Source organism: Prionailurus viverrinus, chromosome B2, assembly GCF_022837055.1.
Source record: "Prionailurus viverrinus isolate Anna chromosome B2, UM_Priviv_1.0, whole genome shotgun sequence".
NCBI lineage: Eukaryota > Metazoa > Chordata > Mammalia > Carnivora > Felidae > Prionailurus > Prionailurus viverrinus.
In genome coordinates this window covers 126,291,238-126,363,326 of record NC_062565.1, presented here as the reverse complement: position 1 = coordinate 126,363,326, position 72,089 = coordinate 126,291,238, and the positions used below count along the sequence as shown (strand labels likewise).

Here is a 72,089-nt window from a genome sequence, read left to right as displayed (position 1 = left end):
GAGTTGACATACATAGTTTCCCAAGGTCATAAATATTACTCTTAGTGAACATCTCTGTTATTCATTGAATAAATGAAAGAATAATTACAAAGGACCACCTCCGCTATACAAACCCATTCTCTGCCATGCCGACTATCCTTATTACCTCCCTGGTAGTTAGTCTTGGTTTTTCTTCTTCCCTTTTATCCATTCTTCTTTATTAAATATGTTCTCCACTTTGATCCAGGGCCCTTTTCCATTTTTAGTTGTTCATCTTACTGACATTCCTAGCATGATCCAGAAGACAAATTCTTTCCTTTAGATACCTTCTATGTAACCAGCTATTACCCTCCTTTCTCTTCTAGAGTCATGAACACAAATGGGAAGAGGACTAAAAACATCCCACCCAACCCTAAATGTTTTCCCTTTCCTACCTAATCCTAGAGATGCAGATCCTGTGACTACAATTTTTGTTCCCACATGAACCTTCACAGTGGCAGGGGTCAGTGAGGTTGGTGATCTTGGCAAGTTCTCTATCATATCTGGAGGCCTGCTCTGAGAAGTTATAGAACATAGGCCCATGAATACTCCACGTTTATGCATGGCCACGTCCTCCCAACCAACAGAGAGTTCACTATCAAATAGTTATGATACGTATGTTTTTATTTGATTGAAATAACAGATCCATCACTTTTTGAATGCCCAGGAATCTCTTGGAATCTCTTAGAGGCTGGAAAAGGCCTCCACTTGAGTATGTCTGGAATTGCCCTCCAGGAGAAGAACCTCACAAAGTTTCCACCCAGTTTAATTTCCTCTTGCTCATCCTCAGCTGGGTCACAGTTGTTATAGTCCAGGCTACTCCTGGTGACAATTCTGGAGTCCCCTTACAGTACCAAACATCTTCCTCCCCATAGGCCCAAGATATTCAAACTTCTTAAAAAAAAAAAAAGAAGTTTTCCTAGCTATTTTCCTTAGCATATAATTCTGACTTCCTTTTTTCTTTTTTTTTTTTATGTTTACCTATTTATTTTGAGAGAGAGAGAGAGAGAAAGAACAAGTAGGGGAGGAGCAGAGAGAGAAGGAGAGGGAGAATCCCAAGCAGGCTCCACACTGTCAGCTCAAAGCACAATGCAGGGTTTATGAGATCATGACGTTGACCAAAATCAAGATTTGATGCTTAACCAACTGAGCCACCCAGGCACCCCATTAACGACTTCCTTTCTATCTGGTATATTTAGAAGCCAGAGTGAGGTTTTCTGGATTTTTAGTGTCTTCTACAACTTACATTCTAAAATTTGTCCCTGGTGTGGGGCTTTGCAGGTTGTTCCGTCTGGCATTCCAATGGGGCCCTATTTTGAGACAGACAATAGAAATACCTAAAGATCCCTTCTCTGCCCTTCAGGCTATTTTGCTCTGAATTTTCAGGCATGTCCTCACTCTTTCTGAGACCAGCCCAGTCTTCCAACCCTGTAAGTCCTTCTTTTTGTCTCTCACATTACCCCAGAGAGAAAAGGGTCTTCCTGATTAACTTCCTGAACACTCCTCCCCCAGAGGATACCTGTCCTTGACCAGTGGTCCCATTATTCACCCTTCTGGGAAATCCACCCTGTACAGTGCCTGCAACACACTCAGGGGCCAGGTAAGATGAGTTCTAGTTACAACCAATGCTTGCTTCTTCCCCTGTTCTTTGCAGATATTATCCATTGCAGATTCTCTGATCTTGGCCCTTGCGGCTCCCATCATCTTATTAGCAGCCAGGACCAGCTACCTAATCTGCAGGGCCCAATGCAAAATGAAATTGTGGGACTCTTTGTTCAAAAAATAATAAGAATCTCAAGACTGCAAGAGGACAGCATAAATCAAATCCAGGGCCGTCTGATGATAGGATTCTATGAGACTACACAGGCTAGGCTCCCATAAAGCCAGCCCTGCTACGAGCACATCTTTCTGGAATCTTGTTCTTGTGGCAGCCTCCAAACTTGTGTCACCTTCTTTGTCTCAAGATATCATTTTTGACTAGATTCCCTGTATTCATGTTTCAGATTGTCAATGACAGTAAAAAAAAGGGGGGGGGGGCTTGCACTTCTTAACTAGTCAATAATCTAGCCTAACTCATGTCAGCTTGTTGCTTCTATTCACCCCCTACATTCTCTGAGATGACCCACAAGGGCGACCCATTCCCAAGGAGTGACTGTTGTAGAATTAAAATTCTAGAGTCTAAAAAATAATCTCACTCATTCATTGGTCACTTGTTGCAAACCTATTCTGTGTCCAGCTGGATGCTAAGGATACAAAAAAAGATGATGCATGACCTCATATCGTTCATAACCTACTAGAGGGAGGCTAACTTAGAGATATCAATGTAAAACAACTAGGGTAATGCTCTAATGGAAGGATACAAATTTAAAAATCAAATCAAAAATAAATATGAATAAGCCTAATTTCTACCAATGGACAAAGATACTCAGTTCATCACATCTACTTGTTGACAAAGATTTCCCTTCTCCTCCTCGTTTTTTCATCTGGCTTATTTTTTTGTGTTAGTTCTTCAACACATCCATCTTCCAGTGTGCAATATACAGAAGTTTTCCTCAAGCCCTTTCCCCTTCTCCTCTAAGCAAGAAACAAGTTATAATTACCACAAACATTGCAGGCCAACCCCTCAAGCACAAAAGAAATATATCATCTACCTACCCCACAACAGATTGCAACAGTGGCTTTGTTTTCAGTATTTCTTCACCTTCTAGATAAAGTAGCAGTGCTTCTGGAATGGCTGTAGAAGAAACTTCCTTCTTAGGAAGTGTTTTCAGGGGCACCTGGGTGGGTCAGTTGGTTGAACGTCCAACTTCGGCTCAGGTCACGATCTCGCGGTTTGTGAGTTGAAGCTCTGCATCCGGCTCTGTGCTGGTGTCTCAGAGCCTGGAGCCTGCTTCGGATTCTGTGTACCCCTCTCTCTCTGCCCCTCCCCCACTCATGCTCTGTCTCTCTCTCTCTCTGTCAAAAATAAATAAACATTAAAAACAAATTTTAAAAAAAAGAAAAAAAGAAAATGTTTTCATACACCATGGATCATGTTATAAACTGACAGTGTCCTTCTGCCCTAGTTACCTACAATAAGTAAGAGGATAGGTAAATTGCTGACACTCCAGGAACCTTCCTGACTTCCACAACTAAAGGTTCTGGACTTCAAAAACGCTTCCAGGAAGCAATAGATATGAAAACAGATTTAGGAAAACTTCATCAGCTTCTATTGGCATCATAGACAGTCAATGGACTTTTTTTTTTATTGTGCTTCACTGTTATACTGCATTGCCTAAGGCTGCCAGTATTCATAATCACTCTTTCTTCTCTAGGAAGTATCTCTGACCAAGTTATAATAGGCGAAAGAATCATCTTGGCCTTCTTCTACAGAGGCTGAGAACCCAGCTGCAGGAAAGAAAATACTTCCACCCACCGGCCCCCAACTCCCCACCTTCACCCCCACCCCCATAGTCAGCTTCAATCCAAATGCCAGAGTCCGTAGTAGAGTGATGTGGAAGATAACAGAGCAGCAACGTGCCAGCCAAAGGACTCTTGTTTTGTTTGTTTATTTGTTTGTTTGTTTCCCAGAGGTACACTCTGGTCAAACACCCATCTGCCACCTACATTAGCCTTCCTCCATCAACCTCCAGGGTCAGTCTTACCCATGAATGGCTCATGAATGAACGGTCACTTATGTCTTAAACATGGAAGGGTGTTAAGAAACCTGTGCTGCTTTGAAGTTTCTTCACTTGCCTACTTTGTTGAAATTCTACCATCACTCATTCCTGCAAGTGATGATATAACTGTTTAGATTCTTCCCAAGTGATAGCTCACCAGATCAGATGGTGTTCAGGGGAAAGTAGAAATAATATGAAGGTCCGGTGTGCAGACAAAAGAGGAATTTCCATAGTAGAGACAGAAGCTCTGAAAAGGAAACCTCTATCCCAGAAAATAAGTCTGCCTATTTTCCAACTGCACTTTGGGCCACAACCACCCCAGTCCCACCGAGCACTTGTTCTGATCTTGTCAAGTGAGGTTGTCTTGACTCAACACCTTATAAAAAGACCACACCTGAAGATCCTAGGAAAACTCAGGCTGACTCTGGTTTAGTTCCTTGCAGCTGATACAGCAGTGTTTGCATATGCTTCGTCTCCTCAGCTTGAACACTCGGCAATTGGCTGAAATTCTGGAGTGGCCTCTCTGAACTTCTCATTTCCCTTAGGCAGAACAGTGAGGCAAAGAAGACACTCTGCTCATCCTGAAGATTCTTGGAGAGATGGGTTAGCCAAAGGTTGGCAGACCACTGGAAGACTTAGTATTCTCTGTGCATTTACCTGTGTAGGTAGGCAATACTGGTAAATATTAAATTAGCCTTCTCACCTATAGGAAATAATAGGTTATAATGGAAAAAACATGGATTTGGAACCACATAGATCTTCCTAGTGCTGCTACTTATTATGTGTTTGACATTGGTTAGATCATCTACTTCCTCTGAACCTCTGTTTCTTCATCTGCGAAATAGGGATAATGATGCCCACCCTGCAGGGCTGTGGGGAAAATACACATTGAGCCAAAAAATAAACCATAGGTGTTCAACAAATGCAGTGGTCTTTCTCCATTAGCTCCCTATTGGGATGGAGCATATGAAATTACAATGTTCTGCTCTATTAAAGTTGTTAATCCCAACCGAGAAAAAGAAACTTTTGAAAAATTCTTACTTGCATCTTAAATATTCTAGTTAAACTGTAGACTAGCTATCTCAGGAAGTAATGTCCCCCAAGACAAGAGAATGGACTTAGAACTATTGTTTAACATAAGCTTTTGATATGATCTTTATGCATGAAGGAAAATGCAGCTCTCTTCCACAGGAAACGAGAAACGTGGGTTTGTTATGATAAATATTTACTCAGGTTCCCCAAATCAATTATTCTAATGTATTCTAAGAATTTCCAACAAATGAATTTATAATATTCTTTCAATGTTTATTGACTGCACAAGGAACATAGGAAGAAGAAAGAAAGAAAGAAAGAAAGAAAGAAAGAAAGAAAAGGAAAGGAAAGGAGGAAGGGAGGGAAGGAGATAAGGAGGAAGGAAGGAAAGAAGGGAGGGAAGGAGGAAGGAAGGAAGGATTGAACCTATCAATCTATTGTGTGAACACCCAAATAATACTAATATTTCAGGAATACAGAAGAGTGTCCTGACCATATGCCTGCAAAAACCCCTCCCCCGCAAAATGGTCTAATTTATTTATGTAGCTCAAAGAATAAAAAACTGTGGCCATGTTACGAGCCTTTAAGGTGTTCTCAAAACAAAAATAATCTATAGCCTGGACTCAACAAAATAAAAAGACTTACCACAAGCTTCAAATTCCTGAGGTGGGAGTTTTCCATAGATCACAGCAAACTGATCATGCATAGAAAGGCTGACACAGCGAGGGTCAGTAAGGAAAGGAAGAGAAACACAAGGGAGAAATTAAAAAGAAAAGAAAAGAAGAAAAAAGTGCTACTTTCTCCGTTTTGGCATATGTAATTTCTATGAAAGAGCTTCTGAAATGGTCAACCCTCAGTAAATATTCAGTCAGTTAATTATTTTTGAAAAGCTTTTCAAATTCCAGATAGTAATGAAGTTGGGCAAAATGGTGTTTATTTGGGGCCCCCAATGAGAAATAATAAATTCTTGGTGATTAATGGCACTTATGTGCTCTTGGCTCTTAAAAACATTTTCTGCTCTTGAGTCACAACGGAAGCTACAGCTTGAATTTTATTGTTCAATTTGCTTTTTCCTTTCCTGGGTGAGCCAGCACTGGATTTAGGAGTTGAACGTTTATAGAGTCAGCAGGACCCCAAGGGACTGAAAGCAAAACTGAGCCAATGAGGATAATGCCGAAGATTATCTACCCTCCATGAAAATGCGGGGTCCAGAAAAGAAACAATGAAGAGCGATTATAAAGACTGACAGTCTTGTAACTTCGACAAGATGTCTTGGCTAGGTTGGCAGTTCTTTTTTCAAACAAACAAACAAAAACTGCCTGGTTCACAGTTGCTCAAGCTCTTCTTTCTCTCCCTCTTGGGCACACTGTCAAAGGACACACTGGTATCTTCCCAGAGGACTGGAGAACGTGTGCGTCTTCAGAGAGGATGTAGCAAGGCTAGCTGTCAAAAGCAGGGGGTTGAAAGCGAAGAAAGAAGCTTTAGCCGGTCGAAAGGGAAACCTCGTTGCTCAGTAAATGATCGGTTTTGTCAGTGTGGACATGTGTTTCCCCAGTGTCCACAAAGAAGTTCTCCAACTTGGGTCCTGGGCCTTACCTAAACAGGATATTGTGTCTGTAAAGTTCTTCAAGCACATGTTAGTTACACTCTACAAAATCATCCTTGTCATTTTGCCCAGTCTTGGCAGTGACTGAAAATAGTACAAAATAGAAGCCTTTCATGGGAACCGCTAACCACACCAAAATCGAATATGGTTTTGCCGGTCCGGTATGTGTTTCCTCTAGCCTTAATCTCCCCATCTGTAAAATAAGGGCCACAGGTACAAGGTATCCTATTTACAAAAACCAGGAGCTAAGGGCTTTCAGGAATGTGAAAGAAACAAAAACGAACAGGCAAACAAAAATGATCTCGAGGGAGTAGCGGATGATGGTCTCAACTGTCCCATCTCCTAGGGCCGCCCCATCCAGGAGCTTCTACGAGATCCATGAGGGAAGGCGTATCTTCTCCCATTGAGAGTCATTTTACTGAAAACTTGGGTAGATCCCTCTCCCTTTTTCTCTGTGTCCCAATTTCCTGTAAACGATAAAACTGTAAAACAAAAAGTAATAAGATCCAAATCTTCCTGCCGGGGACTTGATGAAGATGAATTAGACACTGACGGTCGGGAAGAGATGGAAGTCCCTCCATGACAGAGGCCAAACTACTTCAAAATGAAAATCATCAATTTGAGTGTGCTCACATGTTACTTAAAAATCAATGAAGAAACAAAGTGAGGGAACCCTGAAGCCATTTTAGCACCCCCACTTTTTCACGCCACTCCAACTTAGCAGCCTTGAAATATCCTGGCTCTGAAAACCCAGTCAATCATCATTAATAATGATATTTTTATAGCACTTTAAAAATTGGAATTTCCAGAGCTACTTTGATAGATGCCCTGTCACTACCTTGCCATTTGCGTAATTTTTTTCTGAGCTGGTTTTTTCTCCCCCCTGTATTTAAAGGATTTTTTAACAGAGAAGAGGAGGAATTTCTTTTGATTGAAAAATACAAGGACTTGCAACTTTAATGATTCGAGAACTTGAGTTTGCTTAAGGAGTTAAAACAAATGCCTGCCTGTTGCCTTCAGATCTGGAATGAGAGTTCAGTGAGTTTGCACAAAGATGAAAAAGATTAGAAGCAAAAGCCGGGTTGTTGTTTTCTCTGAGACACAAACATCTCGAGCAATTTACCTGTTTTTATCTCACTACGAACCTCAGGAATTACTTAGTACCTCTAGAGTGACTTTCGCAGAAAGTTCAGAATATTCCTTCAAAATATTTTACTGTAGGTGACTTCTTAACTGCTTCTGGCTTTATTTATCTGCCCATTTCTTCCTCATACACAACCGCGCGCGCGCGCGCGCACACACACACACACACACACACACACAGAGCAGTGAGTATCCTTTGCCTTTGAAAATGCAGATGAAATTTCTTATTTCTATTTTAACTTCCACGAAACTAACCAACCTTATGAGATACCTTGGCAGACTCCAACTTTGAAAGGGAACTCAAACAATTCGTGTTTAACCTCCGAGCCAAAATAAGCCTGAATTTTTTCAAAACTTTGTATTTTTTTTTTCTGTGTAGCTTCTTTTACTCTTTGCCTCCAAAAAGACTGCACAGGAATTTTTATCACCACTGGGGGCTTAATACGGGTGGTGAAAAAACAAGTTCCTGTCCTGGTGCTGAACTAAAAAGGAATAAATGTCTTGGATGTATCAGGTTTCTTTGTGAAGCAATCAAAAATAAAGGGATCTAGTTTACTGGAATAGTTGCAGTGCTCATTAAAATTGATGACTTCGAAGATTCTGTGCCTCTCTTCCTTTAACCAGGGCCATCAGCCAAGAATCCGCTGTGCTGTTAAAGACATCATGTTATTGGGGTGTTGTAAAACAGACCACTGCTGTTGCCTTTGCTCACCCTTCATGTTTCAGTGTGACGGGGAGAGAGGCTAGGGGGACTAGCAGAGAATGGGCCTCGCCATTTGGCCAAGGGATGCCAATAGAATTGGTGCATGGGACTAAGACTCAACCTGGTATTTTTTGGCCATGAACCTCAAGTTCGAAAGAGAAAGAAAAGAAGCTGGATTAGCATGAGGCGGAGTTTGGTTTTTCTTAGAAATGCGCGACTCTGCAAAAGTGTGCCTTTATTTTTGGCACAAATTGCTATAGCAAATTACATAGCTTATCAGATGTGGTTTTTTGGGCTCAGTGGAGAAGCCACTGCAGAGACTTGTTCTCTTTGTTGTTTGTTCCCAGTTGGGTGTTTGGGATATATCAAAAAAGTGTCCCCTTATAGTTTAGGAACAGGCTTGAATAATAAGCGATAACAATACTTGTGATCCAATTAAACTCACATTATTACAACTTACCAAATTAGACCTTGGACTTAAAAGAGATTTTCATTCTGCCTAAGGGATGTAAGATACAAAGTTTGAAACTCCATGTCACAGATTAGCCAGCAGGCTCGTGTCAATCTTGGAAGGGAGTGAAGAGGACAGGGGGGGGCAGGAGATCGATCCCAGGGAAGGAGGAGTTTCAGAGAGAACATTCTCAAGTACTCCTCACCATCCACTCCTTTATTTCTTGACCATCTATGTAGACTCACCCTCATATAGCACGAGACTCCAAGTAGAATGTCACTTTTGATGTACTTATTATTTCCATTTATTTTGTTGCCAAAAATGGAGAATAGATTAAAAGTGTAATTTTAGAAACAGAAATTTTCCACTAGCTAAAATAACCAGAGTATGCACATGTTCATGGGTTTACTCACTCATTTATACCAAGATAAAGCACATACCAAGGGAATGCCGAAGAAGCACAAAAATAAGCCTCAAGGAGGCAGGTATATTAGAAGTACAACCCAAGGCAATAGGTGAGCAAGTGCATCCCACCCGGGAGCACAGTGTTGAAGGTAGAGGGAAAAGTCAGTGTGGAGAAGAGAGGCTTAGTAAAGAACCACTCCTGGGGGAAGATGAATCTTCATTGGAAACTTCAATGATACATACATTTTCAAGTGTTTTTTCACACTGGACCCTTTTCTTTCAATGAAATCTTGCACAGAAATCCAACGCAGAGCCGTGAGAACAGTGCCCACCCCTCACCCTCTCCACTTTCCACATCCCTCCCCTGTGATTCCCCTATCTTCAAGCGTTCACAGTTTGAAAATGGACATCTATAAGGAGCAAGTTAAATAAGAGAAGGAAGGCAGAACTGAGTGTGGAGGACAGCGTGAATGAAGCTGAATCAGGAGGTGGTGCTAGAAATGTTCCGAATCAGTACAATGAAAACATTTAGGCAAGGAAGTCTGCCTGAAGTTGATTCCACAGACTCTGGAGGACCACTGACAATTCTCCAGTGATAGGAGAGAAACGAACACTTAAGAATATTAACATGGCGGGGCGCCTGGGTGGCTCAGTCGGTTAAGCGTCCAACTTCAGCCAGGTCACGATCTCGCACCCCGTGAGTTCGAGCCCCGCGTCGGGCTCTGGGCTGATGGCTAGGAGCCTGGAGCCTGTTTCCGATTCTGTGTCTCCCTCTCTCTCTGCCCCTCCCCCGTTCATGCTCTGTCTCTCTCTGTCTCAAAAATAAATAAAACGTTAAAAGAAAAATTTAAAAAAAAGAATATTAACATGGCAAACCACGTGCTGATGGTCTGCAACAGAGAGAATCCAACGAGGATACCGTTGGAGTAATCCGAGATATAGAAGGCAACTTTAAAAATAGGGGCGCAGCCAACAGGTCTTAGTGATTGATCAAATGTGGGAGTTAAAGGAAATGCAAGCTTGAAAGCCATTTTTAACCGATGTCTTTATGTTATACACTTGTAAGAATCTACAGTTTTTCCATGGCCTTTATCTCTATTAGTCATTTCGTATTTGTGTCGTTATTTTGCTAATACATTTCTGCCACTGCATTATGAAACTCCATGAGATCAGGGACTCTACCTGTTTGGTACTAAAACTTAACATCATGGGTATCAAATAGTCACTCAAATATTTGTGAAACTAAGACACTCAGCAAATGATGGTATCATTGACTTGATTAAGGGAGCTAGAGAAAAGCAGTTGAGTTCAAGATTTGTCCTATTTTTCTTAGATGAGGAAACTAGATCCCAATTCAGATTTTTTTACCCCTGTTTAAGACATGGGGCTGAAGAGTAGTTGAAATGTCAGGAATGGGTGTAAAAACTAGGCCATCAACAACAGTCAAAGCCATGAGAATTAATTACTTTACCCAGCGCGAGAGAGAGAGAGAGAGAGAGAGAGAGAGAGAGAGTGTGTTTAAAGACAGACGAATTCTCATGCAAAAGTCAAATGGAGAACCAGAACAGGCAAAATTAAAGAATATTTCTCTGAGGGTAAATTTGGAATGGTTTGCCATACACCCACACGTTGAGACATTTATAAACTATAACAGGAAGAAATCCTCTTTTAAAAAAGTTTAAAACATTAGGAATTTTGGAAGTGGGAATAAGATGTACAATTAATCAAGAGGAATGCAACCCATTTTTAGTCTGTATCAAAATTTTTTATTGTGTTTGTAAAATATGACTGACCACCTTACCCCAAATACTCCTGGTGTCTCTGTTGAGAAACGTTGACCCAGACATGGAGCTTTTTCTTTTCTTTTTTTTCCTCTCCTTTCTTTTTTTTCTCTCTCCCACTTTCCTTTGATAGCAACATACAAAACATCTCTTTCTCAGAATTATATAAGCCACATGAAATTCTAAATTCTCATTTGCTGATCTACTTTTGGTACCTTTCCACTTAAAACTTCTTGTTCATTGTTGTTTTTGTTGTTGATGCTGGGATTCTTGTGAGTTGTTGTTTTGTTTTTAGAGTTTTTGGTTTGTTTTGTTCTGTTCTTTGGTTGGTAGAAAGGAGAGAGACAGAAAAAATGTTTGAATGACACAAACCATGATTCTTTTGTAGTCAAAGAAAATGCCTGTATCCCCCACCCATTCTTACTTAGAACATGAGACAAATAGACCTTTCTTTCTTTTTTTAAAAATAACAATAGCCCCAAGGACATTACTATGGCAAAGTTTCAATGTGAATTTTCTCAAATGTAACACTTTTTTCTATGTAGTCCTATGAGAAGTTATGCATACTTTATCTAGAAAATAAATAGGTATGTATTTTGAATATCCCCTTGCTAAATGCTGTTAATTCCTACAAATTTTTTGGTTAAAACTCTGAAGGTATTTGATTTTATTTTTTAAAAATTTTTTAAAGTTGGGGCGCTTGGGTGACTTAGCTGGTTAAGCGTCCGACTTCGGCTCAGGTCATGATCGCACGGTTTGTGAGGTCGAGCCCCACATCAGGCTCTGTGCCGATAGCTTGGAGCCTGGAGCCTGCTTTGGATTCTGTGTCTCCCTCTGCTCATGCTCTGTCTCTCTCTGTCTCTCAAAATCAAATAAATGTTAAAAAAAAAAAAAGTTTTTTCAAATTTTTTAAAGTTGATTTATTTATTCTGAGGAGGGGGGAGGGGCAGAGAGACAGGGAAAGAAAGAGAATCGCAAGCAGGCTGTCAGTGCAGAGCCCAACGTAGGTCCCGATCTCCTGAACCATGAGATCATGACCTGAGCCAAAATCGAGAGTCTGACGCTTAACCAACTGAGCCACCCAGGCATCCGTCTGAAGGTATTTTAAAGTTAAGTCCAACAATAATGGCAAGGAGTCTGAAAGAAGAAAACTCTGGGAAGAAAAAGGCATTGCAGCCGCCAATAGTATTTCATGAGCAAAAGCTACACAGGTACTTTCCGGTTTCGGGTCTCAAATAGCGGTTGTATTTCAAGCGAAACACCAGACTACCAAAACTGGAGATGGGTCCGGGGACAATACAGAGCCAAAATGATTCTCTGCTAAAGCTAGAAGTTAGGCTTCCGAAGGCTACGTATCTGCTTGAAGGTGTCACCAATCCATGAAACCCTTTTGGAGTGTGTTCATTTACTCATGCACACGAAGCTCTAAGCGGGCATCTAAGATGTGTCCGGCACCCTAGTAGGGCCCAAGAAGTGAAAAAGACCCAGTGCCCGGTCCAGGGAGCTCACGCTGGTGGGAGCTCCTACAGAGACATCCTCATCCATCTTTCCTCCTCACCTTCCTAAAGATCTGTCAGGTACCAGACTGGAAACAGACAGCTCTCCTTGTTTCTATCAGCTGTGTTTGTGAGCGTATAAAAACCTCATCTAGCTATGACTTAATCTCATTGTCCTAGATTGACACCATTTTTTTCACATCCCCATTTATATTTTTCTTTTCGTGTAATTCTACATTGTAGATGCAGCCAACTCACCTCTCAGGGTGGTGCCTGCCCTGCCACTTAACAAGAAGGCAGGGGGCACCCAGAGGTCTGAGGAGAAAGACTCATCCGTCACTGGGGAGAGAAATCGTGAAACTTACACCAAGAGTCAGGCTGACGAGGAATACATGGAGACACATGTGGCATGAATAAAAAAGAAGACGAGGAAGAGGAATTAAAGGAAGAAATCGTTGAACCCATCATGCCTGCTTTGATGGAGCAGAATCAGACTACGGTGGGTAACCTGCCAGGCATACGGGAAATAGCATGCCACCTGCTCGCCAGGGCCGAGTGGGCCTGTCTGTGGCAGGCAAAGCACAGTCAAATCATGATTTCAGATTTTCCAAACACCACTCTGCACACACACCGGCTTCACCAAAACCCCACCTGTGTTGGCAACAGGGAATGTCGCCCAGGGGTCGAAAAGAAAAAACATGTTTTTCTTAAAACACGCAGCTATCCTATTCTAGAAAGATGCATTCTCTTCACATGTGTGTTTTATCCTATGTTCATAATTAGAATGATCTGGCCGGATATCTTGCGTGCTGTCTACTTTCTTCATAACTTTTCTCGATGTCTACCTACCTAGCACACCAAAGCCACCCAGGAAAAGGGCAGGCCACAGTGTAGATCACATGTTAATGAGGTGTCCCCAAGCACTGTTGATCACACTGCTACCTTAAGAAGCAAGAATCTATGAGGAATGACTAGGTGGACTCCATCGGTGTTGAGCCCAATGGTGACATCCATGAAAGGAATGCTTGACCTTCCTCTGCTATCCAGCCAGTTCCCACTGGCTGGCCATCCCTGCCAGTCTGAGTTTCTTCCTGCCTCCGAAGCATGCCTTTGCTCCTGATGATTCTATAGCTAGAATGTCTTCCCCAATTCAAAACATAGTCACTCTCCACAGCCCTGCCTACGAAGCACAACTTCTGTGAATGTTTCAGTCCTCGGGGACCCTGTACTCTTGTCAGGGTTTGCAGCCAACAGTGGTCTGCATTTAGCATCTTTATTTACTTTTCATCTATACTCTTCCTGATTTGCTGGGCCCTTGTCTTCTCTATTTCTTATCCAGATTCTAAACATCCTGAGAGCTCATTGTCTCACAGCGCGGTACTGTGATTTATAAGTGATCAATAAGTGATCGGTCGAATGCGTAGCTTCTCGGTCAACCAAGAACAGAGTAACATGAAAGTATGAACATATGTGCACACTTACACACATAGACAGAAGGCATCATAATCGAGTGTTAGTTTCTTTGTATATTATCTCACTTAATACAGCAACTCTGTGTGGTAGGTACCATTCCAATCTCCATCTCACGGATGGGGACATCGAGTTCAGGGTTGTGACATATTTTGCCCAATGTCATCAGGTTAGGGACAGGCACAGACCCGTATTTTATTGTCTTCCGATTCAAGATAGTGTCACCTGCCCCACAGATAGAACCATAACAATACACCAGCTAGTGCTCTTCTAAAAAATCTTAATAAGGTATAATCTATCTCTCCCACCCACTCTCCTTACTCTTCTGAACCTTTCTACCTCGAATACTGAATACGTCCAGCATAGAGATGATACCTAGCACGCCAGGTGTAAGTCAGGAAACATTACCATGGAAAATAATGAAAGGATGAGCTTCTCAGTGTTTGTTAGTGTAAAAACCACAACACACTCTGTATTTTCCAGCAAATGTATCAAATGGGTCACTCCGCTCATTGGCATGTGGACTTGTTCTTCCCACATACTGAGTCAGTCGGAATTGGAACATTTGAGCGGATGTGTGTCAAGCTCTTATGAAGGAAAAATATCAGCACAAGCAATGAAATCTGTAAATATTAAAAATCGTAAGGCTCACAGCCCATCCACAAGGATGATATCACTTGATTCTGACATCTATGAGATTCAGACAACACATACAGTACGACTGTGCCCAATTTACAGGGGAAGAAAACAAGGCTGAGAGAAGTTAAGTGATTTCCTAAAAGTTGTTAAGTTAGTAAGTGGCAGATTCTTAACTGGAATCCAGTTTTGCTTTTTGGTTTTTTTTTTTTTGTTTTTTTTTCAAATTGTGATCTTTCCCCCACATGCCAGGAAAGGAGTTGAATGGAATGAAAGTGATCACATGACAGAGCCCGGACAAGGGTAAGCATGCTCCAGAAGAGAAGAGCCCTCAGCCGTGTGAGGAGAAGCCCTTTCAGTAAGAGAAGAAGATTCCACACAATCTGGCAGAGGGAGGAAGGGAGGCAGGAGCCGGGGAGAGGCACCTGCAGCTTGGCAGGAAGAGAATGTTCTCCAATGTTCCTGTTCAGAAAGTAAATGTATTTGAAATGCTGAGGACTCCACATATATTCTGTTAATAATTTACCAACTGAAACCATTAGAGATGTTGACAAAAGCTTTCCATTTACTATGGGTGTCTATGGGTGATTTGAAACCACTCATTACCTTTATAAGCTTCTGGGTTATTTCTGAGTGTCCCAACTGATCAGCAGCAGCAAAGGCAGCTTGGACAGACAGCAAATGGAGCTTTAGTTTGAACACACAACTACCCTGATTCCACACTCAGGCATTTTGCCACTAATTCACTGCAAGACTGCTGGCCCAGGACTCCGTAGGCAAATTATATTTGCCAATAGATGAAATTTATACTGTAACTGGGTATCTCTGATTCAGAAGCTCAATATTAAAAAGTAAATATGTTTTCTCAGAAGAAACCCATCAAGGTGTCATCAGAGTCAAACATTCAGTGGAAGTGAAGAAGCAGAACATTCCTGTATCAAATAATTTCATATTCTTCCAGAACCTTCTAAGTACACAGGGACTAACATTCCTAAAGTGAAAGGAACAAACTTCCCTTACCATGCAGGATGAATTAACTCTTTTAAGCTAAGATTTGTAAATAAAAACCAAGCACAATAGTACTTGCTGTTTTAAAGTTCTGGATTCCTATTCCATTTCTGCCATCTCCAACCCCTTGTAGAAGTATTTTAGGTATATAGACAATGGAATACTACTTGGCAATGAGAAAGAATGAAATCCTGTCATTTGCAACAATGTGGATGGAACTGGAGGAGATTATGCTAAGTGAAATAAGTCAGAGAGAGACAGATATCATATGTTTTCAATCATACATGGAACTTGAAAAACATAACAGACGACCATGGGGGAAGGGAAGGGGAAAAAATTGTTTCAAACAGAGAAGGAGTCAAACCATTAGAGACTCTTTTTTTTTTTTAGTGGGTTGTGAGATGGCCTTTTTTTTTTTTTAACGTTTATTTATTTTTGAGACAGAGAGAGACAGAGCATGAACGGGGGAGAGTCAGAGAGAGAGGGAGACACAGAATCGGAAACAGGCTCCAGGCTCTGAGCGGTCAGCACAGAGCCCGACACGGGACTCGAACTCATGGACCGCGAGATCATGACCTGAGCTGAAGTCGGCCGCTTAACTGACTGAGCCACCCAGGCGCCCCATAAGAGACTCTTAAATACAGAGAACAAACTGAGGGTTGGTGGGGGCGGGGGGAGTGCAAAATGGGTGATGGGCATTGAGGAAGGCACTTGTTGGGATGAGCACTGGGTGTTGTCTGTAAGAGATGAATCACGGAATCTACCCCTGAAGCCAAGAGCACGTTATACACACTGTATGTTAGCTAACTTGACAATAAATTATATTTAAGAAAAAAAAGTGTTTTGGTTAGAATGCATCTGGCTACAAATAACAGAAGATGTAACTAACAGTGATCAAACAATGAGGGTATTGATTATTTTTCATAACACAAAACCCAGAGTTATGGAAGTTACACTATGGCTATGTGGACAGCTCTGTGACTCGTGACCATGTCTCTACTCCGCCATGCGTCTTGGACAGGTTGTCCTTCCGTGGCCCTTAGGTGGCTGTATCCACGTCACACACAGATGATGAGATTCAGAGCAAAGAAGTGTCTGTTCAGATGTCTCCCTTTTTTAAAGTGAAAGAAATTTCTAAGAAGCTTGGTCTGACCATGTCATGTGCCTAAGTATAAACCCAATCGCCTAGCAAGGCTCATGAATGCAGTCTCCATGACTGACTTACCCTAATCCAGACACACTCCCTGGGGCCGAAGAGGGAACCCAGCCTGCCTTCAAGCGTGTGGCCGCTCAGAGGAGGGTAAACAAAATTAGAGAAAAGGAGGAAAGGTGAGTTTTGCAGGCAACAGAGATTATCTGCCATATCAAGAAACCTCCTGTCATCTTTATGGCTCATTTTCCCCATGTCGCTGGGTAAAAACTAGGCTAGAGGTCACAACTAAGCTATCTCCAACTGCTAAAATTCCACAGTTCAAACTGAAAAGGACTCTCTCAGCCCCACTTAATGGGAGAATCAACATGATCCAATGAAATAAGGTTTTCCCAGAAAACAGTACAGATTAGAAGGAATTAATACACAATATACCAAACAAATGACCTCACCTTTACAGTCTAGTGTACCATCCATTGATCTCTACATTTCTGTGAGGCTATATCATCAGGGGAGGTAAACTGAGGCAGAGAGAAGCATAATAAGCAACCCACGCCCACATGCTCTGATTTGGACCGAATCATTAAGTCACAGCGGAGATAGTGGGAGAAGTCACATTACAGCAGTGACCTCGAAACGGGAGTGTGCCATCCACGGAGGATGTAACAATTATCCACCCAGGGCTGAGAAGAAAATTCTGGAATTTCTATTTATCTTTTTGTCTCATCTTTTAATTTATATGAGTAATATTTTATAATGTGCATGATGCATTAGCAAAGTAGTAGAGCATGCATGTAATTTATAGCTATGTAGAAAGAGAAGATGCAGGCTAATAAATTTTTTACTTATAGAATGCACAGTTAAAAACTTTGGAGATGACTGGTGTAGATCATACTAACGTTTTGATGGCTTCAAACATAGCACAGAACCAGCAGGAAAAAAATACATGCAGAAACTGACACGATTGGATTTGTGATTGGTGCACAATGATAAAGCAAGGCAGCCCTGAATCTGGGCTTAGAACACTCAATTCGCAGTAAAACAGAGATTCCCAACTTATTTTTATCTGTTGACCCTTACACAGGCTCTCACTCTGTTTACCAGGAGACCACTTCTAACATTGTTTTCCTCCTCCGCCTCCTTCAAAGTATCTCCTATCTGGAGAAGTATTAGGCTTGCTCTGTCTGGCTCAATAGAAATTGAGTGCAGTCAGGAAGTCAGAAGAGCTCCGTGGGTTCCCACAGTTTGTTTGCTCATTCGATTAACAACCGTGCATCTCCTAAGCGCTGGACGGGAGGCTACAAAGATTTGCCAAGACTCCTGGAGTCCAGCGTCTGGAAGGAGGACTTACCACTCTGTAGAGAGACCAACAAGAAGATGGTACCATAGAGCCTTAGGCAGCTAGGGAGGAAAGGAGAAAAAGGAGCAGGTTGAGGTCTGGAAAACCACTACTATCTGATGGGTGGAGATTTAATCTCCACGCATATGCCACGTAGCATTGAAAAGGGTTGATTCGACGAGTGTAATCACAAAACCTGCTAGAAGAAAACTGTGACTCGAACCTCAAATTCACCCCAATGAGTCAGCACTTTGAAACCATACGCTGGAGGCAATACTGGACTTTTTGCTCACAAGGTTGTTTTCCTTCAACGCTCTTCCCTTCTTCCACACTTCGGTCTTTGCAGTGTTTAGTTCAATAGTGGTTTAGAATCAGTCTTCCCGCCTTAACTCAAAACGTTCTGGGTGGTGTAGAAGAGGCATTTAGGATATGACTCAGCATAAGGGGCCTTCAAGCCACATTCCTTGCTACTTTTGGAAGAAACAGGACAGGGTAGCTTAATTCCTCTTTCCTAAAACATGGAAGGAAGGGGGCAGGAATGAGGAGTCAAAAAGCCAAGATTAGAGTTTTATTAGAAGCAGAGAAAATCTTCTTTGTAAGTAAATTGAGAGTTTACCATCAAAATGGGGAATCCATCAAAGCACTGTGGTGCCTAGTCCTCAGCAGTCAAAACAGTTGGGTGGGGGGTGGGGGTGAGGGAGGGGAGGGAAAGCTTATCTATATCCAGAATTCTTTAATCCGATGATTAGGAGCAAGGCAAAGCAAAACAAAACAGGAAAAGAGGATAGAGAAAACACACACACACACACACACACAAAAACTTTTGCAGTCAACTTCTGAGTGTTGTTCAAGTTGAACAAGGAAACTGGAATTTGAACTTAGCTTGCAAAGTAGGTGCCCTGTCTCAGGAAAGCAGCCCGGGGCCATTCTGGAGCCTTCCTTCGCTGCGGGAGAACACATTAACAACTTCATCTATTCTCTCCAAAATGGACGTTAATTTTAAAAACTAAATTTAAAAAATTTAAAGCAAATGCTCAGGCATTTTGCCTCAATTGACAAAGGTTTCACCCAGAATGTAGTACCTACATCGTTTACTAAAAAGACTAGATTCAACACCTCTGAATATAGAGCCTCCGTCCTTTTTACCCATCCCCTCTTTCTCATTGTTGGATATGATGTGTACCTAACATACTTCAGTGCAAGCCTGAAAAAGACAAGGATAAATGCAGGGGAAAACAATGAACATGGGGGACGTTGGCAACTTTTTTAGGCATTGTGAAGGATAAGGGAAAACATAGTTGTCTGCATCGGGTAACACATGAAGATGTCTGAAATCCCATTAATACATGCATTTCGGTCCCCATCATAACCCTCTCCCTACCCCTCTGCCTCGTCTCCCTCCTTCTCTCTCTCCCTCTCTCTCTCTCTCTCTCTCAACTTTAATTTGCAGCTGAAATTTTCTGATCTCTTTCCCTAGTTGACCAAAAACATCTTTTTTTTTTTTTAACAAAGATGTTGACTGCATTTCTGAGCAGATTCCATCTCAGAAGCCATTGTTGAGGGACATACAGAAACAACAGTTCCAAGGCATCTATGATGGGTTGGGGGGCCCCAGGCTCCAGGGAGATGCCATCTAAAGCATGTAAAGAAGTTTTAAAGATTAAGCAAAAAAATGTTGTTTTTCATTGACCTTTCATGTCTTTTTGTGACTGTAACCAGAAGATTTGAAGCTGAGGTAAAAATTAAGAGGATAGGGTTAGCATGCTTTATCTTCAGTGTGTTTCTAATTTTATACATTTTTCCACAGTTATGTCCTTCAGGTGGATGTCAGTTTACAAAAATAACAAAGTAATAGTCGTAGTCTCAAATTCTAATCAACTATTTGCTTTTCGTAGTAAATTTTTTTTTTGGGCTGGTACTCCCTTTTTCAAAATATTTCTCTGTTTCTTTGAAATTATAAGTCTAATAGAAGTGGAAATACATAATTTCAAAGTTCTGGTTGATTTCTCTCTTCCTGTTTCTCTCTTAGGTCAAATTCTCACTGTTGTCAACTGAGAAAGAGTCACCTACTCACGAGGCAAATGGGGAAAAAAAAAATAAGATTAAAAAAAAAAATGACATGGCCCAGCAATGAGAAATGTTGTTGAAATTTAGGAAATAATTTCCTAAATTATAATTTTCTGGGCAACTGTCACAGCTGAATTCCCCAGGGTGTAGCTCTCCAGCTCTGACTGCTGACCTTGTTCCAGCAAAATCCACATTAGTGTCACACTAAGTCCTTGTGGCCAGATCACCTGACATGTTTGATTTAAACAAAATGGGGCAGGGACTCTAAAGTTCTAGGCAACCTGTGAGTCATAATAAACACATTCTACTCTGTCTTTATTCAGCTTGTCATTTCCATCGCAGAAGGCTTATTTGCAAATTGTTGTTTTTGTGACTCGCAATATGTTTGGTCCCTGGACTCAAGAGTTCTCAATCTAGGAGATAAGAAATGGCAAACAAAAAGAGTCCACTCTCACAAGAAAGGCAAACACACATTGCCCTTCTCCTTTTGCTTTACAGGCATAAAAGGATCATCAAAACAAACCAAGCAACCAAGAAACACAATTCGGAAGAGACACACAAGAGATCACTGTATAATTATCAGCTATTAAGAAAAGGTAATCAAGAAATAAATATGTAAGCTGCTCTGATTTATAAGAGACTGCCGCAAGAGTATGTATTTTCCCAAGGATCAGGAGGGTCACAGTGATTTCCCATCATCCATACCAAGATATAAACAGAAGTTCAGAGCTGAGCCTAAGAATCTCGGCTGAGGGTGAAATCAAATTGAAACCCTCAACACCCTTCAGCCTAACGAATGAGAAAGGCTTTTTGGAGCACGTCACACACACACACATAAGGTCATCTTAATCACAATAACAGTCCACATTTTTTCAGTGCCAATTATGTGCTGTGCCCCACTGCCCAGTGAAGTATGATTATCTACAGTTGGCAGGTGATGAAACCACATCTCAGAGGGATTAAATAACTTCTCAGTGCCCTGGAGAGTCAGGACTTAAACTTCTGTCTGTCTGACTTCAAGGCTATGGCTGACCACTTCAATGCACTCTCTCTCTCTCTCTTTTTTTGAGAAACTCTTGGTTTGGTAAGGCCATGACTACTCTCCCTGGCATCACTCTGTAGGCTGGATCTATCTTTATTTTCAGGAGTTCTCATAATTATTCTTAGTAATTTGTTAAACACAGCAACATATATCCTATGAACGACCCTTTTCTCAAACTCTATCCTTAAAGTCTTTCTCAGGTCACCCGTGTGGCTTAGTCACTTAAGCATCAGGTGGATCTTCAGCTCAGGTCATGATCTCAAGTTCGTGAGTTCAAGCTCCGCATTGGGCTCTCTGCTGTCAGCATGGAGCTTGCCTCAGAGCCTCTGTCCCCCTTTCTCTTTGCCTCTCCCCCGCATGTGTGTGTGTGTGTGTGTGCATGCGCGTGCACAAGCTCTCTCTCTCTCTCTCTCTCTCAAAAATAAACGTTTAAAAAATAATAAAGTCTTTCTTCCAAACCTTCAATTTCATCTATTTTGCCATTTTTATTGTTAATCTTCTTCTATTGGTTGGTTTCCTCTTAAATTAATTTGACTAGAACTCACAAAAATGCAGATGTAAATGCTCCCCAATTATAAACCAATAGGACAATATCTGGTTTGGTATTTCATAAATTTTCTTTTCCTTCTTTCTTTTTGAAGTTTCCTCTTTGAATGGTTTCTGGATCTTTAGTCTCTTTCCTGGATTCTATTCCCTTCATCTTCTATATATTTGATGAATTCCCTAGAGTGGTGGTAAGGTACACAAGTTTTGAGTCAGGATCCCTAGGTTGAAGACCAGCTCCACCATTTGCCATGTGTAGAATCTTGGGCAAATTAACTATCTGAAGTCCATCATTAATGAAATGAGGATAATAATAGCACTAACTTCATATGGTGTTTATAAATCTAAGTAAAATAATAAATGTCAGGTGCTTAGAAGAGTGAACATTACATGGTAAACTCCTGATAAATATTCATTTTTGCTATTACCTAAAACCTCTCCAATGTTCTAGTTGCCATTTGATCCATACTTACACCAATTTATGAACTTCCTGCATTTGTCTCTTTTTTAGCTTGCCCTCTGACCCAAATAACTTTGTGTTAGTCACAAATTTAGACACTAAAATTCGTCTATAAGGAGTTTGGTCAAAACAAGGACTTGAACATTGCTCCCTTTATATTTCCCCATTTGCAATTGCCTGTTTACGACATACTTCATTTCCTATTTTTAAGTTGGTTCCCCAACTGTGACTAATGATCCTCTTTCCCCCAGTGAAAAAGTCATCAGGATACTACAATGAAAATCAAATCACCAAATTCATTATGAAAATCTACATATGCTCCACCCACACTTTTCTCCTTATCTGCACATAAATTTATATCATAATGCCAGGCAATTATTTAGGGTTCGTAATTGCCTATTGAAGAAATCTTTTCTCCTGCTTTTCTGTGAGTGTTCAATGATCCTAGCGTGATAGACTACCTAAACCGGAGAAGAATCAGAGGTCATAATCTTCTGGGTCTGTGCTAGATTTCTTCTTGGTTCTGAGCGTAAATTACAATTTGCTTAAGATTACAGATCCAGCCAAGTGCTTCCTCAGTGTCTTCCATCAACTGTTTCAGAGAAGCTCTGGGGAATCCATTTTGTAGTTCAGTCTTCTTGTCACAGGTCAGTTTAGAACAGTCAATTTAAAGTAAAGCAAGGAAATGAGTTTGACAGTATCCAGACAAGCAATAGAGAGGGTGATGGAAAGAGACACCCTGGGGGTGGGAAAAATAAAAACCAAAAAACAAACAAAAAAAGAAAAAAACAAAAACAAAACATGGCATCCCAAGAATTCCTTAGCTCTTTTCAAGGACCAAGTTAGCCCTGAATCAAAGGTTCTGTCACCTACTGACCTTAATCACAGCCTGGGAGTGCTCCTCAGTTAGTCATCCACTAAGCACCAGTTGGGGCCGGGTACTGTGCTAGCTACTTGCCGACAGTGCAGAGAGGAACAAAAGAAAATAACTCCTAACCTTCACAAGGCTAAGATTCTAATAGAGACACACAGACAAGGGAAAAGAAATTATTTTAATATAGTGTTGGTGATTAAGTGCAATGAATAAATTATTAAGGAAATGCAATTTAAAACAAAACAAAACAAAAACACTAAATACTCCTGGTTAGGGGAATCTACCGGGATTCAATCTTTGAACTCGGAGATGTTGGAGGAGTAACCGTTTCCACGGAATAGCATGAGGACTTTTGACCTGACAGGCTGTCTAGGTCACAGGCAAGAACGGGCCCAAATCAAAGCAAACAGTAACGCTGAGGACAGGGCTAAGAGGAAGAAGTCAAAATTTCGATGTCAGAGTAGCATTAAAGTATGCAGTTGTCCTAGTCAGCTCAGGCTACAGTAACTGAATACCATTGACCCGGTGGCTTAAACAACAGGAATTTGTTTATTTGGTTTATTTAGTTTAGATCTAGAGTCTGGGAACTTCAAGATCCAGGTGCCAGTTGATTAAGTTTCTCCATGAGGACCCTCTTCTGGCTTGCAGATGGCTGTCTTCTCACGCTGTCCTCACATGGCGGACCAAGAAAAGGCTCAAGTCTCTCTTTCTCTTCTTAAAAGGGCACTAATCTCATCAAGGGGCCCAGCCCCCGAGACCTCATCTGAACCTAATTACCTCTCAAAGGCCCCACCTGCAACTCCTATCACACTGGGGGTGAGAGATTTAGCCTGTGAGTTTTGGGGAGACACAAACATTCAGTCCATAACAGCAGGTATGAACATCCTACAAGACCATGCTTGGAAACCCTTTCCCGTGTGCAGAGACCAGGGCTTTCGCACCACAGTCAACGGTCTGGCTCCAATAGTGAAGGCAGTCTTTGCCTCCCTGGAGACGGGTCTCCAGTGTCGCCTGGCTTCAAACCCCCAGGCACTTCAGTGGCGAGCTTCTATGACAAATCCCTTACCTTCAGGCATGTTTCCCGGCTGGGTAGGGGCGGGGAGAATTGAGATGCTATATACACTGTCTGTTTTAATGTTGCAAATGCAGAATATCACTCTCAAGAATGTTCTTTCTTCCACCACAAAGAAAAAAAAAAGTGTATTTGAACACACTTTGATACAGTTACAAAGCAATTTAAAAGCCTATTCATTCTAATCCTGAGAAATGTTAATCTGGGTCAGACATGTTTCTGCGCTTTTAATGTAACAAGGAAAAGAAAGTACATCTTACGTACTTTCATAGTAATGGGCTTTAATTTTTAGGTGCCCATTTAGAGCTATAAGGAACGCTTCTGTGTAACCGGATCAGGGATAAAACAGGAGAACACTTCATTCTTTGTGAATACAGATGATATGACCACGACCACGCTCAGAAAGAACCTCCTCTAAAAAAAGTACTTCTCCTCTCCTTGATTTTGAAACCTATGCACCTGGACTAAAATTAATGCCAAGTTGTTACCCTCAGAGAGTTGGGGGCAGTGGCATATAGACAGTGCAAACCTATTATTAGTAACAGTTCAAAGTGATACAGTGATACAAATGAGGAATAACACGTCCTTCCGTTAATGCTTCAGAAACTATGATCACTATTTTATTTATTTTTTTAATTTTTCTTTCTTTAATTTTTTTTTTTTTTTTTTTTTTTTTTTTTTTTTTTTTTGAGAGCGAGAGAGCGCATAAGCGGGAGAGGGGGAGAGAGAGGGGGAGACAGAATCCGAGGCAGGCTCCAGGCTCCCAGCTGTCAGCACAGGGCCCGACGCAGCCCTCGAACTCACAGACGGCGAGATCATGACCCGAGCCCAAGTCCAACGCTTAACCGACTGAGCCACCCAGACGACCCTATGATCACTACTTTAAAAAATGATTCTAAAAAAAAGAAAAAAAAACAATGCCGCATGTTCATCTTGGCCAGATTCACAGAGGGCCTCAACGAAATTGGGCCACGTATAACCAAATCAGGATGTGCGCACGTAAGAATGCTCAAAACAGAGAAACAGGAAACTAATAGAGCCCCTGACAACATCGGATGTCTCAGTTGTTGCGACCAGGAGCAGGAGCTGTTGCGACCCATCCCTCCTGCCAAAAGGGGTCAAAATACCGTTCACTGGTAGGAAACATTTGAACCTCATGACCTGATATTATCAGAAGGATTAAAAGAATATTTTTTAAACATTTTTATTTATTTTTGAGAGACAGAGAGAGACAGAGTGCAAACAGGAGGGGCAGAGAGAGAGGGAGACACAGAATCCAAAGCAGGCTCCAGGCTCTGAGCTGTCCGTGCAGAGCCTAGGCGAGGCTCAAACCCACCTACTGTGAGATCATGGCCTGAAGCGAAGTTGGATGCTTAACTGACTGAGCATATTTTTAAAAGAAGCTTCTAGGGGCAACTGGGTGGCTCAGTCAGTTGGGCTCAGGTCATGGTATCACAGTCAGTGAGTTCGAGTCCCGCTTTGGGCTCTGTGCTGACAGCTCAGAGCCTGGAGCCTGCTTTGGATTCCGTGTCTCCCTCTCTCTCTGCCCCTCCCCTGCTCATGCTCTGTCTCCCTCTGTCTCAAAAATAAATAAACACCAAAAAAATTTTTTCTTTAAAAAGAAGCCTCTAATAGACCATCTCTAGAACAATAAAATAAAACAACAATGATTATCTCTGGGAGAAAAGCTAGACCATCATAGGATGAGGGTTGAAGGGAAATGAACTTGTCACTGTGTGCCCTTTCGAATTTCATATCACCGGGGGTGCCTGGGTGGCTCAGTCTGTTGAGCGTCCAACTTCGGCTCAGGTCATGATCTCACAGTTCGTGGGTTCGAGCCCCACATCATGCTCTGTGCTGACTGCTTGCTCAGAGCCTGGAGCCTGCTTCAGATCCTGTGTCGCCTTCTCTCTCTGCCCCTCCTTCGCTCATGCTTTGTCTCACTCTGTTTCTCAAAAATAAATAAATGTTAAAAAAAAAAAATTTGAATTGCATATCATCGGGTGTTTAACCAAATCAAAGAAGAATAAGATATAAATTTTTAAAGTTGCCTTTGAAACTCCTCCCACTTCGTATATTTATCTCTACTGCGGGGGTCATCATGACTTTGAGCTTGACTCTTGACTGCTCCCTGGACATCACTCAGTGTGAAAGGTATTCCACATGCAGAGTAGATGGGACCCTACTTCAAAGAAGGAATCAAGCCCACCAATTATTAAAAATTGTCTTAATAGGAACATGGAATGTGTTAACAAGTGAAACTGTGATATGTTATAACTGGCCCATCCCACCCTAAAAGAAAAAATACTTATGTTACCAATGTTTCCTTCCTTCTCCAATCAGCTGCATTTTCCTTAGTCAGCTGCTTTCTCTATAATGAAAGTAGGTCATACACCTCCTTACTTTTCCTCATCACCAAAGATTAACTTGCAACAGAAAGAAAGAACCAGTGTCATTGAGACAAGGATAAAAAGTCTCTGAATTTCCTTCAGAGTCCTTCTTGATTGAGATTTAAGCCTCGCCAAGGGAGGGTCCCTGGTCTTGACCTTAGGACTAAGAAGGGCTGGCTGGTTGTTCGGCTGGTGTGCTTCAGGAGTTCTTAAAACAGAAGTACGCCAAAAGAGAAAAATCTGGAACGCTTAAACTAAGCTTTAGAAGCCAAGACAGGCCCGGCCCCCCTTCGCCGGGCGCACAGCTCGGTACCTGGCCACCGGTGCCCCCGGGGGGGTCGGATCCTTCTGTCTTTTTCATGCTCTGCCACTCAAGGGCTGGCCCTTTTTTTTTTTTTTAATAGATAAATTGGTATTACTTTTACTTACCTTTTTGTACAGTGATTTTCAGTCTTCTCTTTGAGGTTCGTGGTCATCCTGTTCTGCACTCGTGTAAATACTGGGCGTCACGCTCTAAGCTACCCGCTTGCCGCTCGGGTGGCTGTGCACCGACGACCCTTCACGCCACGCGTTGCTGTCACAAATGTCAACAAAACATCTCTTTCTTTCTCAAAAAAACATTTTTTCTTTGAAAAAAAAAATCCAAGTTACAATTTAGGCTACCAATCATGTTGTCTTTTAGAGTCTTAAGTTCTCAATGGGGAGAGCATGTTGTCTTTTCTTCATCACCTTAAACGTGGTCAAGTCTACCTATGTTTAAAAATAAAGAATGAAGACAACAGTATTCTTTCTGTGACTCAGAAGCACCATTGTGTGACAACTGATTTCACAGCAAAGCAAAGCTCTCAGTGATATTTCATTAACCCCACATGCTTCCAGTTCATCTCTGGACTCACCACTGCCGTATGCACCCAACTGTAGTCCTGTTTAGGACAAGGGGAACTGGGGAGCATTCTAAGGTCCTATCCCAGTGAAGCTCCGAACCACATGCCCTCCTCACTAAACAGCAGCCTCCTCGTGCTCCTCCCATGATTACTGAAAAACCTCCCTCAGGGAAAATGACATTTCTCAACGTTTCCCTTTTTACACCTTTGGTGTCATTTATTCATACATGTCATAATCAGCCTCTTAGTACTCTGGACACCTGAGAATATCTCTTCAGGAAGATAATGAGAAGCGATGCATCTTTATTTTATGTTTGAAAGAAAAGAAAATCTGTGAAAACAGTTTTCTGTGCTATGGTGCCCAGACCTCCATGCTGGAAGGCTACAGTAAGGCACAGAAATTTGTGGAGGAAATCTCTTAATTCAAAACAATAAGGGCTGCTTTGAGTTAATTATGTTAAGAAGGCAGTATTTTAGTGATTCATGTTTAAATGAAACCATTATTTTCTAGATCCTGCCAAAAACTTACCACAAGTCATTCATGTGATTTTATTACAAATTAAGATGCCCATAATTTTGGAAAAGAGACGTACATTCTAAAGTCTCTTGGGAGGGGAAGTCCTGTGCTTCATGGCAATGAATTGCCCTGAGAAGTAGAACAAAAAAGAGGACCTCATTATAATGCTGCTAAGCAGAGGCCTAGGGTCACCCTCACACCAGTGGTTCTGAATGATGCAAAAGAGAAGCCCTGTGAACCTTAATGTGGAGGGAGACACCACCAAGGCCTAGTGGGATTTACTTAAAAGGAAGTACAAAGAGGGAGAGGTTACAAAAAGTTTAGAGGTTTGGGGGTGCCTGGGTGGCTCTGTTGGCTAAGCGTCCGACTTTGGCTCAGGTCATGATCTCACAGTTCGTGAGTTCGAGCCACACGGCGGGCTCTGTGCTGACAGCTCACGGCCTGGAGACTGCTTCGGATTCTGTCTCTCCTCTCTCTCTCTCTCTCTCTCTCTCTCTGCCCCTGCCCCACTTGTGTCCTCTCTCTCTCTTTCTCTCCCTCAAAAATAAATAAACATTAAGATGATTTTTTTAAAAGTTTAGAGGTTTTGTTTCATTTTTTGTTTTTACTCTATAGAAGGGTCAACCATCTCGATAGCCTAGTCCCTACAAGAAATAGGAAATCAGATCAAGAAAGGATTATACACATTTTTTTTTCTTTTACATTTACTGGAGACAAAAACTTCTGGACCTCACTGAGGGGTAGAGGGTTGGAAACAAGAGGATAAAAGAAACAGGGGGGCACCCTCTCCCCACCAATAAGCCCAGAGCAAGAGCCTCTGGAATCACATGGCCTAACAAAGGCACAGGAAGTTGACAATGTGTCCTTTCTGGACCTTTCTCCAATATTCAACGCTTCTCCCCCATATCAAATATTTGCCACCCTTCCATTTAATTTTCTTTATTCACAAAGACCTACAGGCCAGGTCCGTGATGGCTCAGCATTATCTGGAACAAAAGTTTTCAGTACAGTGTCTCATTTACTGTACATACCCGGTATGCACGTTCCATATACACAAGCACGTATTGATTATGTCCACAATAACACCTCTGTAAAAAGTGAAGGCGTCAGTGAAGCACTATGAAGACTTCTATGTAAATAGGCAAAACTTGGGAGCAATTTCTCAACATTACCAGCCCTGCCCTATTTTCTGCGCCAAGAGCTCATAGAGGCAGTACAATTTACTGGAAAGGGAACTAGACTAGGAATCCAATGGCCTGGGTTTGCAATATGTTAGCTGTCTAATCTTAAATGTCACCTCTCTAAGGATCTGTTTCCTTATTTAGAAAACAAAAGTGTTCTTGGGTCCCTCCTAGTTTTAATTTAACATTCTCCGTGTGCATATTCCTGTTGATAGGTCGGAATAAAATATCAACCCCTATTCAACAGTGTTACGAATTATTACCAGGAATGACAGCTACAAAGTAACAAAAATATGACTGCAATCATCTTTCTTCCCTGTGAAATTAGTGATTGTGGCAAAACCTCCAAAACTTAGTGGTAGATTATCTCATTATTCCATATGTCAAAAGAAAATATACATACAGAGAAAAATCTGGTGCCCTCACCAGAAAAAAAAAAAATATATGCTACCCTATTTGTGGAGTGGTGACTTCCCTGAAGGTGGGAGAAATCCAGGCATTTTAGAAAGTTCTTTGTCTTTATCCAAACTCCACAATCTGTGATGAAAACTGTGGACTTATTTTTAGTCCCAACCCATAACAGAGCTGGTTCCATGTATGTAAAGAAATTGTTCCAAAAGGAATCTAAGTTTTCAGTTTGTTAATAGGACGTGACTCCAGATTTTATCAGCTTTCACATCCCACCATTATTTCCCCATGACCTATACTACCTGGATTACAGGAAGGTACAGTCTGTGACTGTGAGAGAACATTTCATCATCAATAAAAAAGCATTTATTAAGTCATAATTATACCTGGGATTCACTGATCACAGAAAGAAAGAAAGAAAGAAAGAAAGAAAGAAAGAAAGAGAAAGAAAGAAAGAGAAAGAAAGAGAGAAAGAAAGAGAAAGAAAGAGAGAAAGAAAGAGAAAGAAAGAAAGAAAAGAAGGAAGGAAAGAAGGGAGGGAGGAACAAAGGGAGGGAGGAAGGAAGGAAGGCGTTCCATTCTAACTGTGCCCAGTCTATTACTAGAATAATGCTCTGCACCAGCAATGATGGGAATACACAGAGAGCAAAATGAAAACAGCAGCTAATCAAGGAGGCCTGACTTCCAACGAGCAAGAGTGGTAAAGGAGGAAACAGGGGAAGTGCCACATGCATAACTGAGATGGGAACAATCAATAGAGAGGTCTGGAAATGTTGAGACAAGATAAAACCTCTGTGTTCTTATCAATCTGGAAAGACTTCCCGGGACTGGTATGGCTTTTCAGTTTAGAGATGCACTTTGGTAGGTGGACTGGGGATTCAGTTAAATAAAGCACATAAAAGCAAGTGAAATCATCAGTCAAGAGGGTTTTCACCTCATGATCAACTTGTGGAGGTCTGCTCCCCCTGAAAAGCCACGCAGGGCCCTAGAGCCAGCACAAAATCTCTGGAGGAGAGGATGGCTCAGCAGCTAGCTACTTATTGGCAAGGACTGGTGGGAGGTAAAAAGTCCGACCAGGACATAGAGACAGCGGTCCTGATCAAAGAGGACAAAATTCTGCATCCAGGTGGAAATAAACAGCAAGGGAAAACAGTCTGTTCAGAAGACACTGTAAAGGAAGGCATTCTCTTAAGCAGCAAGTGACTTCTGATGTGTGTCACCTGCACCCGATAGCATTGCTTTAAGGAGCCATTTGTTACTGAATACTTTGGCATTTAGTATCTGAGAACGGTGACCAACTTTACACTAGTATCTTAATATGTTGAAACTTACCACACACTTGAAATTTTTATGGGATATGACTGTGAAATTGTCTCCCTCCCTAAATCTTTCCTTCCCAACCGCTAGTCAAAGGCTCTAAAATAGCACTTAACTCTGGGAGTGATTTGACTGGCTTAAAATAATTCACAAATATCTTCCTCAAAGAAAGTAGGGGAGCGGTAGGAGGTGGAATGCAAATCAGCTAACAGGTTTTGTCAACACTGAGAGAGACGAATAGATCAGAACCAACAGATCAGAGGGATCTGGGGTTAGCAGGACTGTAGATTTCATCTTGATCAGATTACTGTGGCCAGGAGTTGGTTGTTGGATTCAGAGAGTATAGAGGTTAACAGGACAGGAAGACTGGGCCCTGGACCATAAAGTAGGCAGATTAAGGAGGTGTTGATCAAGGAAGGAAAGTCTTCTTATCTCTATTAAGCCACATCTACATGGAATTAACAGTCAATAGACTTTCTATACCTATAGGAGAGCAATTAATTTCCCAAGAAAAGTTAATGCCTGAGCATGAGCACCAGGCATGGAAAGGGATGGGGGGGGGGGGGGGGGCAGGGGGAAGTGCACGGCATTGTTGCACCAGTCTATACACACTACAAAAAGACATTCTTCTTTCGTTTGGAAGCCATATTCTGTAAACTTATAAATTAATTCATTAATCCACCAGAAGTGTATTTTGCACTCATCACACATCAGGCACTGTGCCTGGCCCTGAGGATACAGAAGTGGATAAATAATATAATTATCACAACAATAGCTTCCATTATTGGGTGCCTAATATGTGCCAAGAACTCTCCTTCCCTTACGCAGTGGAATGCCCACAACAAACCTTTAAAGAGACTCTCTGTTCCCACTTTGCCAATGAAAAACACAGATGAAGACACGAAGACGCTGAGAGGGTAAATAAAAGTGGCAGATCTCTCAAGGAACTCCACTGCAAGAGTGAGATAGGCAAACTAATGTTTACAATATTCTATGGTAAATGCTAAAACAGAGATTTTAAAAGAAGAAGAAGAAGAAGAAAAGAGAAGAGAAGAGAAAAAAGAAAAGAAAAGAAAAAAAGAAAAGAAAAAAGGAAGCGCTCTAAGTCAGCATAGAGGAAGGGAGATAGGAGGTGATGGGGGCTATGAGAAGGAGTGTGCATGTGCGTGTGTGTACACGTGTGTGTGTGTGTGCATGTGCGTGTGTAACCAGGGTGGTGGGAAAGGAGCACAGGAGGATAAGGATGGGACACAGGTGGGCAAAGAGTCCAGGAAGGGGTCATACCAGCTTCTTTCAACCAACCCCACAAAAGCTTCCCTCTCCATTTTGGCAGGATGAAGAATGTTCCTAGGAAGAAGGAACAGGGCTCACACGGTGTTTCTGGGATGACACAAGAGGCTCTGACAGGACACTTTTTATCAGCTTGAAGAAGAGGGGGCATTTATCATTACAGACTAATTGCTCACTTAGGTAGATATTGTTCCATCTATGTCCATACCCTATGTGACTTCGTAGCAATGACAGGTTTTTAAACAAAGAATCCAAAGCTTGTATGTCCAAATAAATGCTCCAAAGTAGTCACCTTAGGTTTCAATGCTAATTTCGGTGTCCCCATGCATTACTTAAAGCATTTCGGGTACATCTCTTTGGAAATTGCCTCCACGGTGTACAGCACGCTGTTTTGGATATCCTTCCTGGTGACAAATTTTCACCAGTCAAAGTACAATACTTTGGGTTTTGTTTTAAGCCAAAAATCATTTTGAGCTAAATCAGCGATGTGATTAAAATGGGTGAAAGTAATTGAGAATGTCAGATAAATGCCAGGCACTGAGCTAAGTGTATTTCATAAATCATCTCACCTATTCCATTCTTACCACAAATCTATAAGGTGGATATTAGTGTCCCTATTTAATACTTCTTTAATAATCATAAAATTAGTACATGTTCACTGAAGGATGTCTAGAAAATCTAGTAGAGTGGAAAGAAGAAACCAAACCTCATTCAAGGTCTCAATGCTTCAATCTAACCACTACTAGCATTAATTAGCATGCTTCTTGGTTTACTCTTTCTTCTATCAGTGATTACATAAATATGCTCTTTCCTCCCAAATTAATCACACTGTAAATAACTATAATTTTTCACTTAACATGATATTCTGAACAGTTTTTCTTCTACACAATCATCTTTACTCAGTGTTTACTATTCCTGTATGTGGATATGTCATAATCCACTCAAAGAATTCCAACATTGCAATGTTTCAGTTGAACACTCTTCATAGATAAGTCCTTGTAGATTTCTATGATCATTTCCTCCAGTTAATTTCCTAGAAGTAGAATTACTGGATTCAAGGCATGTGTATTCTTAGAGGTTGTTATAATTTCCCCAATTTTTAGGTGAGGAAATGAAAACTCAGAGAAGTACTTTCCAAGGTCATAAACCAGAATATAGCAGAGGTTGGATCTGACCCAGGTCTGTGACTCTCTAAAGCCTGTATTTTTTCTTCACTCTGATAAATTAATTTTGATCAAAAATGGAAGATGTCAATAAAAGAAAAAACAGAACTTTCACATAAGCAGCTGATATTCCTGAAAGACTTTTTTAAAAGGAGTTTAAAAAATGCCTTAGATTTGCATTCTTTCCCTAATGACCCTTTAAAGGTTCAAGCTTATTTCTGAGTTTATATTTTGTTACATTCATTTTTAAAGCACTCACTTCAACTCACTGTTACACTCTTAGAAGATGCAGGTCTGTCCTTTATGAATTTACAACACAATTAATATTCTGGCCTAAGCCCTGGACTTCTGGTTGAACTGCCAAAAAACATAATCTCTCAGGCATTTAGGCAACTTAACTGGGACAATCTTGGTTACAATTCAGGCAAGCCACAGCCAGGTGGGGAGTCCACACCCACGTGTTTAGAATACCAAAGACTAATAGATAACCAGTCTTCTTTAAGTCAGGGCTACATTCTGATAACAGGGAAGAAAAACATCTCCCACCCAACGTTCTACTGGTTTGTTATAAACATATAGTCTGTTCTCCTAGAAGGATGAGTGGAATGAACAATACAAGAACAACCAGATTTGTTCCTTGCACATTTGTCACGGAATGTAGTTCAAAACGGATTAGAAAGAAACCAGACTGGTGGGGGAGGTGAAGTGGAAGGGATGGGTGGGGATATTGTGCTGAAACTGTATTTTTTATAGTTGAGTCTACAAACATTTCCAAACTGTCCTTAGTTCATCAGCCCCAGGCACTCGTGCCTCTTGAGGGACCACAAGGATTTTGAAGATAAGGCAGAGAGGAGGATTTTAAAGATAAGGAGATTTTAATGACAAGGCAGAGAAAGAAGTTGATTTGGTAATTCTGACTCAAGGCTTTCAAAGCTTTGTAAGGATGATTTCTACTTCTTTGGGATCTCCACCAGCTTTCCCTAGTGCACTGTTTATTGATTCAATGATCAGTAAGCCACCCTGCTTTCTCTCCTGATCACTCACCTCAACTTGAGTGGTTCACCGACATCTCAAATGTAACTTAACCGACAGAACTCTCTATTTTTGCCCAGACCACCATCACGTCCTCATTCCCCCACCGCAGCCTACTCCTCCAACTTGCTTACCCTGTCAATAAATTGCACCACTGTGCACCTAGATGTTCAAGCCATCTGAGTTCTGCTTTTTCCCTTAAGCCAACATCCTGTAGGTTTTACCTACCAAACACACCCCGCTTTGTCCGTTGACACTTCTCTCCATCTCCACTGCTATCCCTCTAATATAAGCCTCAGTAGAATGTCACCTAAAATTATTGTTTCTACCTCCATCCACCACTTAACAATACTTTCTCTACACAAAAATCCAAGTGGCCTTTCAAAACATAAATCAAGTCAGTGGCCTAATTAAAACCCTTCAATGACTTTTTGTCACAGAAGGCCAAACTCCTTATCATGGTCTCCGAAGACAAGTCCCTCCCACCTCTCTGCCCTCATCCTCTACTCCATACCACCTCCTGGCCCACCACTCAGACCTTGCTGTTTTCCCAGGTGTAACCTTGACTCAGAACCTGAAATTTACTGTTCCCACCGCCTGGAATACTCACCCTCTCAAACTTTCTAGAAGATGGTTTATTTTTATGATTCAGAGCTAAGCTCACAGGTGACATCTTCAGGAGACTTCCCTGACTCCCCCCATAAAAAGTTGCTCCATTGTGTTTTCTTTATATCACTCGTTACTAGCAGAAATCATCTTCTTTTCATCTATGTAATTACACATTGCTCTGTCTCCCTCACTCAAATATGAAGATGGGCCCCTAAAGGATGGACTTGTTGAACTTACTCAACATCCTGTACCGGCACATAAAGCAGCCCCATGCTCAGAGTAGGCACTCAGAAAGATGTGTCAAACAAAAGAATCAATAAATGACTGACATCGATGGCTGGGAGCCATTTCCCTACCATCGCATTAAATTCCTCAAGAAAATAACTGTCTGATTTTTCTGAGATTCAGGCAATAACACCATATTGAGTGAGACTGAGTCGCTAAATAATTCGCTCCAAGTTGTAAATTACATACTTCTAATAGTCACATCAATTCTTAGGCTACTACTACATTAACATATCAGTGTGACCTGAAAAAAATGACAACGCTTCCAAAGAACATTTCTCATGACTAGCAAGTTGGTGATGATAGAGAGAATCTGGCACATTGTATTTGATACAATTAACTCCTATTGCCTTACTGATTTTTATTTTTTTCCTCTCTTTCATTATTTTATTTATTTTTTTAAGTTTTTTTTAATTTTAATTTCAATACAGTTAGCATACAGTGTTATATTAGTTTCAGGTATACAATATAGAGATTCAACAATTCTATACATGACTCAGTGATCATCAGGATAAGTGTACTCTTTCTATTTCACCCATCCCCCCACCTACCTCTCCTTTGGTAACCACAGCTTGTTCTCTATAGTTAAGAATCTATTTCGTGGTTTGCCTCTCTGTTTTCCTTTGCCTGTTTGTTTTTGTCTTAAATTCCACCTATGGGTGAAATCATAGGATATTTGTCTTTCTCGGGCTAATTTACTTCACTTAGCGTAATACTCTCTAGCTCCATCCATGTTGCTGCAAATGGCAAGATTTGATTCTTTTTTTATGGCTGAATAATATTCCATTATATATGTCTTCATTCACCTTTATCCATTCACCTAACAATGGACACTTGGACTGCTTTCGTAATCCAGCTATTGCAAATAATGCTGCAATAAACATAAGGGTGCATGTATCTCTTCGAATTGGTGTTTTTATACTCTTTGAGCGCCTCAATTTTTAAATTAACCCTCTTTGTTTAAAGAATTCTGGATTTGAAAAGTAAATTCTTAAAGTATATGACTATGATTGCATAGGAAGGTGCTTACATAATTGATAACTTCTGGATTATTCATCTTGGCATCTACAATAAGTATATTTGCACCCAAAAAATACATATATGTATTATGCCCACACATATAAATGTGCAGACATTAAGAACATATTAAGCATTAATGAGTTTGCTGTATGCACGAAACTTTCCACGGTACATAATGCATGAGTGGCAAAATAGGTCAAACAGTGGGAACCTCCACGTCTTTGAAATCTTTATGAATACAATGCTGTCCTCACATCACCTCTTTGCCTAAGAGCTTTAAAATAGAGTCTTGTGAGGAATGTGAAGCAAAATAAAAAAGTCCTAGCTCTTGTGTGGCAAATTAAAGCAGCGCAGCAGTCTGGGGCTCTGGTGTCATATTCATTGGGACACATTCTTGTGGCTAAAATAGTGCTTCTATGTTGTCTGCTCTGAATGAAAAAGGATTTTCCATATGTGTTTTTATAATGAGTGTTAGGATTTGGTTACATATTTTATTCAAACTGTGAAAGCCAATGGTAGCAATTCAATATTCTAGCAATGATCTACATGGCGTGCTTACTTTTTTCATAGAAACATTGTGAGGGAACGCTCTTTAAGCCACTCTTTGATGCCGGGCTTATTTTTTTTTTTTTATTTCAGCATTTATGTCTCTATACCTTTTCCTACATGAGACACAGCCCCTTCCCTCTCCTCCCATCACCTCAGTAAAGCTGTGTCCATGTCAGAGAACCAGAAAACTGGGCTATTTAGAGGCAAGGAATAGAGGGGTATTGTGCAGGAATAATTGTGGTGCCTCAAACGTTCTCTGAGTTAGTCTTCAGGGGTGAACATTCATTTCTCTCTAAGTCTCTAATAAAAATGTTAGCAACCATAGGGCTCATCGTTCTCAGACTTACCTCCTCTCTTTCTCAGGTCATTTTGTTCTTTGAAAAGAACTGATTTCTCTGGCCACGTCTGTAGCAGATGTTGCTTTATTGTTTGCTAACATTATGCTAACATTACACTTACAAAACAGTCTGCAGAGCCTGACTTCTGTCAACACAGTCTAGGGGTTACAGCACAAGCTGGGAGATTTTTCCCAGCCCAGCTCTTGTCAATGACTCCCTTTAGGCAAGTTGCTCAACGTAGTCAATTTCCACACATATAAATCAGGATCCATGATAATATATAGCTGAAGCCTTTGGAGGAAAGGCCACCTTCCTTGTTTTTCAAACTTTCTCTTTGTATTTGTAGGCATGTTAAAAGTCCTCTGGCTTTTCAGACAAGAGAAAGACCCGTCATTTAAAAATAATCTTCCCTTGCTTAGCTGGTCAAGCATTTTTTCGACCTTGCTTTTTAAACACATCTTTATCACTCAAATACGCAACTGTCTCTTTTGACATTTTTCAGTATTTTCCAAAAGTTGAACGTACGTGCTCTCAAAGACAGGTTATCAAAGTGTAATTTTGGAGATAGAATATACTACCAATTTATTTTATTGATAACATATAACTGTTCTGTAAGAACCATGCTTGTCAAGCTGAGAAAATGAATTTGTTTTAAAGCTGAGGGTCAAGTCAGCAGTCCTTGAGCTCAACTCAGTGCCAAGCACAGTGGAGAAGTGACTACAGATGAGACATGGGCTCCTGCCTTAAGAAAGTGATGATCCAAGAGGAGACTAGGACTTGGAACAAGTGTAGTATACAGTCGCACTACGTAGGGACTAAATCGAAATGCAAAGTTGCTCTGAGCCAAGCATTGAAACTGTTGAGACTGGCAAGGGCTTCAAGAAGGCAATGACGTCTAAAACAGATCTCTAATAAAGAACTGAATTTCCACCCCTAACGCAGTGACTAAAGACAGAATCGTGAAGGAAGTAGTGATTCTCGATTTTAGGGAGTCTGTTTTTTGTCAGACCGGGCTCTTTTTAAGTGTTAGATGTTACCATCGTTGTTGGTATACTACTCTAATTTCAAGGTATTGAAACCCTGTGATTCAAATGTCTTTACATCATGAAATTATTAGGGTAAAATTAGGGTCAGAGAGAAAGGGGGGGCCTCAGGTCCAGTTCCATGCTTCCCCTCTTCACACCCCTCCCCACCCACCACCCTAATTTTCTCTTTTTTTCTCAGAGTTAGATTCGCTTCATCAGAGCCATTCCCAGAGTCTCTAACACTTCCCACTAGGATAATTTATGTTAGCATGCATCTTCTTTCCCACTCATACTGCCTTGGGAGAATCCAGCAGGAAAAGTAAATCTCTGGCCTGGACACTGCTGGAACAGCATTTGATTAGGAAAAAAATGTCATTAGAGCTCACTGTTCTATAAGGGTATTCTATGAACTAAATACCCAAATGTTCTATCTTTCTTTCACTGTAGAACTACGATCACTACAAGGGAATTATTAGTATAAATACTTGAGGCATTGACAGCATCTTGTGCTTGATTGAATGTGAATGGAAGTAGGTGGTGAGGAGCAATATTTGGGCATATATTGGAACATTCAGAACATATTTATACTAAAAAGTTATTCTCTATCTGAAATTCAAATCTAACTGAAAATTCTGTATCTTTGCTAAAATCTGACAATTCTAAATAAAAGGCCATTCAACTTAGAAATTATAAGACCTTTGAAGTCTTTAAAAGATAGTTTCCAAGTGAGTTGAGGTGAAGCCAGATTACCAGAAGAAAAGACATGAGTGATTATAAAGAAGGGGAGACAAGTAGAGAGCTCTTTTCCCAGAAATTGGATCTGGAAGGAAACAGAGACATGTGTAGCTATTTGATTTTTTACAGAATTTTTGGATATGCCCAAAATGATAACAGGATTCAGTTAAATAAAGAAAGAAATCCATTTGGTTAAGACCAGATAACATCACCTTGAATAGATTGTGCTAGAGAATGACAGAAAACATATATCTGCTGTATTGCCTTTTAAAAAAATGAACACAAATGTATTTTACCATTTCTAATTCTTATGTTTGAATAAAAAGTGTGAGTATTATAATTAATTTAAATATGGGGCAGAAAAAAACTTGTTTGCCTTGGTAAAAAAAAAATTAAAGAAATAACAGACTATGTCAAAAGAAATTGAAAAGATAACAATCTTGGAGAAGATGTTTGCAACATACATGCAAAGTCAAACAAGCGTTTGTGTCCAGAATATATAAAGAACTCCTAAACACCGACAGGAAAAAGTCAACAACCCAATAATAAAATGGGCATACGAAATGAACATTTAACAAAAGTGGAAACATATAATCAGAAGCTCAAACTTTTTAGAAACAAGGAAAAATAATACTAACTCCACTACAAGATACCATTCACACCCACTGAATTGGCAAGAATTTGAAAGTCTAATTATACCAAAGGTTGGAGAGAATGTGGAGTAATAGGAACCATGAGCCACTGCTGGTGGGCGTGTGGATTGATTTACTGATTTTGGAAAACAATTCGGCATTACCTGGTAAAGCTGCAGATGTACATATTCCATTAATCGGTGATTCCACTCTTTATACGTTAGTGAAAATCTTGGCTGTGTACATCAAGATGTGCGTGTGTGTGTGTGTGTGTGTGTGTGCGCGCGCCCGCGTGGGGGTGGGGGGAAGGGGAAGTTCCCAAAAGGCTGGAAACAACATGGCTGTCCATCAAAAGGGTAGTAAATAGATAACTTGTGGTATATTTATGCAACCGAATACTAAACAACAGAGAAAACTGACGAGTTACATGCATATGCATGAATCTTACAAATAAAATTCTGAACAGGGGCGCCGGGGTGGCTCAGTCATTTAGGTCAGACTTAGGCTCAGGTCATGATCTTGCTGTCCTTGAGTTCGAGACCTGCGTGGGGCTCTCTGCTGACAGCTCACAGCCTGGAGCCTACTTCGGATTCTGTGTCTCCCTCTCTCTCTCTCTCTGCCCCTCCCCTGCTTGCTCTCTGTCTGTCCCTCTCTCTCTCTCAAAAATAAATAAACATTAAAAAAAAATTCTTAACAAATACCAATCATGGATCAAGGCATAAAATACTATACTCTTCTTACAAAGTTGCAAAACTTATAAAATAACATGATTTTGTAGGGGGTATGTGTATATTTATATCCTTTTGTTTACAGATTTGCTATACATTTTTACAAATATATAGTATATAGATTTAGAGATTTATATTTACAGAATATATGTGTATGTTGATATATATTTATGTATATGTATTTATCATATGTACATATGTATATATATGTATTTATCATATGTATTTTATATATGTATTTATCATATATGTATGATATATATTTATATATGTATATTTTTATACATATTTGAGGATTGTAAAGAAAAGTGTAAGGAAAAGGATGGGAATGATAAACACAAAAGTCAAGACCGTGGTTACCTCTGGAGTGAGGCAGGAGAAAAAATTATAGGGAGCTTCAAAAGGATTACAAAAGTTTTCTTTCTTAAAGTAGATGATAAATGCAGACGTATAAATGTTATTGTCATAATTTACACTTATTTTATATTTATAAAATATTTTATAACTTTTGAAGGGAAGTCTACATGAATTCTCATTATCAAATTCTCATCATTTTTTGCAGGAACTGAGTTTATTTGGATACAGACTGAAAATGTGTAACACACACCAGTCAGCCCTCTTCTGTCAACATATGGCGAAAGATGTGTCAACCCCGCACGGGTTTAGAACATTCCGAACATTGTGCATATTCAGCATAGCTGCAAACTTCTTGCATTAATACTAATCACTAGCCTCACAGCTCTGTTTTGCGTTTAAGATCGAGCCTTTCAGAAACCACTCCACCCAGAATGTTACACAGAATCTCCAAAACATGTTTTTCAAGTGCTCTGAGAGCCAGAAAATATTGGGCATCATGACAAATGATCCCATGAACCCTGGATCCAGAAGAATCTGTGATTTTAAAGACTCAGGTGCAGGATTTCAAAAATGGTGCAATTAGGTTTTCTCCTTGGAATATACTTATATATAGGTATAAAGGAAATGACCAAACTGAACCCGTTTCATCTTTATTTCATGCCAAGTAGAATCCGTAAAATACAGAGCCTGGAACTTACCAAAGGCCAATTAATGGGGGTCTGGCTGGCGCCCTTCCTACTGCTCTCCGCCAGTGTTCCACTAGTTCAGTGAGGTTCCCGTGCCTTTTCTCTGTCACCCTCATCTCTGTTGCCATTGCCAGGTGTTCCTGTCAACAAATCTTTAGTGGCAGGTGTCAAGACCTTCTGACAATTGTCAGAGGGCCAGCATGTATCTCATTCACTGATTGGCTAAGACTCTTGACTTATATTGAGTAAAAGACCATTCGTTTTCTTTTGGAGCGAAGGAGGAGCTCTTCATTTTCCGATACGTGTTACTTTGGGGACTTTTTTTTTTTTTTTTTTTTTACCATTCCTGATATTAGTCTTTTTTGTTTGTTTGTTTTTTAGCTTATTTATTTTGAGGGGAGGGCAGAGAGAGAGGGAGAGAGAGACTCCCAAGCAGGCTCCATACTGCCAGTGCAGAGCCCAACGCAGGGCTTGAGCCCACAAACCAGGGAGATCATGACCTGAGCTGAAATCAAGACTCAGGCGTTTGACTGACTGAGGCACCCAGGCGCCCCCTTATATTCGTCTTTAAAATAGAATCACAAATAGAGTTGTCTCGTAGATGTACAAAATACAACTTAATTCTGACTGAATCTCACAAAGCATGATCAGCACATCAAATTAACCTTGCTTATCTACCACTGCCGTCCTGTTCTTTGTCTTAGAGCTGTGTAAGCTGGAGAACATTCCCACTCACTGCCATTCCCATTTCGCTGCTGTGAAAAAAAAACTGGAGACAAGTTTCAATAACTAGACCGCTGTCATTTAAACAGATGTGTTTTTCTGAGAATATTCAAAATCTCTCATATAACCTCGGCATCCTCAGCAGACTACTGTTCAGAACTCTTTCCCACCTTCCACATTGTCATTTCTTACTGATGTCAATGGATCAGTGTCTTGTTATCACTTGCCTTATTTTTCATGTATTGTTTGGGTGCTTGAACGTGGGTCGTTTTCTACAAAGCAAGGTTCGTGGGCTTTGTGATAGCAGTTCCCCACCCAGGGCCAGTCTTAGTTCAAATCTGGGATTGTGGCTATATTCTTGGTGGCTGAGGTAACTGAAATGTAAACTCTACATAAATGAGGTAAAACAAAGCCCTGTTACAATATGAATACTATAATAGCAGAAGTTTAAAGATTATACTTCATAATACTGAAAGTTTTATGAAAGTTTTTATGTGTTAATTTTTAAATAGTCTAATGCAAAAGCAAGGAAAAATGACAACAGCCTAAAATCAAAACAGAAATCTGTCATTTATACAATTCTAGCTATAACATCAAGAACCAAAGGGCTATGTAGGTCATATTTGTATGGTCGCTGTTGAATATGAAGCTCTCTCCCTCTCTTTTCTAAGTTTTCCATTAGTTAAATGGGAACAGTAACTCCATTCACCTCCTGAGGATGTTGGAAGGATTCATGAGGCAATGCTTGTGAAGCACTCAAAGTCCTTTCAATGAAAGATCCTATGTAAACACAGCCTTGTACTGTTCTCTCCAACCATAACCACACTCTGCTTGTCAAAAACTCAACCTCTACACCCCAAAAAGGGTGTATACATTTCTAATACTATACTATTTGTAGTTAGCTTCCTCTGAGAAATAGGATGACATAAAGAGATGGACAAAATTAAAAATGTATTTTGGGGTATATGATATCTCATTCAATTTTATTTCTTTCCCTCTACAGATTGCTTACATAAATATTATTTGTAAAATCGAAAGCCTTTTATTTTATTTTATTTGTTTTTGAGAGAGAGAGAGAGAGAGAGAGAGAGACCGTGTGAGCAGAGGAGGGGCAGAAAGAGACAGAGGCAAACATAGTATCCGAAGCAGGCTCCAGGCTCCGAGCTGCCAGCACAGAGCCGGACTCAGGGCTCAAACGCATGAACTGTGAGATCACGACCTAAGCCAAAGTCAGATGCTTAATCAGCTGAGCCACCCAGGTGCCCCTCAAAAGTTTATTTTTAATTACCACTGTACTTTCACTGTCTCTAATTTTCTATCTGGGGCAGTAACAAATATCACTTAAGAGTGCTTTGGAGGGGTGCCTGGGTGGCTCAGTCGGTTACGCATCCAACTCGGTATCAGCTTGGGTCACGATCTCACAGTCATGGGCTGGCTGGAGCCCAAAGTGGGGCTCCGTGCTAAGCATGGAGCCTCCTTGGGATTCTCTCTCCTCCTCTGCCTCTGACTCTTTCTGGCTCCCGCACTCTCTCTCTCAAAATAAATAATTAAACTTAGAAATGAAAACAGTGCTTTGGATAACATCGCTATTCTCATTTAGCCGAGAATTATATTTAGTTAATAAAATGAAGCTGGGGTGCATGGGAAAAGAAAAGTTCTACCGTAATATGAGTGAAACTGCCATACCCAACCTGTATCACTTTAATTGCAGGAGAGAATAGGAGAAAAAGAAACTTATGGTTGGTTCCAGATTCCTGGCCCACAGCTGTGTTTTGAATTGCACCATACATCTGATGTCCCATCATCTGATTACCTGGTCTCCTGGGCCTCTTCTCCACCCTCAGGAATTCTTGACAGCTCTTGCCTATGTCTAAAAGGACATGGCTATTACTCTAAGGGGACACAATTCTGTCCTTGGTTTCAGAAACCTTTTAAAGGAAAATTCAAGGATCTTCTTCCAATGAAAACTGTACTGAGCAACATAGTGTAAATATTCTTTCATCCAAAACACCTTGGTGAAATATTGCCCTATGTATGAAGCTCTCTGCCCCCGAACGTGAAAAGGTGGAAAGATGAAAAGCATTCATGCAAATGTCAAAGTGGTGGTTCACATTCAGTCGAACTTATTAATAATTTACGGAACTCAAGTCTGAAGATGTGTGCTTGTTGCTTCAAGCAAAACAAAGAGGATATAGGTAAAGCCCTGCTCTAAAGATTATATTCCATCAGTGCAGATGGAGGGTAAAATAAGCACACAAGTAAATATAATCAAGAAGATATCAAGGAGAGGGGCGCCTGGGTGGCGCAGTCGGTTAAGCGTCCGACTTCAGCCAGGTCACGATCTCGCGGTCCGGGAGTTCGAGCCCCGCGTCAGGCTCTGGACTGATGGCTCAGAGCCTGGAGCCTGTTTCCGATTCTGTGTCTCCCTCTCTCTCTGCCCCTCCCCCGTTCATGCTCTGTCTCTCTCTGTCCCAAAAATAAATAAACACTGAAAAATAAATAAATAAATAAATAAAGAAGATATCAAGGAGAAGTACAAAATGCATTGGGAAGGCCAATGAAGACTTTTTGTCTGAGTGAGTTATAAGGAAAATCTTTGAAGTGTACCTTGAAATACGGTTGGAATGTTATAAGGAAAAGAGAGAATAGAAGAGAGAATAGAGATAATAGAAGAGAGAATGATTGAGACAAATGGAAGAAGGAGAAATTTTTACAGAAGATTTGGAGGACAGCACGTGGTCAAGTTTACCTGGAGCATGAGCGGCTTACACTGAAGTAGAGGATGATAGACAAATATGGTGGAGGCTAAATTAGGATGTTCCTTGAAGCTCACCATAAGGAATAAGAACGTATTGTATGGATGCGGGACCCACCAAGGTTTTGGAGCAGGAAAACAGCATGATTCAAACTGTGCTTGAAGGTAACGAATTTGTCTACAGTTGTGTAGATTGATTATAGAAGGGAAGCCCATGTGTGGAGGGACCAGTTAGAAAGCATTTGCAATATTCTAAGCAAGAAATAATAGGGGGCTGAACCCTGGTGTAGCAGTCAGCATGAAAAGGAGATGTCACAGGCGGGATTCCCCGGGAAACACACTGAGACCATAAAATGTTTATGCAGGGACTTCACTGAGGACTGCTCTCAGAAACATCTTGAAGACAGTGAGGAAGTCAGTAGTGGGCAGAGGGAAGAGGTAAATGAAAATGCAGTCACAGCAGAAGACTGAGCCAATCCCAGCTGAGGTTCTGAAGCTGAGATGGCCCCTTACAGGTCTCTGATTGGGTCTGGGCCATGGGTCTGGGCCATGGATCCATCAAGTGGATTAGCCATGGGTCTGGGCCATGTGTCCCTCAAGTGGATTAGCCATTCAATGTAGGCAAAAGGAAAAAGGTTTGCTGAAGTGAAATGTGTAAGAACAGGCAGGTGATGTGCTATAAAGGTAGAAGGAGAAAGAAGAGTCAGAGCCAAAGTCAAGGTTAGGAGCACCCAGGAAATACCTAGAAATACAGTGAAAGACCTGGTTTGGAGGTGAAGGTAACAGCTTCACTTGGAGACATACTGGCATATTCTTGTTCTCGGTAACATGGTCATTAAGATCACGACTTTCAGGCCATAGAGCCTACAGTTCATCATACTTGGGTTCATTCAGGTGCATTATTGAAAAAGAAAAGACAAAGATAACGAGTTCACATTAACTGCAAAAACAGTACTGGAGAGTACAAAACGTCAGCAGAAGATTCCAGGTGAATACCACATAAAGATTTGAAAATAAAAATTAAATGATCTCTATTTGTAAATGATATGATGGAATCCCTAGGAAACCATTCAGTGACAAGACAAAGCAATAAAATCCATAAGATATCAGGATACATAATTAATACATAAAAATCAATGGCTTTCAAATATACAAACCATAACCAATCAGAAAATTTAATGCTTTGGGGCATCTGGATGGCTCAATCAGTTAAGCATCCAACTTCAGCTCAGGTCACGATCCCATGGTTCGTGGGTTCGAGCCCCACGTTAGGGTCTGTGCTGACAGCTCAGAGCCTCAGCTTGCTTCAGATTCGATGTCTCCCTCTCTCTCTGCCCCTCCCCTGTTTGCACTCTGTCTCTCTCTCTCAAAAATAAATAAAACATTAAAAAAAGAAGAAAAAAAATTTAATGCATTTGCAAGAGCCACAAAAAAAGATAAAATAATTGGGAGTAAATTTAACACAAGTAATACACTTAAATGAAATTTACATGAGGAAAATTTTAAAGCCTTAAATCCTGAAAGGCATTAAGTTGACTTCAACAAATGGAAAGATTTCCCTTTCTCTTGGATAGGATGACTCAACATTACAAAGATATTGATCAGTTCTTGAGTTATATAAATATAATGCAATCCCAATAAAAATACCAATAAGCCTTTGCTGGAGTTAGTCAAATTGGTTCTAAAATTTATATTTTCAAAAAAGGCAAGAATAGCTAGAAAAATTCTGAGGAACAAAAAAGAACAATGTGGGGACAGGGGAGGACTAGCCTTACCAGATTTAAAGCACACTAGAGGGGGACACCTGGGTGGCCCAGTTGGTTAAGCATCCAACTTCAGCTCAGGTCATGATCCCTCAAAGGTTTGAGCCCCGCACCGGGCTCTCTGTTGGCAGCTCAGAGCCTGGAGCCTGCTTCGGATTCTGTGTCTCCCTCTCTCTGCCTCTCCCCTGATTGCACTCTCTGTCTCTCCCTCTCTTTCAAAAATAAATAAGCATTAAAAAATAAAATAAAATTTTAAAAAGTACACTCAAAAGTCTGTGTCTCCCTCTCTCTCTGCCCCTCCCCTGATTGTGCTCTGTGTGTGTCTCTCTCTCAAAAATAAATAAACACTAAAAAAAGTTTAAAAAGAGGACACTAGAAAGTCTCTATAATTAAAATATATATATGATACTCTAATATGCATGGAGAGACAGGCCATGGAATAGAACAAAAAGTGAAACCAAATATATGCCAAGGGAAGGTGACAAATCTTATTAAATGGTGTTGAAGAAAATGTACCTTGTTTGGAATAAGATAAAGTTAGATTCGTACACCAGAATAACATCAGAATAAACTTCAAATATGTTAGAGATTTAAATGTAAAACATGAAATACATGGGAGAATATCTATATAATCTGGTGGGGGAAACTTTCTAATTAAGATTCAAATCCAAACATGAAAAAACACATTGATAAGCATATCTAAATAATTTTTTTTAATAGGGGCAGCTGGGTGGCTCAGTGGTCTGATTCTTGGTTTTGGCTCAGTTTATGATCTCACGGTTCACGAATTCAATCCCTGCCATCGGGTTCTGTGCTGACAGCGTAGAGCCTGCTTGGTGTTCTCTCTCTCTCCCTCGCTCTGCACCTCCCCTGCTCTCTCTCTCTCTCTCTCTCTCTCTCTCTCTCTCTCTTTAAAAATAAATAAGTAGGGGCGCCTGGGTGGCTCAGTCGGTTAAGCGGCCGACTTCGGCTCAGGTCATGATCTCACACTCCGTGAGTTCGAGCCCCGTGTCGGGCTCTGTGCTGACAGCTCAGAGCCTGGAGCCTGTTTCAGATTCCGTGCCTCCTTCTCTCTCTGACCCTCCCCTGTTCATGCTCTGTCTCTGTCTCAAAAATAAATAAACATTAAAAAAAAATTTTTTAAATAAAAATAAATAAGTAAAAAATAAAATAAAATAAAAATAAATAAACATTTAAATAAAAAAATAACTTGGCCTGGCAAAAGAATCATAAATAAAATTTTAAAACTAACGACAAATTGAGAAAAAATATTTGAAACATGCATCACAAATAAAGATCTAATCTACCTAATATATTAATATCTTTAAAAACACCAGCAGAGAAACAACCCAAAACCTAATGTAAAAATGAACAAAAGATAGACAGTACACACACACACACACACACACACACACACAATAAAAGAACACAAATATATATATAAATATGTTCAACTTTACTCATAATAAAAGAAATACAAGTCAACACTACACTAACTACATCCTGAGATACTTTCTTACCTATCAGATGGGCACAGATTCAAAGCTTGACAATACATTCCTTCACATCTTGCTTTTAAAAATGCAAGATAGTACAAACTCTATGAAGGAGAATTTAGCATTATCTAACAAAACCACATATATGCTTTCCCTTTGATCCAGCAATTCCATTTCGAGGAATCTACCTCAGAGACACATCTTTACAAATCCAAAACAACATATGGACAAGGTTATTCACTGTGAAAATATTTGTATTATCAAAATACTGGGAAATGACCTAAATGCCCAGCTCTAGAAGATATGGGAATAAGCTATGCAACCAGCCACATAATGGAGTATTAAGCAGCTGTAAAAAAAAAAAAAAAAAAAGTGAGGAAGATTTCCATGAGTTGTTTTGGACACATTTTTAAGTGCAGAAATAAAGTTGCATAGAGAATATACAGAATGCTACATTTTATGTAAGAAAGACAAACCTGAAATTAATGAAAATAATTACCTGTAGTTGGTGGGCAGGAACAGAGTGTGAAGGCTAAGGATAGAAATGAGACTTCGTTGATATGTATATACATTTTTTTACAAGGTTTTACTTTTGAACCATGTAGATGTTTTATTAATTCAGATAATAAAACTTAATTTGAAAGTGATCAAAGAAAAGCAACTCCTAACGTGGAGCACAAATTGAAATAAATCAACATCATATTGATAATATATCAAAGTGATAAGATAACATGATAAAATTAATTTAAGTAGTTGTTGAAAATAGTACCTCAGCCTGTAGGTGCCCTCTCTTTGAAGTAATTCTTGAGTGCTTGGGTGGCTCAGTCGTTGAAGCATCCAACACTTGATTCTGACTCAGGACATGACCTCAGAGTTGTAAAATCGAGCCCTGTTGTTGGATTCCACACTGGGCGTGGAGCCTGCTTGAGATTTGCTCTCTCCCTCTGCCCCGCCCCCCAACTCATGCACTCCAGTGGACGCGCTCTCTATCTCTCTTTTAAAAAATAAATTTAAAAAAAAATTAAATGAAGTAGTTCTCAATAGAGGATAAAATTTTGACCCCAGGGGACATTTGATGATGTCTTTAGATATTTATTATCACAACTTGGGGGTGAGAAGGGAGTACTGGTATCCAATATCTAGAGGCTAGGGATGGTGCTAAAGTCCCAGAATGCACACAGGACAGCCCCCCAGAACAAATAACTATTCAGCTCAAAATGTCAATAGTATCCAGGTTGACAAACACTATTTTAGTAAGATACAGTCGAAGAACCAAAAACCAAAAAATTGTGAAAACTGTTTTTGTTTTTGTTTGTCTCAAGTTTTTATATAAATTCTAGGTAGTTAACATGTAGCGTAATGTTAGTTTCAGGAATAGGTTTGTTGTTGGGAGAAGCACCGATGTAATAATTCTGAAAAGCGTTTGTGAATATCATAGGATAGAGAGAACCAGCAAAAGTATCCATATTGTCGAGAACCCAGGTTCTTGTCGGAGAAAGAAGATACAAACATGGAAGCAGAGAACCCCTGGGATTGCTGCATATGAATTAACAAAAAGGAAAAACTGAAGAGATAGCTCCTGGTTTTTCCCACTGAAAGGGCCTGAGGTAATAACATCTCAGTAGCGGTAAACACACTTGGCACCCATTTCAGTCTCTAAAGGCCGTCATTCACCCACAAGAACCTGCGTTCCCTGGAGAAGCCACCCCGTCGAGCGCTGAGTGACACGGGGAGCCAGAATACCTAGCTGTGCCAGAATGCCAGGAAGTGCTCAAAGACCAGTGAGGATATATTGAAAGGTCACAAGTGCTATCTTGAAGGAGCTCACGTAGGCCAAATTTGGAGCAATGTAAATGTGAAAGCTAATAACAGTGATAATGGATTATAGTACATTGAAGCACAAAAGAAACCATGAGTCCACAGTGTTAACTCAAAAAAATGGGAGAGTAATAAAACCTCATATACATTATATTATATTATATTATATTATATTTATTATATTACATTACATTACATTACATTACATATAGCAGAAGTAGATGTTAACACCTTTGGGGAAGGTAAGAGGTCCAAACGTTCTCAAAATACTACTCCACATATTACTTACTAGTCACAAAAGGAAAAAGTTCCCTTTGCTTTTGTGAAATCTGCACACTTCAACTTAATCAAAGAATCAGGCTTCACATAACCAGTGTTGGGGCAAAGTGACTTTACGGGCCTCTTGATGTGATGCAAAGGGAAGTAAACAGCATCACGTATGTATATGCTCACGGGACCCTCCCCCAACCCTGCCCGGCTACAGGCCGTGTAATGCAGGAGAATGGGCTCTGGGTCAGGCAAATTTTGGCACCCACCCCAAAGGAGGAAATAATCAAAAGAATTTTAAAAGACCAAAGGGACATGAAATATTATGCATGATTTGTCATTGGTTCCTGGAATTTTAAAAATAGCCTTAAAAGACATTATTGGGATAACAGCCCAGTATGAATATGGATTAATTGTCAAATACTATTATTTTATTAGTGGTAAATTTATTTTTTACGATAATGTATTGTCATTATGTAGAAAAGTATTCTTGTGGGGCGCCTGGGTGGTGCAGTCGGTTAAGCGTCCGACTTCAGCCAGGTCACGATCTCATGGTCTGTGAGTTCAAGCCCCGTGTCAGGCTCTGGGCTGATGGCTCAGAGCCTGGAGCCTATTTCCGATTCTGTGTCTCCCTCTCTCTCTGCCCCTCTCCCGTTCATGCTCTGTCTCTCTCTGTCCCAAAAATAAATAAACATTGAAAAAAAATTTAAAAAAGAAAAGTATTCTTGTTCTTAAAAAATACATGCCTGGCTGTCTCAGTCGGTAGAGCATGTGATTCTTGATCTTGGGGTTGTGAGATCAAGCCCCATTTGGGGGGTAGAGCCTACTTTTAAAAATAATAAAGCATTTAAGGATGAATTGTCATGATGTCTGCAACCTGCTTTCAGGAGTTCCTAGAAAGAGAGAGAGACAGAAAGAGAAAGTAGATGTAGCAGAATTTCAACAACTGGTGCATCTAGGTAAGAGATCTACTTTGTCAACTTTTCTACAAATTTTGAAGTGGCTCATTAAAAAAAAAAAAAATGATGGAAAAAGGTTTGCTTAAATCCATGAGTTGGTCAAGAACCAATACACTAATTGAGGGATACCTGGGTGGCTCAGTAGGCTGAGTGTCCAACTTTGGCTCATGTCATGATCTCATGGCTCATGAGTTCAAGCCCCACATCGGGCTATGTGCTGACAGCTCAAAGCCTGGAGCTTGCTTCAGATTTTGTGTCTCTCCTTCTGTCTGCCCCTCCTTCACTTGTTCTCTCTCTCTCTCTCTTTCTCTCTCTCTCTCTATCAAAAATAAATAAACATTAGAAGAAAAATTTTAAAAAGTACACTATTTGAAAATTGGTAAAGGGAAGAAATCAAGCATTTATTCTGCTTCCCCTAAAAGAACTGTAACTAGGTGTAAATAAATAGTTAATTAGGGAAGTCTCTCTACATAGAAGACTCTGTATCATAAATGGAGTAGCACCATTGACAACCCCGAATGAATTGATGAATCTAGGCATAATTATCAATGACTTCCAACATGCCGAAAAGAGAATTATAAGAAAGTGTGTACCTACTGCAGGAAATAGACATCACCATCTATGAAGCAGTCTTACCAAAAACAACAACCACAACAACAACAACCAACCCTGAATCTGATCAGCTTCTAGATCTATCAATACATAGGAAAAACAAGGGACAGAGGGAATAAGTACACATTACCATAAAGATGCAATCAGCCACATGGGGAAGAGTTTCCTGAGAAAGCAACAGGACAAACAACTCAGTTCTGTACCAAATTGCTAGAGGGAACATTGTGGAGAAGGAGAGCTACAGATTAAAGGAACCTAAGTGACATTCCAATTCATTGCAATTTATGGACCTTAATTTATAGTTCTAATTTGTAAGAACTTATGGGGAAAAGGTGTTATGAGAAACAATTCGAAAATGTAAACATTGCTGGGATATTCAACAATGTTAAGGAATGATTTGTATTATTGGGGGACATAATAATGGTATTTCGATTATGTGTTTTTAAAGAGTTATTATCTCGGGGCACCTGGGTGGCTCCATTGGTTAAGTGTCTGACTTTGGCTCAGGTCATGATCTTGCAGTTCCTGGGTTTAAGCCCTGTGCCGGCCTCTGGGCTGGTGGTGTGGAGCCTGCTTGGGATTCTCTTCCCCTCTCTTTCTCTGCCCCTTACCCACTTGTGTGTGCTCTCTCTCTCTCTCTCTCTCTCAAAAACAAAAATAAATAAACTTTTAAAATATTTAATAAATTAATAAAGAAATAGTTTTAGTTTTGAGAGCTATACCCTGAAATACTTACAGATGAAATAATGTAATATGCTGGGAATTTACTTCATAATGATACAGAAAGATGTGTAGATGGAACAAAAGGGTCTGTGAGTCAGTATTTGTTGAAGGTAGGTGAAATACATGGAGGTTCGTTATATTAATTTATTTACTTTTGAAAACAATCAGGTATTTGAATTTTTTCTGAAATAAAATATTAATGGAAAGAAAAAAACAAAGACAGTGTTGGAGAAAGAAAGTAGGAGGCAAGTGCTCTGCCTTTTTCTTCTGCATTTACTGAACTCTTACCATGGATCACCTTAAACCCAGATCTCTCCTCATTTTTTCAGATCCATTCTTTAAAGCTGGATACTGTTCCTGACCTTCATTTCTTTATATCAGAGACTCCTCATATTAGACCCACGGAACTTTGATATCAGTAGTTAGAACAATCAGGAACACCTGGGTGGTTCCGTCGGTTAAACGTCCAGCTCCAGCTCAGGTCAAGATCTTACAGTTTATGAATTCAAGCCCCGCATCAGGCTCTCTGCTGTCAGCGCAGAGCCTGCTTCAGATCCTCTCTCCTCCTCTCCCTGCACCTCCCCTGCTCACATTCTCTCTCTCTCAAAAATAAATAAACATTAAAAAAAGAAGAAGAAGAGTAATGTGTAATAGCAAAAGAATGAGAATGTTACAGTATATTTGTTGAGGGGTAGGGAGTAGGAGGTGGCAGTGTTAATTCTGAAAGGCAAAGGAGAAAAGACTAAGAGTCATCAACTGGAGTAGAGCCATAGATAGACTGGGCAATAATGCCTTGGGAGGGCACAGGCTGAAGGGGCGCTAGAGACTCGCACGAATTAAAATGGCTGAGACCAAAAATTGCACTCATGATGATATTAGGGCCAAGCCAGAGAGGAGATCCCATACGTAGTCAAAAGGGTAAAAACACTGCTTCAAAAGTATCCCTCATAGGGGCGCCTGGGTGGCGCAGTCGGTTAAGCGTCCGACTTCAGCCAGGTCACGATCTCGCGGTCCGTGAGTCCGAGCCCCGCGTCAGGCTCTGGGCTGATGGCTCAGAGCCTGGAGCCTGTTTCCGATTCTGTGTCTCCCTCTCTCTCTGCCCCTCCCCCGTTCATGCTCTGTCTCTTTCTGTCCCAAAAATAAATAAACGTTGAAAAAAAAAAAATTTAAAAAAAAAAAAAAAAAAAATTGAGAAATCTATAAGTAATAGCTTCAACCCTTTAACCTCAACATTGATCAACCTGAAAGACTCTAAATTATTCCTTCATTCGTCAATGACTAGAAACGACATCATCTACTCTTACCTGTACTGCCCAGCTTCCAGAGTTTGAATCACTGTGGTAAGTGATGTTACTTCTCAAAAACATTATGGTCATTCCTACAAAGGCAAAGTATTCGTACCTGTTTTCAACAGACTCGCTGTTTCAGAAATGTTCAATAAATCATTTATAGCTGTTCTCGGCCCTTCGGGCTGGTAAATAATTAAATTATTTAAGGCAAGACTACATACATTATGGATCTCCTGATGGATGCGTGTGACAGTCGCAATGACATAGTCTAGTCAAAAAAAAAAAAAAAATTTCCTCAATCTGATCAAGTCTAGATCTAGCTACCACTTTTTAGAAAATCCAAGCTCAAAGCAACATGATAACTTATGTTCCTGAAATGACATCTGCTGTATCTGTATGGTGGAAATACTACATAATGGTGTCTACTGGGCATCTCTTCTCGCTCCATTTCCTGTGACTTCATGTCGATAGCTTGAAATTGGCCATGGTGGGAGTATCTACACCACAGAAAGTGACAAGTGCTACAAACTAGGGCTTCCATTTCCTAAGAGTCCATCGTTAAACAGTGATGGATACACCACTGCCTCAGCCAATTCCTTAAAATGCTCACTGTCAACAACACCCAACTTACGGGAAAGAATGGCAGAGGGGAAGTCAGAGAGGAAAGGAGCAGTGGTCTTAACTGATCGCAGTTAAAACACCTTATTTTCCAATTTTACAAAGACATATGGCCACTGCTAACCACCCCCTCCTAGAACTACAGAGTGAGTGGTCCTAAAGCATAATCTTCATCTATTTCTTGATCTACTTAGCTGATTCTATCAAGTCATTCAAATCTTTTTCAAATGTCACCTCATCAGAAAATCTTCTCTAACCACTGTAGTCGACCACCCTCTTTGTCGTTCTCTACCCCAAATACCTAGCATTACATTATCTATTCATAATGAACTTAAGCTTTAGGAACACAGATTCTGTTCTTTTTTGTTCAATGCAGTATCCCTAGAAAGTTCTCCCATTTACTTTTCTGCCCTAAAAATGGTCAAGGTCAGGTTCTGATAAAGGTCCATCTTTTTTTCCTTTCTTGGAGACTTATAAACAAAGATGGAGAACAAAACATGTAAGAAAAGAGGAGGGTCATCAGGTTTGACATAACTAACGTCATCAAAGAAGAACCACGTCAGAAAAAGTAAACAAAACACAAAAGCATGAAGCCAACAAAACTATCTAATTCATAATATAGTGAAGATAAGTAGGCAGAGAGCAAAGGAAACTTTCTGGAGTTTACTCTTCTCAGTATTCTACAGTTAAGCAGCTAGAATTTTTTTTTTTTTAAGTGGCATCCTATTCATCCTTTACAAAAATAGTGGGCTTCTAATAAGAAACTGCTTTTTATTTTCTCCAGATATAGAACATAGCTTCCACGTTAGCATAGTTATTCTCTATGAGAGCAGGTCATTTTTCATACAGTGTTGGGCACTGAGTAAAGACAGGAGTGCTGTTAACTTATTCCAGGCATAAGAGACTCTGCACATGCACAGGTAGATGGGGAAACAAGATTCAGTGCCCATTCCTACCATAATGCCTAAGACGTAAAGGCTGTTCTCGGAGTTGAAATCACCCTTCTCGTTTCATGAACGGAAACTCATGAGGTCAGAAGAATCTGGGTGGTGTTTTCCCTCTCTTCCTTGCAGACAACAGCAATACAGAACAGCCCCAGCTGGCCTTAGAATCAGCAAAAGGTCAACACTAATCTCCCCGCTCCCCACCCCTCTGTACACCCCACCACCCTGCCCCATAAGTTCTTTTTCCAATGGCACTTCCTGTAAGATGTCGCTTTCAAAAAGAATTCTACGGATTAAACATTTGGACCGATAGCTTCCTAATTAACCCAAGTGTAAGAAAGTCTAGACCATCTTGGAGTTTCTGCCCTGGAAGCTACAGGAAGCTGGAGTGGGTGTAAATCTCCATGAGAAAACTACTGTGGTTCGAGGGTGTCACTCAGAAAGATGCCCCCATATGATGCTGGGTCAATGTTTTTCCCACCATAGACTGGACTGGCAATCGCAGACCTAAAAAGCTGTACAGCTACCATTGCCCTCGGAGGTCAAATATCATATAATAGGTTACACAACAGAAATTAGGAATCTTCAAACGAGAGGTTTTCTCAAAAGAACCACGGGTATCATGAGTATATGCCTGGTTGATGGGCATAAAATTGTACTATATTTCTTTCCCAAGTACATTTGTTTCCTTAACAGGCAAAATTTCTTTAATTAAAAAAAAAAAAAAAAAAAAACTTTCCAAGGCGTTTATTGATCCTTCATCATGAACATTGATATTAGTGGTTGAGAAAAAAATTTGAGCATTTAAGGAGAGAAAAAAAATCAGTAGGCAAGCTAATCTTATGCCAAGCCTACAGCCAGCTAATTGAATTTTAAGTACAGTAGTGAGTTCCTCTTTCATCACACCACTAATATATTTCACTGAATATAGAAATAATTTTTCACTGTATCTTTTAAAAACACATAAATAGACAACATTATGGCTCACAGATAGACTAAGGGAAGGCTTCTCCTGGGTTTTTGTTCTCCATCTTTCTTTATAAGTCTACAAGAAAGGAAAAAAGATGGACTTTTATCAGAACCTGACCTTGACCATTTTTAGGGCAGAAAAATAAACGGAAGAACTTTCTAGAAGGCATCATTAATACTCAGTAAAACAAATTCATTTTAAGAGATGAGAGTCAACTTCATCTAACGAGCCAATAATGAAGAAAATTTCTTCTAGGACTATTTGCCTGAGGGGTTTAAGGCTTTGTTATCGGAAAATAAGAAATTCTAGATTCTGAGAAAGGCCGCTTGGCTCAGCATGGCTGATCCCTTCAAATTCCTTGATTCCAGCCCCCTATAGTTTCTCAGTTTACAAATTCATCTAGTCATCATTTTGGAAAAATAAAATGATGCTTCTAGCTTCTCTAGAATTTTTTGGCAACTGCTTGTTCGTGACATTTACCCTTCAGGTGAGAGCATTTGTGACGGTAGCATCTTTTTTCTCCTACTGTCCTATTTGTATAAGGTCAGATTGGCCTCTATACCGTGAGCATGAAGAGCTTAATTGGAACAACATTATTATCCTTCACAATTTACAGAAATATATTTGGCCTCTGTGAAGTGTCATTTTCCTCAGAGAGAATAAGCTGTTTCCTTATTAAGCCCTTTGGAAAAACAGAAATAGTTCTTCTGAACGCTTTGGTGTCGGCAAGGCCTTCCATCATGTTGCTCTTAAAGTAAAAGAACAGAAGAAGCATAATGTCTTGAAATTTTCTTCTAAAATGTCCACAAGTGAAAATCTGAAAAAAAAACAAAAACAAATCACTGAGTCAGTCTTAGAATCTGTAGGTTTCAGAGGAAGAATCCCATTGAACCCACACGGGAAGGGATTTGGTTTTATAAGCAGGCAGGATCTACCTCTCACGTGATCTCCAGGTATGAATCTATCTTGCCCCTTTGTAAACCCGATGTCATCCACACCTATGCTCTTCAGCTCCCTTTTTTTATGCAAGGATGGCACCACTTCTAGGCAGCCACATTTCTTGACTCTTCCCCTCGAAATTTTAGCCAGAAAGACTACCACCAGATCGAAATCAATGGGACCGTTTGCTTTTTTAATTCCTTTCATTATTCCCCTGTTCAGAGTCTTCTCAATGATTTTTCCATCTATCACTTCACTTCAACATCAGAGTCTCTCAGCACGCACCCAGCTACGCCACTCTCCCTCAGTTTCCCCATTTTTTTCCCCTGAATGGTATTACCGTTCTCTTACCTTTTTGGTCTAGCTACTTTCCCGGCCTCTTCTCCTGTCTTCTAGGCGCCATATCTTGTGGACCTGTCCTCCCCGACATCGGTCGGTCTCCCCTTTCCTCCATGTTTCTGCGACCATTGCCTAGGACCCTTCTCTTACTGGAAAATCCTAATTCGTGATATTCTGTGTACCTGTATCCACACCCCCAACACATCCTTGTTCAGTCCATCATACACCTCGTGGCCGTCACTATCTTCCTAAAATTCCATTTTCAATATTTTGTCCTCTGGTCTCATCATTTCCAGGCCCCTCCACCCACATTTAATAATCTACACTGAAACAACATCTGTTGGCTGAGTACCTGCCACAATCATCCTAGGGCCTAGGCAAATTGCTGTACATACACTATATTTAATCCTCCTACAACCCTCAGAGTTAAGTTTTGTTATTCCCATTTTTATCAGAGAGAACGCGGAGCCTTAACGTGGGTAAGCAACTCTTCCCACAACGACTAGAGCTGAATGAGAACACTCTTCAGTTTGCCTTCCAAACCCGTGCTTTGCCCTGATCACAAAGGTCTCTGGTTGCCTAACGGGTCGGTCCAAACTCTCCCAACCTGCAATTTTAACAGCCTCATGACTGGACCCACTGGATCCACCTGATCACTGCAAACCTTGTGTTCCAAAGGATGGTGATGAAGGTCGTATACTCTGGAAGCAGCTTGTCTGGGTTCAGGCCTTGGTTCCATAGCTCACCGAGTGAGCTAGCCCTCCTTCACCTCTCTGTACCTCCACTTTCTCATAAATTCTACAGCACTGGTCTCAGAGAAACGTGAGCTTAAATGAGACATTGCCTCTCTTTACGTGATCCCATGTTTCTGCTGCCAAGAATGATCTTTCCTCTCCTTTTAACTTATAAAGTTAAAGTTAACTTACAAAGTTAACGAACCCTTAGCAATTAATTTCATTTTCATGGTATTTTCTGTAGCTAAAGTTCCCTAATTCCGACTACGGGGTCTTACAAATATATCTAGACTACGTCACATTATCTTGCTCTTGATTACATATGACCTTGTGTTGTTCTTTTGTTCTTTCTTCTACAGTGTTTTTTTTTTCCTCTTCCCAAAATGATTATAAATTTCAAAGGATGCAGACATTATTTCCTGTGTGCCTCACAAGAAGAACTTAATACTGTCCTGAGCGCAAAATGCTTTGCCCGAAGCTGAGAACCTCAGATTTACATTTCATAAATTATTACTTACTGACCATAATATCAGCCACATTTTATTCTTTCTTCTCTTTGCTGTGGTCAAATTCCTCCTCTAAGATTCTAATCCTCTCCAGCCTCCATCCTAATACCCCACCCCCCACCGCCTTAGCAATACGCTCACTCATTCATGACCAGGAAAAGGGACTGAAGGCGGGCCAGTGTGACTGAAACAGGGGCAGGTGAGAGGACAGAGCAAGACTCAGCCTGAGAGGAAGGCAGAGCCAGAAGAGGCAGGACCCATCAGTTTCCCTGTCCTATTTTAAGACAGAGCATAGGGGTGGAAAGCGCTCGTTCTAGAGCCGGGCTACTGGGCTCTGAATCCTGACTATGTGACTGTGGGCTGATCACTCCTCCTCTGAGCCTCAGTGTTCTTACCTATGAAAATAATTACGAAGTTAGCGTGGCTGCCTGATTCCCTGGGAAACAGATTATCAGAAAGAAATTTATGTAGGGAGTTCTCTCAGGAAAAATATCACAGGGGCAATGAGGGAAGCCAGTTTGAGGAGGCGGATGAAGTGGACAGGTGAGACGGTTGCAAAAGAGCCTCACCTGCTCCCACACAGAGCTCAGAAGCCAGAATGGCCCTGCGGACATCCCCTGAATTGGGGCAAGTCAACCGGACCTTTGTACCCCCGAAACTGACCAATCTCAGGAGGCAGGCTATCCCCGGGAAGGTAGGCAACCTTGAGCGGGGCAGCTCCTTTCTGCCAAGGGCAATTTCCAATTTGGGATTTAGCTAGAAGCTGTCCGCAGACTACACCTCAGGAAAGGAGAGAACAAATGCCTTGTCCTGTAGGAGACATCTGTTTGACACACCACAGCATCCACTACAGTTGGTATAAAGATTAAAGGAATTAATATCTGCAAATCACTTAGAGTGGTATCGGACACATTTTAGCCCAAGGTAAGCATTAGCTATTACATCAGTTTCATTGCCCAGAAGGTCTCTTTGCTTTACCTAAAGGTTCCCTGGCTAAAATTTTAAAAGAAAGGTGAGAGGTTTTGGGGTGTTTTTTTTTTTTTTTATTTCAATACCCTAAGCAGCTAAACTCTATAAATATTTATGCATTTTTTGATTACTTATGGGTTTGCTTCTACTTATTACATAATGCCGTGGCTTGTTGGACTTTCAAAATATTTATTTCCATACTGTCTGTCACAGATTAAAGCAAATAGAGGAGGACAGTGTCTTCTTAACTAAACATGGTCATCCCTAAACACATACCGGAGCAACTGATGGTTATTTAAAGAGTAAATTAATACAGATAGCCTTGAAGAGAAAGATGAAATTTTTAAAACAATGCCAGCTTAGGGGCAAACTTAAATGTTAATGCCAGGGGGACTAGAACTTGGCAAATCTCTGAATGGATACCCTTCAGCTACACTCTGAGACATCCCCCTCTTCCTGAGGCACTGATTTTTTTCCTCCAGAGCCCCAGATACCCAAAAAACAAAGTTGGGGGACCCTGGTGCTGTTATTGCAGGGAGACTGATATATATATATGTAGCTGCCAAAAATGAAACTTAGCAAAAATTGAAAGTATAGACCACCATATAGACCAACTAGCCCTCAAAATAATGTAATGCTCTGAGGTGCTCTCGGGTGGCTCAGTCAGTTGGGCATCCTACTCTTGATTGTGGCTCAGGTCAAGATCTCATGGTTCGTGGGATTCGAGCCCCATGTCAGGCCCTGCACTGACAGCACAGAGCCTACTTGGGATTCTTTCTCTCCCTCTCTCTCTACCCTTCCCCTACTCGCACACCGTCTCTCTCTCTCTCTCTCTCAAAATAAGTATTTTAAAAAATATAGTGTAATGCTCTGATTCACAATGTGTAAACTTATTTAATAGATTACTGAATAAATATATAGTTTTCTATCACCAGGAATTTCCTTCATCAATGTCTAACAACCGTACAACTATTATATATTTCATGGTAAAAAAAAAAAAAAAAAAAAAAAGACATTCCAATACCCAATTTCTATAGCTTTGGGTCCTTCATAATCCCCAACACGATGTGTCTTTTTTAACTGAAAGGCATCAGAGATATGGATTTCTCCTTAAGGTTAGGAAAAATATCTTATTTATCTATGTATTCCTACAGCGCCCTTTAGACACTAGAAAGAGCAAAAGAAAAATCATCATTTTACCAATATGAATTGCATACACTGAGCTAGGTGTTAGAACTATAATCCTGAACTAATATATAAATCAATTCTCTACTCACATGTAGATAACAATCTAGTAGAAGAGACAAACCATTAAAGAAATAGATCTCTTGCACTTCTGATAAATGATATTAAGGAAAAATAAGGGTGTGATGAGTGATTATTTTAGGGGAAGCTGTTTCAGACTGGGTGGGCAAGAGGAAAGAGGGAGATACCAGAAAGGAAGCGGAGTTTGAGCTGAGATGGAAAGAATGAGCAGAAGTTAGTCAACAAGACATCGGGTGGAGGATTCCAGGCAGAGGGTACACGACATGTAAGGAAATGCAGGAAATCGTCAGTGTTACCATTGGCAGAGAGACAGGATGATACGCAATTTAGAATGCAATTCAGGGATAAATCTGACTGAAAGCTGAACATGCAAGTTTTTAAAAATGTGCTTACTTCAAAAACAATGATAAGAAAACACACTTTTGGTTTGACAGTGAAATATTTATCTCACCAAGGATCAGTCATCATGGGTGAAGAAGACAGTGGCCATCCTCCGGGAGCTTACGGTTGGTTCAGCCAGAAGGGGAAGTCAACAGACAGTTACATGAAAAGGGACAAGTGCTGGGGATGGGGACTAGGACAGAGAGACAAGACAACCCAGAAGGGGCCATTAAATTCCAAGAGGGCCTCCTGACAGGAAAGAGCATATAATGGAACATGTGCTCTATGGTAACTGCCACAAAAGCAGGCTGAGCCAAAAGCTCGGGATCCCTCATGGGAGAGGATCAGATGGCCTGCAAATGTAGGGGGCCCTGAAAAGGGGCCCTGATCGAGGAGAAGAGTCCTGAAAGAGGACAGAATATGAGGGGACATTTGAAGAAGAGGGCCATTTAAGCCTTAAAGGGTTTTGGTGTTTTTTGTTTTTTTTTTTTTCTTAAAGAAGCAAAATAAATCGAATTCTATTTCAAATTAAATTGACACGTTAGGGCATTCACTTTCGAATGTCCCCTCTCTGTAAAGAGCGCTTGCCTTCTATTCCTTTCTAATCTTATATTCTAATCAACTTTCCCCTGCTGCTCATAAATAAATAAATAAATAAATAAATAAATAAAACTGACACATTAAAAGCAAACAATCCCATACTACTTTAACAGCAAATCCATGTGATTTGGTATCACTTCACTTGATCATTCACGATTCGCTGCTCTTCTCAACTCAGTGATAGTGTGTTTTCTTTACGTTAACTCCATCGTTTATGTTTCCATCCAACTTCTCCTTACATTTAGCAGAATTCATCTGTCAGATCCCAAGAGAGCCAGCTTTACATGTGGACCTTATCATATGTACCCCACACATTTTTGAAGTAATACCAATAACTAATAATGGAAACCACACTATCTCAGCATTTCCCGAGGGCTGTGGTTTAGATAGTAGACTCTTTGCAGTCTCTTGGCGTCTTAGATGGCATTCGTTTTGGGGTTTTGTTTGTTATCTCTTCAGCCAGGACCCTCAGTACTCCCTCTTCCTTAATCAGCTCAACTGTTGAATGGTAAAAGCCTCTTTTCCTTAGGGAACTGGAACATTGTAACATTTCCACCATTCCCAACGAAAGACTGTGTCACCTGACTCCACGGCCTGTTGGCCATAAGTATTTGAGTTTAAGTTCTGATGCCACATACTTGAGTAAGAGAGGAACCCCAACCCCAGTAAGAGAAGAACAAAAGGCTGGGAGGTAGGAAGCAGGAAACCAGAGGCAGGAAGCCAAAGATAAAGAACAAAAGAAAGAGGGAACAGTTTACTACCGAAAACAGTCGGAAGAGAATGTCAAGGAACCTGAATGCCTTCTCTTTCAGGTTAAGTTGCCAGAGTTTCTAAAGTCAGAACAATCTTTGCAGCTATTTCTTTAAAATTGTGGTCACATTTTATAATGATCAGGTATTCCCAGGCATCTAAATGTCTTGCATATGTTAGCAGATCAATTCAGTTCTAATCACAGCTCCAAATACATTTGTGACTCAATGAATATTACTCAGTGGGCTTGTACTAAAAGCAAATCTTTCTCCTGAAGCACCCCCATATATTTTACGGTGATTAATCAACCTGCAAGGTAAGTAAAGGTACAGAAATTGCTGCTATCTGCACTTTGAATTCAAGGAAAGTGCTAGAGAAATGTTTTTTAATGTCTAAGGTCAAACATCCAGGGGCGCCTGGGTGGCGCAGTCGGTTAAGCGTCCGACTTCAGCCAGGTCACGATCTCGCGGTCCGTAAGTTCGAGCCCCGCGTCCGGCTCTGGGCTGATGGCTCGGAGCCTGGAGCCTGTTTCCGATTCTGTGTCTCCCTCTCTCTCTGCCCCTCCCCCGTTCGTGCTCTGTCTCTCTCTGTCCCAAAAATAAATAAACGTTGAAAAAAAAAATTTAAAAAAAAAAAAAAACATCCAATCAAGGGCAATGCCTAGACCAGCTGCCATACCTTGCCCTGTGGATTCAACCTGCTTTCCCTCCCTGGATCACGAGGGGTTGTTAATTTAAATAAAGCTATCCTTTAGCCATAAAACAAACAAAGGAGCGTTCTTTTGTGATGGGTACTTTTTTTTTTTTCCTTAAAAAAACATCCTTTGAAGAAGATATCTATTTACCCTATACATAACAGAATGTAGTAAAACATAACATCTCTCTGACTTCCTTCTGCTATAGTGAAATACCTAGTGGGCATTGCCCAGTAGAAGAACCGTCAGCCTCCACTGGGGTTATTACCTACTATTTATTTGAAAAATAATTTTTATTTGGATTCATGCTTCACTTCATGCTTTCAACAGATCTCTATCCGAGAAGTTAATTTGCAGAAATTACCACACATGCAACAGATTTCCACGCTGTGTTTGCCTCTGTTTGCCTCTGGTAAAGTAACTCAACTTTTTGTATTTCAAATGTGGTCTCCTGGTCTCTCTAAGATGTTCTTGGGGACCCTGAACAATACACGAGCTCCTGCTACTGCTCACAAAGGCACAGCGGTGGCTTTCAAATGGAGTCATTCCGTTAAACCCGAGCATAACAATTGGAAGTGGAGGACCCACTCTCCAGCTGGTGCTAAATCGCGCAAGGTATTATCAAATCCTTTCCCCAAGGCTGGCATCTTCCCTTCTATTCACTAAATCCCTCTGCAGCCTCCAAATACTCCAGGGTTCAATCCTTGCGTGGTGAGCATTGACAATCACCCTATCCTTTCTGGAGGGGGTGTGCACACACAGTGGAGGGGGCTCAAAGCTGTCAGCAACCTAGACAATCTCTATTAAGCCTTGCTTCCCTGCGACAATCAAGCCTGATAACATTTGCCCCCATCCCGTAACACAACATGAAAGTACTTTACTTTACAGAATCATTGAACGTACGGGGCCAAACAGAATTCAGAAATCAAAACCCTGTGTTTTACAAACGAGAGAGGAGTTCCTAAGAGCTAAAGTGACTTGTCCACTGTTACATCAACAAATGACACCCCAGGCAGGACTTGAACCCAGGTGTCCTGGTTCCAGGCTGCCTCGCACTGGATCATATTTCCTACGCTCTATGGTATGAGAGCACAGGAACCATGCCCAGTTCATTGGTCACTACATATCTAGCTCTTAGCACAGTGCCTAACGCCTAGCATCGGTGGGAGGAGGGGGTGAAGAAATGTTGAATGGTTGGGTCCCAAATCTAACTTTTTTTTTTTTTAAGTCTTAACTATTTTAGCTTATGTAGCTGTAAGAATGGCGTTATGGTGGAAAAAAGATAGATGAAAGGACCACCAGAAAACAGGGAGAATAGGATGTGGGGTTTACAGAGAAAGACAGGTTGCACAGAAATATTAGACGTTTATAACTGAAGGGCCACCTGGGTGGCTCAGTCGGTTGAGCGTCCGACTTGGGCTCAGGTCATGATCTCTCGGTTTGTAAGTTCGCGCCCTGCATTGGGCTCTGTGCTGATGGCTCGGAGCCCGGAGCCTGCTTCGGATTCTGTGTCTCCCTCTCTCTCTGCCCCTCCCCCACTCACGCTGTCTCTCTCTATCAAAAAATGAATAAATGTTAAAAAAAAATTTTTTTTTTAAGTTTATAACTGAAAAAAGAACATCAAGGTAGGATGTCTAGCCCCAGAGTGCATCTCTCTGAAGCCCAGGTCCCAAAGAAGTTGTGTTGTGTATGAAGGGTACCCAAGGGATCCAGGACAGAGCAGCCGATGGCCTCCTTTCCCTACCAAGAGAATAGCCAAAACTATAGAGCGGGTTTTTAATATTTATTTATTTTTGAGAGAGACAGAGACAGAATGCGACTGGGTTAGGGGCAGAGACAGAGGGAGACTCAGAATCCGAAGCAGGCTCCAGGCTCTGAGCTGTCAGCACAGAGCCCGACACGGGGCTCCAACTCAAAGACCGCGAGATCATGACCTGAGCTGAAGTTGGACGCTCACCCAACTGAGCCACCCAGGCGCCCTGGGCAGGGATTCTTCTAAGAGCTCACTGCCAAGTGCTGACCCCCTCCCCATGACGTGTGCAGTGATGATCCTGAATCCAGTCTCCTCGGCCCCTTCCAGGGATGTCACCCAGAGTCCAATTTACATCAGATTCCACTGCAGGGTGTGGAGGGGAGGGATGCACATAGCAGCTCACTTCATAAGGATCTAGAGTTCCCCCACTGTGCTTCCATGTTCTGCCTCTGGCATCGCAACAGTCCCTGCCCCTTTCTCTACTTGTCACCATGATGTACTGGTAGACATCATGAGATTATTCACTTACACCCCATAATAATCTCTTACACCCCATAATCTCTCACACAGTCGGTATGGTTTAGCCATTTAAATACTAACGTGGGGCGCCTGGGTTGCTCAGTCAGTCAAGCGTCTGACTCTTGATTTCAACTCAGGTCACCAGGGTCATGGGATCAAGCCCCACATCAGGCTCTGCACTGAATGTGAAGCTTGCTTGAGATTCTCCCTCTCTCTCTCTCTTTCTCTCTCTCTCTCTCCCTCTCTCTGTCTCTCTCTGCCTCTTTCCCTCACTCATGCTCTATCTCTAAAATTGAAAAAATTTTTCAATGGTTACTTATTTATTTTGGAGATAGAGAGAGAGAGAGAGAGCATGTACACAAGTGGGGAGGGGCAGAGAGAGAAAATTCCAAGCAGGCTACAAGCTGCCAGCACAGAGCCCCATGCGGGGCTCAAACTCATGAACTTTGAGATCACTACATGAGCCAATGTCGGATGCTTAACCAACTGAGCCACCCAGGCACCCCCCCCCCAAAAAAATGTTTTTAATAAATAAAATACGAGTGTATTTGTTTTCTGGCTCAACACTCTCTGGACTTTCAACTGCATGACTTAAAGGCACTTCAGAAGCAAAATTTTCAAATCTTAAGCGATTTGAAAAATGATTACTTGTGGATTCCAAATTGCAAGTTTTTCTATTTGCTAAATTTGTCTATAACCCCCAAACCAATACACAAAATGTACTCAAGGTCTATCACAGACACGTGCAGAATGGAGAAAAATTTGAGGTGTTGGACCCATACATTCCCAGTGAGGTAGAATGAGGCAGTGTTCACACCGCCATGTGCTAAACAAGGGCTCTTTATGCAGTCTATTTGGTGGCACCTTTTTCCCATTTTTGTGTGTTTTGTTGGGGATTTCACTCTTTAAACGAACACCCCAAGCATACCGTTGAAGTGTTACTTAGTACTACTAAGCCTAAGACCGCAGTGTGCCTTACAGAGAAAACACAGGTATCTGTAAGCTTTCTTCGGGCATGAGCTACACTGTTACTGTTAATGAATCAACAATATATACTGAATTAGCGTCTGTGATGGCTAATTTCAGGAGTCAATTTGACTGCCCTCTGGGGTGCCCAGATTAAACATTAATTCTGGGCGTGTCCGTGAGGGCCTTCAGGATGAGATTAGCATTTGCTTTCTTAGACTCAGTAGAACCACTGCCTTCCCCAACAAAGGTGGGGGGGGGGGGGGGTGGGGGAGAGGTACCATCCAATCCCTTGAAGGCCTGAATGGAACAAAAGGCAGAAGAAGAAGGAATTTGGCACTTTTCTCCCTGGCCTGACATTTGAGGTAGGTCTTCTGCTGGGCTGGAATTTACCCCGTAGGTTCCCCTGGTTCTTGGGCCTTCAGACTCATGCTAGAATTACACCACTAGCTTTTCTGAGTCTCCAGCTTGCAGATGGCCAATCGTGAGACAAGCTCTATAATCAGGTGAGCCATAATAAATCTCCTTTTCTTTATCTCTGACTCTGTCTCTCTCGATATATATATAGCTTTGCATTTACATTTACACATATATTCCACTGCTAATATAGAGAGATTATATAAATATATCGATATTTTATTGGTTGGGTTTCTTTGGAGAACCCCAACTAATACAGTGGTTTTAAACAGAAACACACAAAAAAGCAAGATTAGATGTTAACCCATTGATGAAAATGTGACCAGCGGCTTCCAGGAGCCCAACCCTGTATTTCCCCTAGAAGCAAGGGTTCCATATTCACTAATTCAGTGTTTGTAGCGACTTTATAGAACATAAATACCATAAACACAGAGAATTGACTGTACTTACCTCTCCAGTTCATCTTAAGTCTCCATCTTATCCACAAGCTCAGTTAATGTCCCGGAAACCTGGGAGTTAGCCTAGGAATGGATGAGTCCATTCATACTCAGCCAGCCCTCAGCCTCAATAAGCACACTCCGTCCTCCTCAGTCCCACTACCTGGGGTCAGGTCCTCCCCATCTGGCACCAAAATGATCACATGGGCTCCTAACTGCTCTTCCTACTTCTTCTTTTCTGCGCATGTGACTCGGCTGTGACTGACTGACTCTCCCCTGCCTGAAGCCCCACCTTTGAGATCTAACCAGCCACACCTCAACCGAGGCTTCCGTGAAAGCAGACTGTTGGAGTCCTGACTTTGCATTAGTCACAGCTCCCCAAGTTCATGTGTTTGCCTATGTTGATCTCCCCGCCGTCCCCCAGGCTGCCTGTGCTTTCTCCTTTTTAAGTTAGTGAACACCTACTTGAGACACAACTCAAATAGCACCTCCTGCACGCAGTGTTGCCTGATCCAAACACGGGAGGAGACCGGCAGTGTCCTCCTCGGGACCACCTCGGCATCCGCCGTGCACTTTTCTAACTACCGTGATCACATTCGGTGGTAATTGTTTGCATTTTCCTATTCCTTTGCCCTGCAGGCTGACCTCGAGGACAAGAGCTTTTTCTCCCTGCCTGACCTCACGAGAAGTTCCTGCTTAGAATATGGTATTCGGTAAGCAGTGATGAAAAAGTGGCAGGGGGAAAGAATAAATGACATTATTCCCATGGTGTCACCCTGACTCACTCTCCTGTGTCTTATGTGAATCTCATCTTGGCCATGGCTCTCTAGCTGCTTAAAGTAGTAATAACTTGGTACCTACCCACTCAGAGAAGGGGCAAGGTTTCTAAGCAAAACCGTAACTGCCAGGTGTTGACTATTTTAAAGCTTATGGCTGAAACCAGAAAAATACCTGGCCTCCTGCCTAACCTTTGCTTTGGTCTGGAAATTCCCTGCTGCTTTTGTCCATTATCCACAATGATCCTTCCTTTAAGGTCTAAATCTTTTCTTCTCTAGAAAGCCTTCCCAGCTACCTTCTCATCTACCCACAGCCTCTGTCTCCCTTCTTTTCTGTGCTGCTTGAGAGGTTCTTCGCGTGTGCTAGCTAATACTTTTATTTATCCTTCTAGGTCTCCTGACCTGTCCCTAGACCTGTCCCTTGAGCCATAACGGAAGGTTCCTAAAAACGAGTATCAGTGCATGCCTGGCACACAGCAGGTGAGAACCATGTTGGCTAAGTAAGTGAATCACAATAACCCTTCGTAGGGGGAAGAATAGCCTAAGAGTGGCACAACATGACAATTGAGAACTCATGCTCTGGGACACAACTGCTTGCGTTGGAATCCCGAAGCGATCACATTCTATCTGGGAAACCTTGAATTACTAAATCTCTTTGTGCCTCAGCTTCCCCATCGGTGAAATGAGATTAATGACAGTCTACACCTCATGAGTCTTTGTCGTGATGGAAAGAGAGAATGCATGTTAATCACTTACTTAGCAAGTTCCTTAGCACAACACCTGGCCCACGGAAAGAGTTCAACAGCATCGCAAACAAGGGGTAGAGGGAAGGATAAGAGTGAGCTCCCCCGAGATGGGCCGCCCCCAAAAGCTGAACCTAGCAGGGGAGTCTGTGACAAAGAAGTGTCTGGAAGGAACTGTGAATGCTTTAACCACACCATGACATTTAGCACTTGTACTCACCTAAGTCATCCTCCCCTGGGGAGAAGGTGTGTCGTGTGCCTGTGCCAACCCCCAGGCCAATTTCTCCATCAGGCACAGGATGCCAAGTGCCCAGGGTCCGCGATGCTTTTAGTCACCTATGAAAATGTTCTCAGTTTCTCTTAAAGTCAGAAGAGAAAAAAGGATGTAACAAGAATGAATACATAAAAATAAGTCCATCCTGGATGATACACGTCTTTCTACCACTGCAGTCACAAAATAGGATCATCAGTATGGAGGGAGGGCCCCTGAACACAAAAGTCCTCGGCTAAAGTACGTGAATCACTTACCAGATAAGTACTGCTCATCACGTCAGCTGGAATCCAGTGAGCAAGAAAAGTTAAGAAATAGGAGTCCAGGACACCAGGGCCCTATGTTTGGGAAAGAAATCTCTCTCTTCTGGGAAGACAAGAAGTTCCCATATCCTACCCAAGCCCCATTCCCAACCCCACCCCCACCCCCACCCCCACCGCAGCAACAATGGGAGTCCAAGAACCCCGGACGTCGCACACGTTAATTACACCTGCAGGACCCTTTCACTCATTTCCATGCAACATCAGTGGTCACCCAAACAGGTCCCCATCCTCACTTCTATCATCTGGTCAAGCTCTTCCTCCTTTCGGTCCATACAGTCAACCCCCAGCCCGCCGATGGAGCCTCCACATGTTTAGGAATGACTGTATCAATTCCCCCTATGTTTTCAGCTCTTATTCATAAATTTTGAAAACTGGAAGTTTTCATCCACACTATATAACCCATTCATCGATTCTTGTGAAATATTAGGATCAATTAAGAACAGCTCACATCACTGAAACATTTTAAGCAAGTGAGAAAGAAAAGAGGACATTTCTTCCTCTTATTTCGCACCGAACACAGCCCATTGAGGTTTATAAATACACTTTATCAAATCCCTCTGTGAAAGTAGTCCTGAGTGTTCCCCCACCAACCCCGCACCATGAGAGAATGAATAAATGAATATCTAAGAGGGCCCACACAATACCCACAAGATAATCGGCATTCTGAAAGTGTCTGAAGATATCATGTATGATAGACACCCAAGAGTGACCCTGTGCATTTTACTCCTGAATTACTGGTTGGCAGAAATGGCTGAACAATACAAACAGACCTGTGGAGGACACAACAGATAAATTCAGAACACAGGGTCAGCATGATTAGTAGATGTCAGAAATGATACTTTTCTGTCCCCCGCCCCCTTCTGATTTATGCAGGACACAGTTTCTGATTTCCTTTGTTTTGCAATCCCCGTATATTGCAGCTCGTTATTCAGTACAAACGGCCACACTGTTTACTGAAGGCTGGTGTGCCGGTGGTTGAGGGAAGAAGAGACCCAGCGGGGCCCACCCCCGAAGCCCAGTCCCCAGCCCGTGCGCAGCTCTCGGGGGCTCCAGCCTCCCCGGAGTCCACGGAGACTGCCAAAGGTTGATCTCCAAACAGGGTCTCTACCAGTGTAGTTTGCAGTGGCCTGCCGATCAGAAGGGGACACTGAGGTAGCATCCCCACGACAGCCACGCTGAAAATAATTATTCTGATCCACCCACGCCAGCTAGGCTGGGGGAATGCTCTTGTGAGCAAGGTCCGCTTTAATAGAAACATAAGTATTATGCATTGCAGTCTATTATAAATTGGTTGTAATTTTCTCCTGACACTTTCTGAATTAAACTAGTTAGTATACAGAAAAAAATAATAATAATAATAACAAATGCCACAAAGCAAAAAGCAAACTCGGTGTCTGAAGGTTAATGATTGCTCATGAAAGCCACCGAAATAAATTATCTGCCTAGGGACACTGTCACATGATCAGCACAAAAGCTGCAACAGCCAAAAATGTTTATGTAGAGGAAAAAAACACTGTCAGCGTCACACAACCCTTCCCCCCACAGCTAAATTCGAGTCCGGAGCCAGCCAGCTGCTCCTGACTGCTTACATTAAACTAATTTGTGCTGCTACATTGCAGCTGCTTAATTTTTAGTCTGAACTTTATCACCAATAAGTGTTACAATAACAAGCGATATGATGGTATCTCTGAAGAAATATCCATCAACCCCCCAAACAATGACAGCTTCAGAAGAGTAGATTGCAGAAAAACAAATGTTAAAAACGGAGAAAATTACCCCCACACTGCCTCTTTAAAGCGGGGGGAGGGGCGAACTTTTAGTGGGAAAGGGGCTTTAAAACGCTGCTTTGTTCCGAAGGCCATTCTGAAATGAAGAAGGGGGATGATTGAAAAGGTTAGTGAGCAGGGGAGGAGTTAAACAAGTCAGATGTGCTTTTGCTAAGAGAGGGTGATTTGCAAGGTGAGAGCCCTAGAAGGGAGCCGGCGATTTCCCGAGGAGGACAGCCTAGACCACACTCTCCGCTCCCCAAAATGTTATGCAAACCCCAACTGCAGCTTGGGCAGTAATCCCCTGAGTTGCTCTAAACATTATCCTTTGGCCAGCTGGGCACTGGAACTTACAATATTACTTGTTGTTCCCCATGTTTTCCTGTGTTATTTTCCTAGCCCAGTGTAAATGCAGAAACTCTTCCTTGGGCAGAAACAGACACTGACCTGAACTGGTTTAAATTCCTGCCAAATATGCAGGCACTGTTTTTGCTACATTTTGGAATTTGGCTGCGACCATATGTCAGGCATTTACTTGTACTCCCAAGTAGAATAGAGACCCAACAACTTAAAAAATAAAAGCTCGAGAAAAAAGAGCATTAGGAATGCACTGAAACTTTTCCATTATTAATTCATCTGAATATCTGAATATGGTGGATGTTTTGAGTTGAGATATCTCATTACACTGTCCTGCTTTCTGCAGGGGGTGGGGGGCGATTCAACCTCACCCCGCACAGTAATTACAAAAACAATTCCTTTGAAAGCAGGGGAAGAACGCCCATGTCAGCTATTTACAGCATTTTTTAAATTCTGCGGTTTTCAGAATTAAGGTTCAAAGTGAGGGTTATTAATGTTGAGTAATAAAGTAGTTTTTCTTGCACAAAGATATCCTAAATTTAAAA

At 41.2% G+C, this 72,089-nt stretch overlaps 1 long non-coding RNA gene across 1 annotated transcript; it reads right to left on the bottom strand.

Moving 5' to 3' along the window:
- Positions 1-55,800: 55,800 nt before the first annotated feature.
- On the bottom strand, positions 55,801-67,449 carry LOC125166637 (uncharacterized). Its single transcript, XR_007152474.1, has 2 exons — positions 67,322-67,449; positions 55,801-56,855 (listed from the first exon to the last, which is right to left on the bottom strand). It is a non-coding gene; the product is annotated as an uncharacterized LOC125166637 (long non-coding RNA).
- Between the last annotated feature and the right edge of the window lie 4,640 nt (positions 67,450-72,089).